At 38.6% G+C, this 72,089-nt stretch overlaps 1 protein-coding gene across 4 annotated transcripts; it reads right to left on the bottom strand.

Moving 5' to 3' along the window:
• Window positions 1-30,030: 30,030 nt before the first annotated feature.
• On the bottom strand, window positions 30,031-67,883 carry LOC146002866 (uncharacterized). 4 transcript variants are annotated; one of them, XM_083140879.1, is made up of 9 exons: window positions 67,764-67,883; window positions 57,673-57,769; window positions 51,364-51,405; window positions 48,276-49,433; window positions 41,803-41,850; window positions 39,758-39,802; window positions 38,443-38,472; window positions 37,768-37,824; window positions 30,031-33,380 (listed from the first exon to the last, which is right to left on the bottom strand). In XM_083140879.1, exons 1-9 carry the CDS (start codon window positions 67,806-67,808, stop codon window positions 31,072-31,074), a joined length of 3,831 nt encoding a protein of 1,276 aa, XP_082997005.1. In that variant the 5' UTR covers window positions 67,809-67,883; the 3' UTR covers window positions 30,031-31,071. The 4 variants fall into 4 exon arrangements, with proteins under 4 accessions (XP_082997005.1, XP_082997004.1, XP_082997006.1 ...); XM_083140878.1 differs by lacking the exon at window positions 57,673-57,769 and adding an exon at window positions 52,548-52,644 and having other exon boundaries at window positions 67,764-67,876; XM_083140880.1 differs by lacking the exons at window positions 38,443-38,472; window positions 57,673-57,769 and adding an exon at window positions 52,548-52,644 and having other exon boundaries at window positions 67,764-67,876.
• Window positions 67,884-72,089: the final 4,206 nt, after the last annotated feature.

Here is a 72,089-nt window from a genome sequence, read left to right as displayed (position 1 = left end):
GGGTCTACTACACTGACAAGTGATTGACAGGTCAAGATTAGCAATAGTCTAGAACCACCTGCTTACCACTCCCCACCCCTCCTGCCTTTTTGGTTATGGATGAATACCTCCTCCTCTGGTCTTCTTCTTTTCTTTTCTTTCTTCCTTGTTCATACTTCTTTTTTCTTCATCCTTCATCAGTGTAGTAGACCCATTAGTCGACAACTGTCAGGAGGTGATATTTTTCCTTTGGAGAAATCTTCCTAGATAAGGACTGTCAACTTGATTTGTTGTTGTATGGCTAGTGACCCTGCTATGTGTATGTAATCTTTCTGTGTGTAGTATATTTCATCATTTTAGTTTAGTTCTTCGTCTGAGGAAGACCCTGATACAGGGTCGAAACGTTACGTGTTAAGTGTTTTTATCTTAATAAACTGCCTTGGTCAGCAACTTATTGGTTTTAATATGGAAACAAGGCTTAATTATATTACGGTTTATAGATGTCACCAAAATGAATGCCGGAGTGGACTTGCCTCGATTTTGTGTGAAACACCAGTCTGTCTCGAGAGAGATTATATGTTGTTCTACAATGCGATATTGATCATTATTGAATCAAGCAAACTGGGATGAGCAGGATACTTAGCACGTGTGGGAGAGGAAATAGCGAAAGTTCTTGACGAGAATCTCAAATAAAGGAGAAAAAGATGTAATGTCAATGTTGAGATGAAAGCGGACTAAACTAGAAATTATAATCAAGACTGGGTTGATCTTGTCCTGGATATTGGTAGGTGGAAAGCTTGTGTTGCTGAGGCAAACTTTCGAGTTTATGAATACAGTTAGTTAAACCCCGCGCCCCTTTCCCTGAACTGCATTTTGCAGACGAACGAGGCTGTGGCGACTGGCACTATGGCCAGTATAATTTTGTGTGTGTTGTCCTGTTTTTTGTCCCTGTGTGTGCCGAGTGCCCGTTTATAGCCTCAGCTTTTAACGAAAGTCAGAATATTTTAGTAACACGACATTGCAATTATGCTATTTTAGTTATGGTAAGGGGCTGGACCCCGTTTACTGTGACGGGTGGAAACAAAATAGCCTAAGTGCTGACGCACCCAAAATTTTCAATTCAAATTTAAATGAATTAAAGACCACCTCAACTGTATTCGGGCAACATCGTTTATTTTTCGTATCCCTAGGGGGCGAACGTTGGTCGCTGAACCAAGCAAGCTAGAATCGGTGACATCCCATGTTGGAAGAACCTACTGTCCCTCCCGCGGGTGAAGAAGCGAGGGTTGCTAAAGGACCGTGTTACGAGCAAACCTTCGAAAGTGCGGGATTAAACTGAGGTCATTCCATTCATTCTTTTATTATTTTGGACCTAACAGCTTTTAAGCCTTACTTGTCCACTATAATACAGGTGTTGCAATCGGGGCGGAACCCTGTATTTCGTTCATAACTCGGACACTAATAAAGATATTGCAACGAAATTTGGACTTGACGTACTGAGACGGACTTTCCACAACATGGAACGCCGCGTCCAATGCTGCCTGGACGCAAATGGTGGCCATTTCCAACACTTGTTATGATGTCACCCGACTTCGCATGAACGGAGGTAAGTCCACTGTCACTGCTTGGATGGCAGCACTGATGTTTACTTTCAAGACCTCTATGGTTCGTGGTTTGTTGGCGACTGCGACTACAAATGTCCACACAAAAAAATCAGGTGGCGTGGAATCGGGCAAGCGTGGTGACCAAAGTCCCCTGGAAATTACGCGGTCGCCGAAAAAAGACCGGATTTCGGCCATGCTTGCGCGCGAGGTGTGCGGTGTTGCTCCATCCTGCTGGAAATAACCAATGGGCAATTCCTCATCATCCAGTTTGTTCACAAAGCTGTTGAAGGTACGCTGCTGTTTTGATTGTCGTGTCGAAGACGCCAATGGTTGCCATTTCCAGCACTTCTTATACTGTCACCCGACTTCGCATGAACGGAGGTAAGTCCACTTTAAATTTCGTTGCAATATCTTTCTTAGTGTCCGAGTTATGACCGAAATACAGGGTTCCGCCCCGATTGCAACACCCGTTATAGAACATAACTGCTTTACATTACAAATATCCGTCTTTCTCCCTTTTTTCACAGACATTAGTTTTTAAAAATGTTCCCATTTACAATTGCATGTTACACTTTCTTAAAAATGTTAACAGACTATAACCCATCCGAACATCCGGATTGACAACTAAACTTGACAAATTTATTGGAAACTGAACATTAAAATTATATAAAGTTTTATATAAAATATTTATCTCTATATTATATTTTGTGCATTCCAGTATTATATGTTGCGCGTCTGCACTTTCCCAGCCACATTCACTTCTCGTATTGTTCGTTATTCCAATTCTGAATAAATATTCACTAGTACATAAATGACCCGATCTCAATATGTTAATTCATACAATGGCATTTCTTGTACCATTGACAGGATGAAACCATGGTTTGTGTGGCTTGAATTGAGCAAATGATCTGTGTGATTGTCCAGTTGTTACAAGAGGACCTTCGATTATATTATATACAAAGAGAAACAATCGTAGATTTCGCTTGGCAACGGAGCTAGAATCTTCTTTCTAGAACGTTGTCCTTGCAACTGATACCACCACCCACCCGCACACACCTTGAAAGTAAATGGCAGGTTGAAATACCTCTCGGGTTCAGTAGACAAGCGTTTAGTATCGATGCATTGGGCCTCCCGATAGCGCAGAGATAGCGTTGTTGCATTGTAATCAAGGGATCTCGGGTTCGATACCCGGTAGAGACACATGGCACAGTGGTTCGAATCCGACTTTAAACTGTAGGTCCAGTCCCGATTAGCCTTTCTGTGCATAAAGTGGACTTAAAACAACAATTCAATTCAATTCAATTCAAATAGTATCGCTGCATTAGTTGGTTAAAGCTGACTCTGTTGCTAAGCCACACAACGAACAGATAATATTCATAGTATTTGAGATACATCATCATGGACTCACGTTGTCAACTACAGTTGATTTTTACCAAGCAGTCATGGAGGCTGCAACCGAGTGTTCATAATATTTTCTCTTTCCGCATTGCCAATTCAATATCATCCCATGAAATGATAATTTCATGTTCAGTTGCTGCAAACTTTAGCAGCCAATCATCCTGATCGATTTCATCGAAATTTAACCTGATGTTAGTGGTCAAATTCTTCGATCAATCAGAATCAATTTTGTTTCAGAGTGATAGGTTTTGGAAGTTAAATCTAGCGCCGAATCGAATCAAGATCTTTGTGGCCGAACTGCTCTACCAATACGATTCGAACTAGACGTTATCAAAAACCTAAGTAGCCAGATTACCTTGATGCAAGTCTTTGATACCTAAAATACTCACTCAACTTATCTGAATGAAGTTTGAGCCTTTCCCGGGCTTTATTAGCCAACCTGATCGACTGATCTGAATACAACTCTTGAACTCTATAACTAGGCGCCAGCCTGTTTGGTTATCAATGTAAATAAATAAATTAAAAATAGTTGCAACGTCCTCCAGTTGGACACCAGTCGTCAGAAAGTTAGTCCGCTGCTACTTTAGTCGGAAACATGAGAATCTTTGCAAATCATCAGGGCTTGCTGGGTAGAACAGAAACACAACACAGTATTCAAAGTTAAACGCAGTTTTATAATCACTTATATTTCCTATCGTATGAGGACTTACAAGCAAGGTACAGATTTGCTTAAGTTTCTGCCTGAAGAGGAACAATTCTATAGCATATTAAATCACATCACAATCACTAAACACATTTGCATATAGAATTAACGTTTGGACAAGACAAACCTAAACACACGAAAGTTTCTGTACTTAATTATTATTTCCGAGTATAGCCAGAATGAAAGAAAAATAATTACCAATTACACTATTCGGGCATTCCATTAACCGTTACCACGTTTCTGTTGATTTCTCACCTTCACCTGTTTTCTAACTGAGTCTGTCGTGAGGTGAAAAACATTCAGGTGGGATCACTTCCTCTGTTGAGATGAGAAAGTGACGTCAACACGAACAGATTATGACGTATTTCTAAACATATACACAAGTTCAAACTACAACTGTATCAATCTAACTATAGTTGTCTGTGACAACTTGCACAAACATTTTATAAATCTTAACTTCTTACAAATATAAAACCTTAAAACTCGCAGGTTCGTTACATAGTCTTTCCCAGGTTTTGAGCCACATTTATCGACTTGTATGAATAAAGTTTGAGCTTGTCCCAGGCTTCATTAGCCTAATTGATCGACTTTTCTGAATGCAATTTTAGTCTGTTCCAGACTTTATTTATTAACCAAACTTATCGACTTGTCGGAATGAAATTTTAGCCTGTCCCAAGTTTTATTAGCCAAATTGATCGGCTTGCCTGAACTAAACTTAAGCTTGTCCCAGGCTTCAGTAGCCAAATTGATAGATTTATTTGAAGCAAGACTTGCGCCTATAGAACCCTTGAGTACCCAAACCGCTCGCTTAACCTACGTGCATGGTGTATACCTCTGTTACTATATGGCACTTAGTCCAAGAATGTTTGATTTCTAAATCTCAACACAACCATTTTTCACTGCTCCTTTGGCCAAAAGAGGCTTTTCCTCGAAAGCACCATCTCGCAGTTCGTTAATGGTTGGTAGAGGTCATACAGCAGATGGAATCCAATTAGGCTCCCCTTCCAGAAAGGCTCTCCTCCCAGGCTTATGGACCGAAAGAGATTGACGTGTGTGCTCAAAAGCCTGGGAGGAGGGGGAGAAAACACAACGTTGCCGATGCAGCATTCCCGTCCATCCCAAGGGACGTGCAACTAATTTCAGTTGTGACCGCGATACGTGGCAACGTCGCCGTTTGAAATTCCAGTCGCGTTGTTGCAATTCTTTCCCGGTATCTTCCGTCTCCCTCTTCGGCTTCCAACGTGAACTACATTCTACCGCCCCGGGGTCGCGCCCTAAAAAAGTATGCTTTCGGTTGGCGGAGCTCCGAGAAAACATCCGCCCGACTCCGTGGCTGCCACAAAGACGCCTCAGCAAGTATGTTAGACTGCGCTCCACTCAGCACATCCGTTAATGAATATTTTAGGTTTGTGCATCATCAATTAAGCAGGCATATCCATTTTAGCTATTGTTCGTTTAATAGTGGCGAAGAGTGAATTGATATCAAATTTTGATCGATGCGTCATCACCAGGGGCAGGATTTATATGTAGTAAAAAAATGCTAAATATGTAAATACGTATTTAGTTATTTTCACCAAAATATGGAGATAAATAAGGGCTTAAAATTGAAAAAATATATATTTTTAATAATATAAGACACTACACGATGTGCATAAAATACAGTACGATTACAGTGACATTAACTGTAAAACAACACAAAATGTGTTTTCATAATAAAATTTTCTTGTAAGTGTTGGAACATGAATTTCCTTCTGTTGTCTCTTAAGATGGATTTATATTGGCTAAAATTGCCTTCAATATCGCAAGAAGTAATGGGAGGGTATTTCAAATTTGTCAGTTATTCGCAAGAAAATCACCCAACTCTTTTGGTCACACGTGGACATGTAGTTATTGCGTGAATATGGAGTATATGTTAAGAAATGTTCTGAAATATGAAAAAAAAACATGTAAAAATACAAAAATATGTAAAATATGAGCCGAAACCTAATATATGTACAAATATGGAAAATAACAACGGAATTTTTCGAGTCTACATGCCGTGATGCGCAAACATAATACAAAATATAACTGATTTCAGCATCACATATAAATATGTATTTACATGAAAATCCTTTCCCTGGTCATCATCACTATCTGTACTGGAGATGGATAAAATCTTACGGATTTTGGTTACTTGGTTTCGAAAATATCATCTGGATACAGTGAGAATCGGGTATCCGGATCCGGACCCAAATATTTGTTACCCCGATCCGGGACCAAGAATCAGGTACCACGATCTACAGATGAATCAGAAATATGGCTACACGTTAAGTAAATGTAGTGCGTTACTGTACAATGTAGAGGGAAATAGTTAATGGTACCTATATTAAACTTGAAACCTCATTTCTTTTCAGATAAAGAGTCATGCGCCAGAGATTACAGTGGAGTCGTCAGCCGGCGCGGGGACATGGCAGTGACCCTCTGTTGCCGCGCTAACCTACGAAGGAACTTGCGGTCAAACAACGAATTAGGCCTACTGCTTGGGTAAGAAGCGGCAACATTGAAATCCCTCCTCCCCGAAGGAGCTAGCAGGGAAACAGGACTTTGTCAAAATTACCGTTCTGCGCTGTGATTGGACACCGGTTGCTACGGCAACTCCACTGTATACGCTGAACATGCAGCAGCATGTAACAGTTGCAGCGTGGGCAATGCTATACCAGAATGATCGTGAGATTGGCGAGACGTAATTTTAACGCAACATTGTTGCCGTCGACTGTGGGAAAGTAAAGAAAACGACTGCTTACATTAAATTGTTGTGCACACGGCCCTCACCGCATATGAATTCCGCACAGCAATATTCATACATTATGTATTTCACTTCCACTTGTGGAAAATTCTTTACCAGAGACGTGCGTCACACGGAAACTTCCTTTAATAACCACCTGTCGATTTTTCCGTTTGTCAAAAACTCGCAAGGATATAAACTACCAGGTGAACTAGGAGGATATGCAGCAACAGCGGAAGTTTTGCTTCACTCTTCACTGTCTGAGTACGGGCAGAGATGTATTGCAAAACCATATATTTGCACAAAATGAACGTCCAAGCGGAATATTTAAGCCATCAATAAGCCAGTAGCAACCATTAGTAACGGAAGGTAAACAATAGATGATGGAGTGAAACGTGATATCCTGCGTCAGTCGTGACATACAACAAAGCAAAGTAAAATAATTACCGATTTAATAGAAGGAACTAAAGCATAAGGTTTATTCAAGTTTTACCAGGACAGATAAAATTCAAATCAAGCAGAAAAATTATACACAAGAAAGCTAGAAATCATAACAAGCGGAATGTTTAACGACAGCAAACGAGATGTTTCTGATTATTGTGATTTTTACATTATTGCAAATAAACGTTTTGCTTGTTGCGATTCTAGCTTTATTGGAAATATAAGTTTTGGTTAAGTTGATTAGTTTACTTCGCTTTTCTGCAACTTTTGGCTAATCGCGAAGATGAGGATGAATGATGGTTTGATGAAATTAATGAAGGGACACTCACAAAGAACACCCATTCCGGGATTCGACTGGCTAATGCTGACATAATAGCTAATGCTGACGCTATGCAACCAAAGGATTCCGGTTAGATTCCAGATAGTGCTTAGTGGTTCCCCTTTAAACTGCAGGCTCAGTCCACATTAGTCTATGTTAGATAAAGTGGACTTCTAACAAGTTTTTTTCTATAACAATGCCCCTTTGCCTAGAGTATGTAGCAATGATTTTTTTTTACTCTTGGCTTTGAAAGTAACCTGTATATGAACAACTACAGAGTGTTCCAAACTCGCGCAACCCAAACTTTGAAAATTTATATCACGAAAACTGTAAGCGATAATTACACCGGGTTTGATGCTTTGTAAAGCCTCATTTACTGAAATGTTTTTCAATTATTAACATTATCAGTTTATTCCATACAGAAAATTAAATAAATTAATAACTGGGAAGGCAGCGTTATTTTTTTTTTCCAGGAATGCACTTTTGAGTGAGAAAACTATGTAAGAAATTATCGGAGAGTCATAATTACACGTCTGATGACTGATGCCATGTGAATCTGTCATTTTCAACCAATAATGATCATGTGCAGTTTTGACGGATTTATGACTAGCGATTTTATTGGTTGAGTGAAAAAGTACCATTTTTGGGACATATCTTCGTAGCTGGCAACACTAGCAGGTCGAAATTTTGGCACCAGACGCACGCAACATGTGCCTAAGCACACATTGTAGCTTCATAGGTTCTGGACGTTATACTTGCAGGAAGAGTTTAAGATAAAAAGGCTTGCTTACGTTGTGTGAATTCTACAAGAAGGCACCTTGGCTTGATTTCTCTCCATGCTTTCTCCTTCAACTGAACAAAATAGCTGCTGCTACTAAGGCGTTTCTCGACAAGACGAAGCAGAGATCCTTGCCGACTTGCCCGGCTCACGTTGGAAGATATAGTGTTTCTTATTACAGTGTTGCCAACTGTAAAATAATTTACACAGGGGAGAAAGCGAGCAAAGCAGCGCGCCCTGCTGAAAACGGATGGTATCTGCTGCCACGTGTTCCCCTCCATTAACTTAATTCCCTTCTTACGCGTTTATTGGTTGAGGTCAGTGGCGTGTCCAGGATTTCCGAAAGGGAGGGATTATGTGCACATTTTTTTAAGTAGTCAGTCCTCATTCCTGCCCTTGGCGTTCCTCTTTAAATATTGGACCAAAACGGGGGGGTCATAACCCCCACCAAACCCCCCTTTGGGCACGCCACTGGTTGAGGCCTTTACTTTCACAGAGACTCGATTGGATCGCTCACTCCAGAGATTGCCTAGACAGAGTGCGGAAAGCTGGATATCGCTTAGTATAAAAATGTGAGGTTTCAGTATGTGCGTGCATATGTACTTTCCATTTCAACTTGAATTTGCAATTTACGAGGGAGAAAAAAAGTAAAAATTTTAGGATTCTGACAAGAAATTAAAAGACAGGCCGTGCACAGGTCAAATTTACATCAGGTTTCAACTCTTACTTACAAAACGACCTCAAGGGTGCAACATTGATCAAGTGAGATTCAAAGCGCCATTTTGTCATTTTAAAGATGGCGCCTCCATCACACACTTGAACCGTAAAGAGCCATGGTTTCTTGCTATCTGGAAGCCTAAAATTTACAGTATTTCTCCAGCAAATGAAAATCCAAGAGCTTTTACCGCACCAGCAAGTTTACGAGTAGAAGGAAGTTCGACAATGTCCGCGGATGGGTGGAATGACGAAGTGGCTCGTAAATGGCTGCACATGCATATACAGTTACTGAGACTTGAAAACATGTAAATTGTAGCATTCTTGTGCAATACCGCAAGCAAAAATGTATTACATAAATGTTAGTAGTGGCAACACTGTATTTCGAACAATGCCACAGCCATCCAAATTGCATCCGTGCTTGTGAATCCAGATCTCTTCTCGGTTGGGAATTTTCAACGGCGGATTGGCATATATCATACCCCCCCCCAGAACTTTAACCCCCCTCTCTCCCTCCCAGCGCCGCCGCTGGAGGGGCGTTGGAAACCACCGTCTGACACGAAGATGTTATCATGGTAGCAATCGAGGCTGGCAACCAACCATTCGTGGTTCCTATGTAGTTTCCTCGGAAGAAGAACAAAAAGGCTTCGATTCAGTAGAAGGGAATTTCTATGAAAGGATCTTCGTCGGCCGGTACTTGCGATCTCGTGAGACGAAAGCGTTTTCTCTTGAATCGCGTGACGGAATCCGTCGTTATCGTCTTCCTACAGGACGAAAGAGGAAGGAACATCCAAGAAATTAATGTTCATGAGCATCAAACTCTCAAGGAATCGGCTGAGGTCCTTGTATAAGGGACAATGCCGACTTCAGCTTTACACAGTCCTTGTAGTGTTTTAACGCAATGACGTTGTTAAGATCCACCATTTGCTAAAAACCTCTCCAAAGTCAAAGGCGAAGGCGGAGGAGAGTACAGAATTCCGCCAAAGTTCCCAAGTTGAAACTTCAACAAATATGCTCGTGTTGACTGGAACAAAAGTGTCCCAAAACAGATGCTACAGTTCCGCTCCTCCATCCTGTAACCATTGAATGTGGTTATGATTTAATGGTGCAGTTTACAAATATCGGAGGAAGGGGTAGGCAAGATTGATATAAACGAGATGATTCTATACATAGGTATAGCAGCGGAGTGGTCCACATACGGGCTACGAAGCTAGAGGCCGCAGGTTCGAATCATTGCTAAGGCATGGCTTCTATCAACATCGCTGCATCCATTACGTCTTATCACCAGACCTATTTTAGGTTCCTAAAATAGGCTCTAAAAATCCTAAAATAGGTTCTAAAAATCCAAAAATAAGTTCTAAAAATCCTAAAATAGGCTCTAAAAATCCTAAAATAGGCTCTAAAATCCTAAAATAGGTTCTAAAAATCCTAAAATAGGCACTAAAATTCTAAAATAGGCTCTAAAATAAAAAAATAGGTTCTAAAAATCCTAAAATAGATTCTAAAAATCCTAAAATAGGCTCTAAAAATCCAAAAATAGGTTCCAAAATCCTAAAATAGGCTCTAAAAATCCTAAAATAGGCTCTAAAATCCTAAAATAGGTTCTAAAAACCCTAAAATAGGTTCTAAATATCCTAAAATAGGTTCTAAAAATCTAAAGTTAGGCTCGAAAAAATCCTGAAGTTTAAAAAAACTTAAAATAGTTCAAAATTTCCTGAAAAATGCTGATTAGGTATAGTCACGGGCAATGAAAATGGGACACCTATGTCCTGAAATACGCACTATCTTGCATAACGTTATGTGTGCAACCTAACCCTACGGCGATAGTAGAATTTACCATTGGAAATTTGCTATTAATTGATTGAATGATTTGGTGTTTTAAGTCCACTTTATGCACAGTAAGGCTAATCGGGAATGGACCTACAGTTTAAAGTGGGATCAGAACCACTTGTTCCTCCACCGGGTATCGAACCTGGGACCAAAAGTTGCTATTAACAATCTTATTTAATGTTACCACAGTCAAACTCCGCAATTTTGTCTGTGAGGATCATCTTGTAGGCTGAAAATAATATTTAAACAAAACATAGTCAGTGGTGCAAACTTCAATGCCGAAATGTTAGTGTGCAAGGCGTGAATGCCACTACGTAACGCGAAAATAAGCAGAACCACACATATCAGACCACACATATCAGACCACTTTGGATCGTAAAGTTATCAATGGCACCAGACATTTTGCTTTGTTAAAAGCTTTGAGAAATCTCCATGGACTTGGAGGAAGGGAAATCGACAGAGAATACGTTTCAAACACGTTCGTGATGGATTCTTTTCGCGAAGAAACAAAGCAAATAGATCTGTGTGACCTAAAAATCCTGTAAAACTTTTAAAAAATTATAAAAACCTAAAAATAGGCTTGGTTTAGGCACATAATCCTAAAATAGGTTCTAACAAGCAAAACAGTTTTTTTTAGGCGTTTTTTAACGAAATGCTGACATAACTTATTATTTCTTATATACCTATAAAGGAAAAAATAGGTTAAAAACCTACAATCGGAGGTATACTTATCACCATCCATCCCCATCGACGTCGTGGCAGAAATGTGACGTTAAATAAACTAAATCAATCAATTCAAATGAGCATTATTAGCTGAACGCCGAATGGGAAGCAAAATAAACTCTCCCCCTCTGGAGTTATTTAGACGCAAGGAGAAAGGAGGGTTACGATCCCTCAACGAAAATTCTGTTGTTCCCTACTAATACAATCCAAATCAGAAAAGTAAGCAAATATCCTATTAGCCAAACCAAAAGGAAATAGTTTCACTATTATTGGTACAGAGAAGATGAATAAACAGTAGTTTCATGAATTTAAGTGATGTGAGAAATGAATCGGTAATAGGTTTTAACTGATTAATTTTATTTTACTTCGCGTTTTGTGCCTCTTGGCTAATTTGCGAAGATGGATATGAGTGATGAAATGATTAAATTGATGAATGGACATTCACAAACAACCAAGCGGGATTCGAACCCGGGACCCCTGGCGTCGCAGCGCGATTTTCTAACCACTCAGCCACTGGGTCCGGCGAATCGGTAATAGGGTTGAAACGTTTATGAATATTACTCCTTGTTCCTCTAGCGGATTCAGATTTGGAATCACATTTTTTTAATTCCAGTAATTTTGCATGTTGTTGGTCAGTGATATATAAACTAACCAAATAACTTACCCAGTCGTATTGAAAATCACAGAAAAATCGACCAGTTTCTAATTGTTGATTGCGACACTAGATGGCCACATTGCAATGCACAAAGTAGTTAATATGAAAATGAGACTATTCAAGAGAAAAGTGTATGCTGTCTCTGCTTTAATGATAAAAATAGTAGCAAATGTACAAATGCCTTTCCGTTTGAAAGTTACTTTCACCAGGATGTCCTACAACCGCACAGGAGGTTTAATGTCCGGGACTAACTTACCCAGTCAACAAGGTAATGTTACCACAACGTTGTGGCAACGTTAGCCCCAGGGGGTGCTCGTTCGGCGGCGCAGACATATGCAGACAGTTGTCCGTGGATGCATTACGTCATCGTCGAAACGCTCGGCACGGAAAAGGCTGGTTCCTTATGCAAATATTGAGATATTTGACAACGAATATCTTCTAAAATATAGTAGCAGGGGAAAAGTTACAACTTTCACTGTTAAGATTCATCCTTTCTAATCAATTTATCACAAAGTTGATTCAATTGTGTAAAATGGTTTTCAAGAAATCGTGTTACGAAGGAACCCCTGTTTTGTTCTCTCCATACTTCCAATGTAAGGGAGTTTTAACTTAAGCGCGCTGTATTTATTTTTGCTCTATGTTTTGAAATCATGCCTAAATGTTATGGAAAGCTGGAAAACTATTATCAGAAAACTAACGGAAGAAATCTAAAATATCACAGCTTGATTGATATAAAAAATGCGGGATTGCCCATTTTTGTGAAAAAGGCATTGTGCGAGATCTAAAAGCAGAACTTTTTAATATTGTATGTAAATGTAAGGGTGTAATAAACGTTACTGCTTCCCGTAAAATATCACTGCACTCTCCACGTTTCTCTTCTGTCTTTTCTTTGGCGCCGTCAATAGCTTCAACACGTTGTTTTTTTATATATACAGGGTGACTGGTAATTAGATGTATTCCCTGAAAGGGGTTAAAGTAGAGACAATTTGCAATAAATTTGACCATATGATATCCCGTCCGAAAATTAGTAGTTTTCGAGATAATCGAGTTTCAATTGTTTTTTTTAAAAAATGACAATTTTCCACATAGAAAGATGAATTGAGAAAAAACTGCTCATTGTATTAAACTTATTTCAGCGTTTTCTGATAGCTAACAAATAAGTGGTTCGTTGAAAAAAAAAGTTTTTCCCAAATAACAATCACATGTAAGTAACGCGTGGGTCTAAACTTACAAGTGATGATAAAAAAATGCACTCTTAGTTTACTTGGCAACGTATTAATAACAAAAATGGTATGACACGAAGAGTACAAATTACGTAAATTACTTCCTTGTGACATCTGCTATCCAACAAGGTACAAATGTTGCTAACATTCACATTTGTGTACAAGAAATAATACTTTGTTCATCTTCATGTGAATGGAATCAATGAACAATACAATTAAAGAACATTACATGTCTTGCTCAAAGTGGGCACCTATGTTACGAATGCAGGCACGCAGGTTTTTACGGACATTTGTTCTCTTAACTCGTGATGTGATGGTGTCCTTGATGTGTTGACCAACTGTTAAGATCCTCTCCCTGAGCTCTTCTTGTGAGTTTACCGGTGTCTTGCCATGTGGCTCCAAATGTAAAAGTCGCAAGGCGTCAAATCGGGGGATCGAGCCGGCCAGGGAATCGGACCGCCTCGGCCAATCCATTTCTTTGGGTAATTTTCATCCAGCCACTGTCGCACGCCCAAGCAGAAGTATGGATGGGCGTAATCAACAATCATTTCTTCGAGCCATTTTTCCTGCCCAAAATCTTAAATGGCATCACTTATGAACATTTTTTGAGGAACGGGATGGCAATGTTGTTGGAGGATGTGCCTCTAGCTACAAGACGTGACATGATTTATCAGCATGATGACTGCCCAGCTCGATCCCCCTATCGATTTGACGCCTTGCGACTTTTACATTTGGAGCCACATGACAAGACACCGGTAAACTCACAAGAAGAGCTCAGGGAGAGGATCTTAACAGTTGGTCAACACATCAAGGACACCATCACATCACGAGTTAAGAGAACAAATGTCCGTAAAAACCTGCGTGCCTGCATTCGTAACATAGGTGCCCACTTTGAGCAAGACATGTAATGTTCTTTAATTGTATTGTTCATTGATTCCATTCACATGAAGATGAACAAAGTATTATTTCTTGTACACAAATGTGAATGTTAGCAACATTTGTACCTTGTTGGATAGCAGATGTCACAAGGAAGTAATTTACGTAATTTGTACTCTTCGTGTCATACCATTTTTGTTATTAATACGTTGCCAAGTAAACTAAGAGTGCATTTTTTTATCATCACTTGTAAGTTTAGACCCACGCGTTACTTACATGTGATTGTTATTTGGGAAAAACTTTTTTTTCAACGAACCACTTATTTGTTAGCTATCAGAAAACGCTGAAATAAGTTTAATACAATGAGCAGTTTTTTCTCAATTCATCTTTCTATGTGGAAAATTGTCATTTTTTAAAAAAAACAATTGAAACTCGATTATCTCGAAAACTACTAATTTTCGGACGGGATATCATATGGTCAAATTTATTGCAAATTGTCTCTACTTTAACCCCTTTCAGGGAATACATCTAATTACCAGTCACCCTGTATATTTGTCACATATTTGTTTTAATTAGTATTCTGCTCGTTCCGCCACCTGAACGCAGCAGCTAGGGCTCAAAGGGCAGTGCAGTTACACCGGAAGAAGGCTCGGAAATGGAAATCATAGTTCACAAATAATTTGATTAAAAGTTTTAAAAGTATCTGTTTTATTTAATAGCGTATTAATTGGTGCATTCTTCTCCAGCATAGCTATAGGCAGTGACCACACTACAGGAGGGGGGGGGGCAGGATAGCCCCTATTTTCGTTCGACAATTTCTCTCTCTCTCTCTTATCTGTCCCAAGTAAAACAACAAAAATAAATAAATAAATGGGAGAATGCTCTTTTAGCCAAATTATGCATTTTTGTGTCGTATGTAAAGGAATAATAAACATGATTGCCCCGGGAAAATATGATTTACCCCTCCATCTTTACTATTGCGCCGTCACTAGCTACAACATATTTTGATTTCTATTGATCCCACATATTTATTTTAATTTTAGTATTGTGAATCATATTCCACTGTGTTACCCCCCCCCCCCCACACACACACACGTACGATTTCAGTTGTAAGTTTTAGACTAAGCTTGTCAAATGTCCACTTATATCTTTGTATTCTTGAACCATTTAAAAAAATCATTTCGCCCCTTCTTCTGGACTATTTTATAGCAATGTTTTCCTACTGGAAGCCCCTTTGCAGATCGAGATCCGGGGCTATAGCCTTCCCAAGCCACCGTCCCTTCTAAATACTCTCTTGGCCTCATGAAAGAAAAATATATGTATTTCTACGAAATATTAATTTGACTTGGCAGTTTCTTTTTTCGAACAGGAATAAGTTTTAAATTTTAATAGCTTATAAATTTACACTAGCAATTTTTAGTAAAGGTTTTGCGTAACCCTAAAAGTACATTTAGAGACTGCAAAGTCAACTCTCGATATTTCATATGTATTAATAATTTTCATCACAACGTCTTGCAATAATTATTTGTTACTTCAATAACCTCATCGCAAATGTTTCTCTCATATTAAAACATAGATGCCATTTTCTGTTTATTTCCTTGTAATGCGACCTCCGTGGCGAAGTGGTTAGCACAACGCTTTACGATGCCAAGGGCCCCCAGGTTCGAATCCCCGCCCGGGCATGGGTCTACTTTCCTTTCTTCAATTTCATCATATCATTACGCATCCTCATCTTTGCGATTAGCCATATGTGACAGATAAGATAAGTAAAATAAACTAAGTCTATTAATCAATTATTTTTTTAAACTCTTTAATTCTTCTTTGCATGCCAAGTTTTTGTAAAAATTATATTACGATTTGTAAAATGACGAAATTCTAAAGGAGAACACGCAACTTTCTCTTGTAGCGCATCGGTCAGAAAGTTTCAGGAATATGGATTTTCAAAATACATTTTTGCACATGTACTTTGCCACCTTTTAAAAGTAGCGCGTTTTCAATTATGTTACTAATCATTAAAAGGATGCCGTCTGCTTCAGCCGAGCTCACTGCTTCTCCGGTGACGTCACGCGTTCGTGCAAGATCGGCAATCTTCGGATGACTTTACCTAATCTCTATGTACCTTGCGTTAGCCCCTAACATATTTAACGTTGTTACAATGTTCAGTGTATGTTGATACAACGTTGTGAAAACGTTGTGTCAACGTTTAAGGGTCATTTATTTCAACATTGCTGCAACGTAGGTTGACAACGTTGTGGCAACATATACTGAACATTATGTAGCAACGTTAGGTATGTAAGGGGTTAACGTTGCCACAACTTTTTTGCAACATTACCTTGCTGCCTGTGTAATTTACGAATATAACAACAATGCATACTTAAAATATTGTTATTTCGCATGGTAAGCTATTAGAAATTTTGCCAAGGCATTTTTGTATATAATATACGTATATGCGTAACAGAAAAAACCCATGTTTGTAACGTCACAGATTCTCTTTACAGTTTTTAAAAACTTTTCCTGCTCCACCAAAATAGGTCATTGTTAATCTGGAGAGATTGATTAATTAACCCAAGGGAATTAACCAATCTTTGCCTACACCCTGGTAATTAGTTTCTTTTTGCAGTACTTACCTCCTGATTATATAGTCTGGGATAAAAATATTTATCATGGGGGTTTGACTTGTATTCACCACATTTCATTTTCTGATCTTCCTTACAACTTCAATATTCACACATCTTTCGAAGAATAATAAAACACATTTTTTCACTAATTACAATCGAAGTTATCCTTATTTGTGTTACTAAAACTTATGTTTTTTTTGCATTTGAGTCGCACTGCCATCTAGTGTACGTTGTAGGAAATGTAAGCTTTGGTGGACAGTGAACACACAAATTCAGATTAAACAAAACACTCCGATCTGACGCTTGTGGTGCTCATGATGGTGACCATCCAAACTAAAGCACATTCAGTGGACTGTTTTTGTTTTTTTTGTAACGTTGATGCAACGTTATCACAACGTTGTTTCCCTACATACAACATTCATCATAAATACAACATACATACAACGTAGTGGCAACGTTAGTGTGTTGACTGGGTAGGGTGAGTAACTATGCAATACATGGTGCAGCCAAGATTTACACACTTGCTTGGTTTACTGGTATCCTCGAGAATTCAATGCTCTTGAAAACTTACAGCCGGAGATCAAACTTGGGGCTATCAATAAGATAACGCTAAGATTCGGCTCGCAGGTGCCCTACTAGACACCTAGCACTTCGAAATCGGAAATTGCTTACAGATGGAACACCTGGGTCCGAGATTATGTGGCGCTTAATTGTGTTATTGACCACATTTAGGAAAGATGGGTCAGATAAGTGCTGCCAGAGCTGTATCTTTGAGGGATGACCTTGGATACTCGGCGCAGAGAGAGAGAGAGACCGTTTGGGTGGTCGCCAGTTCTTACAGAGTAAGAGAAGTGGCTGAAGTAGCCTGTAGTTCCTCATCTTGCTACTGCGCATCCAATCTTGGTCAGGTTTTACCTGCAAAGTTACAGCTTGTCAACTCCAACGAACACACAAAAACCTACACAGTATAATATTTGTACTTGAAACTACGGAGGGAAAGTATCATTGTCCCTGAGCGACACCACTCCACCGGGTGAGATACGTGAATAAGATAAGCCAATAAAGCTGCATGGCTGAATTGCTACTGCAGTGTTTTTCTAAATGCTGTATCCACGTGTTATTCACGAAGGCTGGCTCTGTTTATATTTGTGTTATTGCTGGAATTGAGTGATTGAATTGTCGATTCATTTCACTTCGCCTTTCTGCCTCTTTTGGTTGATCGCGAAGACGAGGCTGGATGATACTGACGAAGTGACAATCACAAAGAACACCCATGCCAAAGCCGGGTGCTAACCACTCAGCCACAGAGGTCGGCGGTGCTAGAAGAGATTTTTATCAGATTTACAGATAACTCCGCTAGAAAGTTCACAATTCAGCAGAGGTTACAGCATCCAATTACATGAGTGGTAACGTGACAAGCTGACTGATACCATAGGGCCAAGGCATTGTCCCTTGTTCCTTGAATCGGACCACTGAGGTTGCTTCCTGTATCTGATGCATCTCACGCGATGTTCCCGAGGAAACCTCACTCTATCTCTGGACCCTGAATCCTCTCCCAGTTTCCCTTATCTTCCGGCAAATCCCTGCAGAGCAGTAGCTCGCTGGCGTCCCGGTCACTCATCCCGGCATGAGTGATGTACGAGACAAGATCTCGCCGAAGAATTAGTAACTCTTTACACGAAACACTGCAGTGCCCTTCGAGACGGTGGAGTGAGGTGGCAGGGAGGCGGGGGGGAGCGGGTGGGGAGAAGGGTCATCTCGATGCGGCAGCTCCTTTCGCTAATAAAAAAAAAGAGAGAGTGGCCCAGCAAAGGATTCCATTTGCGTAATTGCAACCGTAATTTCTTTCAACGGAACTCTCTAGGTTGCGGTTCTCATGTGGTTTTCGTAATGGCCCACCCACGTGGAAAATTAACCCGAACCGAACTTGTTTCTAATCCAGAAGGAGCATCGTCGCGGATGGGGAAAGCTGGTTGTCTATGCTGAAGGCGTTCGAGGCTAGTGCTACGACAGTGATTGGCCGGCGAAGGTCTCTGCGTCATTCACCTTGCCTGCAAGCAACCCGACATACCTCACCGTAAGGCACAGATGCATACATCTCAGGATAAATCAGACACATTCACAAGAGTTTTCGTTCTAGCTTTAGTGGGGGTTCGAATCCTGGGATGAACACGGGTATTCCTCGTCATCGTGATTATCCTATGATCTAGAAAAGCGACGCCAAAAAAATCCAAGAGCAGAGGGAAGTAGAGTTTTTCGTACAGTCACCGGCAAAAAAAAATGGGAAACCCATATCCTGAAACCCATATCCTAGCTTCCCTGCAAGGTGTTACGTGCGTTGCCTAACTATATTGAAAATTTGCTATTAAGATTCACCTATCGCCTTAGACTTAGGCAACACTCATAATACCTTGGACGGACGCTACGTAGTATTTCAGGATCTAGGTGTCGCATTTATGTTGCCAGTGAGTGTACTTGGACGGATACGAATGGCTTCGGCAACAAAGTATGTTCGAAAGTAATAGTCTATTAAATGAGGTGTTCGCCATTACAATTTGAAATTTTCGAGGCAGCTAAATACGTACATTAACACCTTAGAAACAGCTAACTACGTGCGTATCACCGCTGGACTAGTTCCGCGAAGAGATGTTTATACATTCTGCAATTTATTATCCATTTTGAAACTACCATACTCTGTCCCAGGAGTCTGTGCAGCTAGCAAAGAAAAACAAGTCCTCTGCGCAAGTGGTGACTCAAAAGGGCTCAACAAATGAACGAGTGAGAGGGGAAAGTCGTTGCATGGAGGAGGAACACGGCTGCATCTTCCAGCCGTTTGCAGCAGCGCGCACTTCCCTGCCGTCATGCGCGGTGTTGCTTCACAGATTGCTGGGAGCAGATTTTGGTGCTGCCTTCATGGTGGTGCAGTGTTTCTTTTCATGGCATCATTACACCCAGTTTATTATCTACGTAGAAGAAGCAATTTACGCTACTGCTCTGGTTTCGGGATTATGTAGAAGTATAAATTTTGAGTATGTTTGGTTCGTGCCATGTGTTAGAACTGATCTAAACTTTGTACAGTACGATGATCTGCGATAAAACTCGGGTAACTTTATTTTCAGTTTTACATAGATAAGTTCTGCTTTGTACACTATGTAAACAAATGGATTAAACTATGTCTCTGGAGTATGTGAGCAAGGTTGCGTACAACGACAGAGAAGGGGAGAAAGCGAGTGAGCGGACTAAAGCATTTCGCGCTGCTGCAAGTGGCTGGTTTCTCTCCATGCTCTCATTTCCCCTCTCAAGCGTTCACTGGTCGAGCCCTCTCCAGTCACTACTTGCGCAGGGGACTTGATTGCGTTCGTTTGCTCCACAGATTCCCGGGACAGAGTTATCTCTGTAGCAACGAAAACAAATCTCTCCGCAAGTAATGACGCGAGACGGCTCCGCCAATGAAGACGTGAGAGAAAAATCGATTACGTGGAGGGGGGAGTGACTGCAGTTACCAGTCTTCCCAGAAGCGTGTACTGCTTCGCTCTGTCAACTCGATTTGTCCCCTTCTTTGCCGCTATGCGCGGCCTTGCTCCAGAGATAACTGAGACAGGGTATAGTTTACTTGTAATGCTGCTGAATTTCTCACAAATCATGTACTTTGATTTACAGCGAGTTCATTCTTGCATTAGACAGAGAGAGTGGTAAAGTGCTCACCTGTGCTTAGCAACACGTCACACTTTCTTGATCCGGTCGTGAGTGGGGGTCATGTGATCAGCATCACGCCCCTGACCGTCTTTACTCCTCAGGGTTTCCCCCAGGTACCCATGTCATTCGACGCTGGGTGAGCACCGGGGCCGCTTCCTACGTTAGAAAAGTTCCCGGATTTGAACCGGCCGGGGATCGAACCCGGGACCTTTAGCATGCTAGTCAGACGCGTTACCGACTTTTTTTTTTACAAACAAATCAGCATATATACAAAATAGATCTGCTTTCTTACATAAATTCTGTTAAAAGTATTGTATAGAATTTTTAACATAGTATGTAATATAGTAAGAGTCCAATTTTCACTATCTGATACAAGATTTTTGGCGTAAACATGCAGTTGTACCTGTAATACAAATATACATTTTTTTCATATATTAAATGCTGTTTACACTTTCACACCACAAGTATACAATTATTGTTGTCTAAACAACACTGAGGTAGTTTCCAAAATACTCATACATTTTTGGATATTGTAACATTTTCCATCTGGTTCTTTTTAAATACTGTGTGAACAAAATGCTATTGCTCTCATACTTTTTACAAAATACATAATATATTGTATTAGCTATTAACCAAATTACTGCATTGTTTTTCCTTTCTGGAAAATATTTGAAATCTGGTCTTGTACACATCGACGGTTGAAAGTACTGGGGTGCTGTTCGACATATTTGTCCTAGATATGTCGTTAGGCATTTCCAAATTCCCTGTACTCCATTACATGTTACTATTCTATGCTCAGAGGTGTCTATCTCTCCACATATGTGGCATTTATTAGTTGTTAGTCTATTGATATTATGTAAGCGTTCATTAGTTTGTATAATATCATGTATTACATTGTACCAAACACTATACACTGATGTATCCAGAAATTTCTTATTTAAATTTTTCCAAATATTTTGCCATCTGTTATTGGGAAAAGGTTTTTCAATGCGGTGAGTCGGTATCTGCAACTGTTTGTGAAACAGTGTATACAAGTATTGAGAGAGTTTTACATCTTCACCTTTTGGCGGAAGCACCACATAACTGAATTCTTGCATCAAACTTCGGAGATATAACGGTCCTTTTTTCAATCTGCGTAGAACTGGCGGATTTTGGGGTGGAAATTCCTCCATCCATAACTGTATCCATAATGATGTAATGGAATCTTCAATGCCATAGAGCGTATAGGATCTTGCCAGGAATAGGGATTTGCATTTGATCTCAATATTTGTGAGCTCCAATCCTCCTTTTAGTTTCATTTGCCATAGATTGGATAGTGGTATTCGAAAAAAATGTCCATACCACATAAACCAAATAATTGCTGAATTCATTATTCTCAGGTATTTTTGATTGATTGGGATCACTTGGGCCGTATAGTTTAATTTACTAAACATATATGTTTGCAAAAACCACGGCTGTGGTGTCATTCGAAGTTTTGGGTAACAGTGACATTGTGAGGAAAAGGCCCCAGCCTGTTTCAAAGCTGCAGACACGCTCTCTGCATATGTAGAACTGACTCGCAGATGGTCCTAATAGACAAGAACCCTATTGGGATGCGAAGTTGCCACCGTCTGAATTAACAAAATTGTCAAGCTCGTGAGCTTCCTATTGTGCCTGCTAACTTCCTGTTGTTACCCTTTTTTCCCCGATTGTCTTCGGCGCTGCTATCGACGGCGTCTACCTTTAACTCGGAAACAAAAGAACAGTGATAAACGAAGCGGAGCTTGTGCGCCGTTCGTTAACAAAGGTAACGCAATTATGGTCGCTCTTCTATTGTTTTTGTCACGTGGCAAGCGAGCATACTCCCAATAAAGGCTCCTTTGTATTGCGTTTGTTGCAGTTGGTGTAGACTAACACTCTTCTGTTAATTGCAGGTGGATGTGTAGTTCTCATTATTGCTTGATACACCCACGAGAAAAGAAGCTTAGGGAACGGTACAGTCGTGCTCTGGTTATTGTCCCTGGTTAATCTTGTGTTAGGGAATTGAGTTAAGCCACTTAGAAGAAAAGAGCGTGTGGCATAACGTGCGCAATAGGAGAGATTGCACATCTAAAATGAGCTTCACGAACGGATGGTCCACTCTCTTGTCATCTCAAACAGCTTATTTGGGAGGAATCATTTATAGTACAGAGAGGATTAGGCACACGCACAGAAACAAATTGTTACAAAGAGCTCAGATAAGAATGATAGACAGAGAGTTGGCATCATAGAGAGGCGAAGAAGCAGAGGGAAAGAAAGAGATAATCATAGAAAGAGAATATGGAAGAAGACAAGGAAAGAGAGAGATAGAGAATAGGTTGAGTAACAAAGAAAGAGAGAAGGAAAAAGAAGCAGAAAATGAGTGATGAACAGAAAGATAGAAAGAAAACGAGAATAATAAGATGAGTATGAAAAAACTAGAGAAGGAAAGAGATACAGAGAAAATGGGAAAGATGAAAGAGAGAAGAAAAGGAAGAAAAATGGAAAGAGAACATAAGCTGAGTAAGAAATACAAAGAGAAGGAAACAAACAAAGGAGGGATAAATACAAAAAGAAGTACAAATAGAAATGGAAAGGTAAAAGAGAGAATGACCAAAAAAGATAGAATAACCAAATTATACCTTCTGTCAAAAAAAGTGCCGGGAATTTGTAATTTTAAAGGCCCGCGCAAATGATTTTTAAAAATGTTTTTTTCCGTAAGTTGGTAGCTCTGTACTTAATTACTATGCCAAACATGAGCGCGATCTATCAACCAGTTTGTTTACAGCAGCAGGTTGAATCAGTCCACTGCAGTGGTGCATCACGATTTTTACAATGAACGAAATTATTGAACAAAGAGTTTGCCTTACATTTTGTGTTGCGAACGGAATTTCGTGTGCTGACTCGCTAAAAATGTTAGAAAAGACTTATGGTGAATCAGTTTTATCAAAAACATGGACTTACGAGTGGTACAAAGCGTTCAAGGAGGGCCGAGAGATCGTCGAAGACATGCCTCGTTCTGGACGACCTTCGACCTCTTCAACCGATGGAAACATCGAAAAAGTTAAGGAAATTGTGCTCGATAATCGCCATTCCAGCTTAAGAGAGATAGCTACTGACCTTAACACGAGTCTGTTCGTTCGATTTTGGTGGATATTTTGGGCATGAGACGCGTCGCCGCAAGGCTTGTTCCAAAACAGCTGAATTTTCTTCAAAAACAGTACCGTGAGCAGGTCTCTTTAGACATGTTGGATCGCGCCAATTCTGATCACACATTCATGGAACACATCGTAACTGGTGATGAGACATGGGTCTACGAGTTTGACATGCAAACAAGTCAACAGTCATCAGAATGGAGGACAAAATACGAGCCGAAACCGAAAAAAACCACGTCAAAGTCGCTCGAAAGTCAAGGTGATGCTCATTATTTTCTTCAATATTCGTGGTTTGGTGCATCATGAATTCGTTCCAGAGAGACAGACGGTCAATAAAGAATACTATTTGGCCATATTGAAGCGTTTCCGTGAGAAAATACGTCAGAAACGGCCAGATTTGTGGAAGATCAATTCGTGGATTTTACACGACGATAATGCGTCATCGCATAGAGCGACAGTTGTGACCGAATTTAAGGCCAAAAGCACAATAAATAACATTGAACAACACCGTATTCACCAGATCTGGCCCCGTGTGACTTCTTTATGTTTCCAAAACTAAAATTGCCACTCCGGGGTACCAGTTTTGACTCGATTGAAGCCATGAAGCAAAATTCGTGGAAGGAGCTGAAGGTCATACCGGAAAGCGCCTATAAAAAGTGTTTCCAATACTGGAAAAAACGCTGGCATATGTGTGTTGCATCAAATGGGACCTACTTCGAAGGCGACAAAATAAATAGTGACGAATAAATGAAAATTGTTCGTTTTATTTAACAATTCCCGGTACTTTTTTGACAGAATATATATATAACTGTTATATATACAGGGTGTCGCAAAACTCTTTCAACAACGCTTGGGTGCTGGTAGATATCATAAAAACAAGTAACTTTTCCCTATAAAGTTTACCTCGAAAGCACTTAGTTTCTGCGCTATAAGCGCTTAAAATCAATCCTGTACGTATGCAACCCAACGCAGCAAACGCTTGCTCTGACATAACTACCAGGGGCGCGTGGCAGGGTTGCCACTAGCTTTCCTCGTTAAGAGAGACGACTTGAAAACAACAACTTGGGAGTCTTGCCTGAGCAAAATCCAAAACATTAATGATACTTGCGATGTTGTAAGAAGCCTTGACAGTATTTATAAACTGACCAAGACAAATAATGGGCAGACTGAAATTCAAGATAACTCATTCTAAAATATCTCCATAATCGATTGATTGATTTGGTTTATTTTAATTCGCTTTTCTGCCACCTTTGTCTAATAGCGAAGATGAGGATGATATGATGAAATAACAAATGACACCAATGTCTAGGCCAGGATTTAAACCCGAGACACCTGGCGTCGTAGCGAGCTGTGATAACCACATCACCACGGAGTGTTTCGTGGATCATGCAATATCAACAATTGCAAGGGACACGTGAGATAGGGGAAATCCACGAACGAACAAATGTAAACATGATGTGCTTGCTGCTTCGTTTCGAATATTTGACATTCAAACAAAAACTGCTGGCTGCTAGTGCATTACACAATGACTCTACCATTGTGGTTGCAATCACATTCGCAGCAAAACATGCCTTTACTGCAGAAATGAACTTTTCTTGTCAGTATATTCGTTCTTGATTTTTCTAACGCTACTAGAGTCAAAATAATTCGTTAAGAGCAGAGCACTAACATACTTTATAAATTCAGTTTTCTTACAGTGTTCTTTTTACGTTAAGTTCAATTCATCAATAGGTGTAGTGGTGCAGTACCTGCTCCCTTTTCAGAAAAATCTGAACTACGAAGACGAATGGTCCAGTGACATATATCTCCAGGCCGGAACTATTATCAGGAACCTTCGATAGAGAGATCATGCGTCGATCCCTAAACGTACTCGATCACCAAGGCGGCTCAATAGACTTTTGCTGTTCGCAAAATTGTTTTTTGTCATTGTGCAATACGCGTGGCCTTTACAATTCAGTTCTTGATATAAGTATGCATTTCTTGGCTTTGGTTTTTAATAAGCACTATTTTTAATGTGTGAATTTGTTCATTTCTAAACGACGTTTTTCATGAAATTAAAAGCCGGCCCCCGTGGCAGAGTGGTTAGAACATCGCACTACGATGTCAGTGGTCTTGGGTTCGAATTCAGGCTTGGGCATGGATGTTTGTGAGTGTCCATTCATCAATTTCATCATATCATAACTCATTCCCATCTTCGCAAATTAGCCAAAAGTGGCACAAAAAGCGAAGTAAAATAAAGCAAATCAATCAATCAATCATTAAATTATAAGAGCCTTGCAATTATTTGCTTATGAGACGAACAAGATTAGCAATAACATTAGCACAGATAGGAATAATTTACAAATAAATTGTAATAACATTACAGTCTGCGTGTTCGAAACGAGGCAGCAAGCACATCATGTTTACATTTGTTCGTTCGTGGATTTCCCCTATATCACGTGTCCCTTGCAATTGTTGATATTGCATGATCCACGAAACACTCCGTGGTGATGTGGTTATCACAGCTCGCTACGACGCCAGGTGTCTCGGGTTTAAATCCTGGCCTAGACATTGGTGTCATTTGTTATTTCATCATATCATCCTCATCTTCGCTATTAGACAAAGGTGGCAGAAAAGCGAATTAAAATAAACCAAATCAATCAATCGATTATGGAGATATTTTAGAATGAGTTATCTTGAATTTCAGTCTGCCCATTATTTGTCTTGGTCAGTTTATAAATACTGTCAATGCTTCTTACAACATCGCAAGTATCATTAATGTTTTGGATTTTGCTCAGGCAAGACTCCCAAGTTGTTGTTTTCAAGTCGTCTCTTTTAACGAGGAAAGCTAGTGGCAACCCTGCCATGCGCCCCTGGTAGTTATGTGAGAGCAGTCGTTTGCTGTGTTGGGTTGCATACGTACAGGATAGATTTCAAGCGCTTATAGAGCAGAAACTAAGCGCTTTCGAGGTAAACTTTATAGGGAAAAGTTACTTGCTTTTATGATATCTACCAGCACCCAAGCGTTGTTGAAAGAGTTTTGCGACACCCTGTATATATATATATATATATATATATATATATATAAAATAAAATTAACGAAAACGTGGGACTTTCCAGCGGCGTTTCTCGGATCTACGAAATAGGTTACTTACAGCCTCACATCCCGTTTTTTCTGTGAGATCAACACTGGTTCAGATACACACTGTCCCAGCAAGCTGTGGAGCAAGCGAAAGAAAACAAGTTATCTGCACAAGTAGTATCTCGTAAGGGCGAGGCCCATGAGGAAACGTGGGTCATTAATGGAGAAAACGACAGCCGTTTGCTGCAGCTTGCACTGCTTCGCTCTGCCCACTCGTTCTCTCCCTTTCTCTACCGTTATGTGCGGCGGTGCTTCAGAGATTCCTGGGACTAACAAGGGAGGTTATCTAAGTGCCCCCCTCCGATTTCCATGAAACAATGAAACATGGCACGTGTATAGAGGGGCCCAAAGGAAGAAATACATGTTTTTGTGTTTCGGCTAAAAAACTGTTTTAGGCCCCCCCCTCAAATATCAAGATGAGGAGAAATTGAAGTGGGGATCTGACCCCGAAACCACGTAAATATGGCATAGGAAGAACACGCACATATAATTCTAACACACACAGCACAGAACTGTAGGATTGCCGGTACCAAACGCAAGTGCTATCGTGAAGGACGATGGCGGTTGAAGTTCTGTGCTAATAGAACTGGTAGATACACAAGTGGGAGGGACACTTTGAGATATGAAGTGCATATCACTGGCAAACACAGCTCTGTGCTCTGTGTGTTCCAATTGTATGTGCGTGTTCTTCCTATGCCATATTAACGTGGTTTCGGGATCAGGTCCCCTCTTCAATTTGTCCTCATATTGACATTTGAGGGGAGTTTTGCCCCCTAAATTAGTTTTTTTAGCTGAAACACAAAAACACGCATTTCTTCCTTTTGGGCCCCCCTATACACCTGCGAAGTTTCATGGAAATCACAGGGGGACACAGGGGTCAGATCCCCACTTCAATTTGTCCTCATCTTGACATTAGAGGGGGATATTGCCCCCTAAAACAGTTTACTAACCGAAACAAAAAACATGTATTTCTTCCTTTAGGTCCCTCTATGCACGTGCGAAGTTTCATGGAAATCAGAGGGGGACACAGGGGGCAAATCTTCACTTTAATTTGTCCTCATCTTGACATTTGAGGGTGGATTTTGCCCCCTAAAACACAAAAACACGTATTTCTTCCTTTTGGGCCCCTCTATACACCTGCGAAGTTTCATGGAAATCACAGGGGGACACTTAGATAACCTCCCTTGTGAGTATACCTTTACCCTCAAGGTTGTCTCCCATTGATAATAACGGCTGAGTCAGCCCCAGACATATTTCATGCATGAACAGGATCAGAAAAGTTTGCACATAAGGTTTTCCAATCCGAGAATCAAGACATGGCACTCAACACTACAATGCCGGTTCTCACTTATTCGTACGGGCCATCTATACATATTTACAGAGTATATAAGTTATTAGTATTTTATTTTCGAGTTACTGCGTTGCTACAATGCCAATTCTAGTGATAGCATGCGACTGTGTTTGTTTTCCATTTGGAAGTTTGCTCTAACAAAGGAAAAGCCACATATCCTACACACTTCTCCAACGTGCTCATTAACGTAATGGTCGACACTACTGGCTCCACACATGTTTTTGTTTACTTTCCATCGCGTCCCCCTCCTACCTCCTCATCAGCCGGTTCGTAAATTAATTACGCAAAGTGCGTGTTTCGTTAATATGGTATCTGTTACAGATCAATACGTTTCAGATTGCGTATGCAGACCCTTGCCTCTCGATTTTGAAGCCGCGCCACATGTTGCGGTCACGTGATTGAATGCGTATTGGCGTTTCCAGCATGGAATTAAAACATGCCGCAAATCACATAGGCCGTTACTTTCACTTGGGGAAGATGTGGTTAGATCTTTGATAACCGGACTATCTACAGTTATGAACAAAATTTTAAGGTTCTTTAAAGTAAGAGTCCATAGAAAAATCAGGGGGCAACGACGTAGACTCTGTCTCGGGAATCTGTGGAGCAAGGTCGCACATTAACGGTAAAGAAGGGGAGAAACCGAGCAGGCGAAGCAAAGCAGTGCGCGTTGCTGTAAATGTCTGGTAGCCCTTCCCCTCTCACGCGTTCATTGTTCGAGCCCTCTCGAGTCGCCACTTACGCAGATACATTTTTCGTTGGGTTGCTCCAGAGAGTATGGAATAGTAAGGTTTAAGCATGAGTGGATTATGCCTCACGGACATGACTTATAGCAAACCCTCGTCGCACATTAAAATTAAAAACGAAACAATCAAAATATAATCAAAAATTAAATAATATAATACAGGGTGTACGAAAAGTCAATACGCCGAATGATAAAACCGCCAGGACTTTGCGAGGCTGGGTGAATAACACGTAACACTGGCTTGGTCGCATAGGATCCCTTGAATGGACGCCGGATCTGAATCTTGTGTACTGGGGGTATCCGAAATCTCGGGTGTATAACGTGTTGATATGATAGAATGCCACGCCACCAGCTCAGATTCTGTGCTCCACGTGCGATTACGATTACAGACGTGTGTGGAACTAGACCTAGGACATATTGAACAAATCTGTGATTTGAACTATGGTTCATGACTTTTAGGACACCCTGTAGTAAAATATCGAATAAAAACAAACAAACAAGCAACATAGAATGAGATGCCTAGGTGATATTTCAACCACTCTCAGGCCAATGCACACGATACCACTGAATGCCAATTATATGACACAGCATCTTGAGGACAATCGGTGTGCTACTACACATAAAACTATTATTAGATTTCGATCTAGTTACCAAAAAACAGGCTATTATGTGTCGATGCACGGATCACGTGTCATCCAACGAAAAGCCGCATTGCATGACTGGATTCTCAAAGCAGTGTACAACAAATTTTGAGCAGTAAAGTGTATTAAAGAATACAAGGAATATATTTCATGAAGCTGTTTAACTCGATTCAAGATTTCAAGTTGAAAAATATAAAACGTATAATTTTAAGAAAAAACATTGAAGATTCACGGCATTTAAAAGTAATTTTAAATTTTAAAAATTACTACTGTAATATCCAAAATTACATTCACGTAAATTGAGACTGGTTATATAGTAAATCATATTAATATTTTATTTTTTATATCACTAGTCCACTATAGGATAAGAACACAAAAATAAAAGTGTTTTGTATGTTTATAATGGTTTTATATTATATATTTTTACTGCAAGGAACAATGCCTTAACTTAATATATTATGTTCGCTGTCAACATCATATAATGTGAAATATGTATACACCCTCAGGGGTATTTTCGGTGTCAAAAGCCCTCAATATTATTCTCAGTAAACAATATACAGTTCACAACTGCATTCCCAGTAACAAATGTTAATAAAACAAGGTGAACGATTACTTCAATTACAAAAAATTATCTTAAATGAAACGCAGAAGGTGGTAAACTTGTTATTTATTACAGCACGCATTATTTACAACTGTCATGGTTATGTTTAATTCTTATTTCACTAGTTCGCATCAGGTTATACTTATATGAATTACATATAATTACAGAATTGTTTATTAGAGTTGAAGATTCTCGTAACACTTTGTTTAGAATATTAAGTTTCAAATTTACTCAGTACATGTACAATAAGTATATATTAAGATTAAGAACTTGTGTAAATGTCATTTCTGGTTTTGTTTATTTCAGTTAAATTAAATATTATTTTTTATCATTTTGGACAAATACTTAGGTTATTCAGTTTATACATACATGTTATACATTTGTCTGATGTTGTGTATTAACAATAAATTCATTTTACAGTTCTAGCATGAGCCATTTCTGGCCATCATCCAAATTTTACAAAAACAAATTAGGTTATATGCATAATAGAGGTACATATTTTAAGGTTTTTGTGTTTGTGTTTCTTAATCTTTCAAAGTTCTATTAAAATGAAATTACTATTATTATCATCACTAGTTGAGTTTTGCATTATATGCAATTGACGTAACTGTTGAATTTCAGATAATACTTTATTGAATTTCAGTGTTCATATGAAGAAGTTACTTTGTTTCAAAATATACTGAAACTGTTATGAATATAAGTTATGAGCCAATATCTAAAGTGATGTAAAATAGTAAAGATTTTGTTCATTATGTATGTTTAACAAGTACTGCACTACTATAGTGTCAAAACCAGTATTGGAGAGCATATTGTAGTCACATAATCAAAATTAAGTGATAATTAAACAAAGCATGTTTGCATGTTAGATGAATAAGATACCAAGATTTACAAACATATCAGAATGCAAGATTGCAACAAATTAATGTATCAACTTTCTTTCTCCCTCTCTCCACAAACGGACACACTACACCTTGTTAACTGGAAATCAATCGCATGATGACTGGTTGTACTGTGTAATACATTTGGGACAAACAGATTTGGATTACGACACAATGCACGATTGATTCTATGAAAGAAAGGTGATGTCTGCATCGATCCGTAGTAACTAGTAGGAAGATGATGGTTTGCTACTTCGATTCTCCTCATAGCCCATAAGCCATAGAACCTTCAGGAACTGTATTCCTGTTTCCATAAATTTCTCGAATTAACCCATAGATGCCTCCACTCTTCCTCCGTATCTCTTTTGGTCCGACGGATCTCATGGTTCCGTTCCCAAACGTCAAATAGCCGAGACCTTCTTCTGTGTACCGGGTATCGTAAGGCCATGACCATATAAGGCAACGCTTATCGTCAGGGCCTCCAATAAAACAGTTGAAGTTCACATACGTTCCTCTTTTCCCTGGTTCTGAGAGGTAGCTATTTTGATTCATTACTAAGTTCTTCCGTCTTCTTCTTCTTTGTTGTTGTTTCTTTCTTCTCTCGAACAGCACCGAGCTTTTAAGAGTTTCCTCGGCTGTTGGACCCGAACTCCAATCTTCAAAGTTTGGACTGTTCATCTCGTCCCCGTACTGGTAGTCAGGAAGATAGTCAGCGCTAGTGTCAGCGCCATAGTCTCTAGTTCCTCCATGTAACAAATTCCCCCTTCTTCTGTTCTTGCCTCTCCTCATGGGAGTCATTTTAGTGTCACCGTACTGACCAATTTTCAACCCCACTCTATCTGCATACTCTGGCCATTCTAGCTTAGTTGCATCTGTGGAGCGTGGTGTTTCAACTTGTGCAGATATAGAATCCCTATATCCAGTATCGTTATGTCGAGATGAAAACTTTGCTTCCAGCAACCTACCTTTTGGTTTCCTCCATAACGTTTTCTTTCTCGCCTTCATCTCATCAGCCTGGTCGTTCCTCAAATGCTTAAATGTTCCCTTCCGCATCCCTACATAGTCGCTCAGTATATAGCTACCAGGTTCTTCACCCCTTGCTTGATTTACTGCAGAAATTCCAGGGATCCCTACCAGTCTTCCCGTATTGGATATACCGAAGCTTTCTAAATCTTCTCGGATAGTGCCATCCATGTAGGAGAGCACGTTTGCGGCCGTCTTTATTTTATTAATTAATGTGTTTTCAAGAGGTGGGTCTGTCAGTACACCTATGCCAGAACCCTCCATATCAGAATTGCTATTCCCACCTACATTTTTACCAGATTCCTCCATGCCATATGCCCTCAGTCCAGTATTGATCCAATACATGCTCCTTGGTCCGTCACCAGGAGTGCCTTTGACACTCTGGGTCAGTTGGCTCCGTTCCTTGTTCCGCACTCCAGACGTTCCATTAGACTCGCCTGTAGCGTTTCCAACTATGGAGATCGAATTGGAGCCATTGCCATCATCCGAGGCTTTTGAGATTCCTGTCCTGAGTGCATTAACGCTTGCAGACACATATTCAGGTACTACAGTTGAGATAATTCGTCTAGGTACTTGAGCTTGAGATTTCTCAGTCCCATCTGACGCTCTCCCTTTTGACTGGCCGCTGGTCTGACCTACATCACTCTTAATAGCATCATAGAAGATAGATATACCCTGACCATTGCCGTCCAGTTTATCGTTGATTCTTCTTACGTTGTCTTGAAAATAATTTCTACCATCCACTAGTTTACCATTATTCTGAACGTCATCATCCATAATATCTTCAGGTAGTCCGGACAATATTCGTAACATATCGGTATCAGTATTATTTAATTGATTCAAAGCACTTTTATTTGTGTTTAGAATTCTCTGTCCAAAAGTACTTCCTGGAGAACCATTTCTATACTCGTACTTCACTCCTTGATCTGCAGTTTTGAATGCCTTTCCATATCCTCCAAAACCTACATGAAAAGGCCTACTTGAATCCATATTCCTTGTGCCTATACCAACATTATCATTTCCATCCTTCCAGCTACGTGCTCTAATCCCAAAACCATTTCCAGGTGAATCATTCATGATCATGGCATTTGTTGCGTGTTTGTGAGGCCTAGTTTCTTCTGATGTCTCTGAACCAACTATCTTGAAATTACTAGACGTTGCTTCACCAGGTGAAGGGTGCAGTCTCCGGCCAACAGAATTTGTGTTGCTTTGTCCGAAGCCCATGATTTCACTAGGAACCATGTATCTCAGTCCATACTTTTCGGAATCCAAAATTTCCATATTTGTTAACCTGGAGATGGTTTTATCAATGTCGTTCATGTTTCTTAGTCCAAACTTATGGATTTGCCCCATAACACTTCCGTTCGATTCCTCAACGTTACTTGTAACATCTTCCATTATATTATCTTTTACTGGTTGGGTCGATGAACTCGATCCTGTTGCTTGGTCATCTTGCGGTTGCTCTGCAGATGTTGATTCTCGATTTGTATCGCTTCCCTTACTGGCATCATCTTCATTTTTGCTTGCAAGACTTGGCGATTGATTTTCATCTGTGAAAAAATTCGCATTAAATGCAATTTTATGTCATCTTAGAATTTGCAAAGATGAATGCAAGATAAATACTATTTCAATTTTAAGCCATCTAGAAACATGATCGATCAGGTTAGATCATCATCATGAAATAATGTAGTATTAAAGTTTCAAATGTGTATTTTAATTTACTATGTTAAACATAAAGAAACTTAAACATGTTTCAAAAGAGATGCAGGTAATGCAAGATAATTTGATGGCATACGTTATTTGGTTATAATTCTTCTAACGTATGACACAGCATAATTTATGCATTAGATGAGATGGCTCGCGGTTCTCATCATGATGATGCATTTGAGAAGATGGATACCGCGAGTCATCTAATCTAATGCATTATGCTGTGGCACACGTTAGAAGAATTATCACCAAATGCCACCAAATATATATATATATTACCCTATATCCAAACATTTCCTAGGAATATTGTGACTTTTGACGAATACGAGAAAGTGATCGAAGTTAACAAAAATATAAATTCAGAGCAAGAAGAAAACAATGCTTACGAGAAGATAAAACGTTATGTTTTTCAAGATATAAAAAAAATCTACGTAGTATGGTAAGAATGTAATGGAAAGTAGTTTTGAAATGGAAACAATGTAATTTTAATGAAGCTACTTTAAAGATGTAGAATGTAGTCGAGAAGGAAAGAAATTGAAAGATAAAATCATGACGTACGTAGTAGGTATAAAGTTTGTAGTTGATGCGCTGTTTGATGGCTAGCTAAGTATGAAATAGAATTTGAGAAGTTATTGAAGCAAAGATTAGAAAAATGGATATTTGGTGGGAAGAGGGGGGGGGGCATGTTTTGATGTAGAGCAGAAAATAAAAGGTTTCGGGGGAGATTAAAAAATCATATATTTTACAGATGAGAAAACGCTGTGGTTTTGAAAAGCTCAAAGAGTAAGATTTCGGAAAACAAAAACAAAAGCGAGTTTGAATGTATTAAGTGGATTTACATCAAAAGTAACTAATAGGGTATTCGATAGGGAAAAGAGTTGGTAGAATTCAAGCAAATTACGGTGGAAACTTGTATTTTTTCACAAGGATAAGAATATTGCTTAGAAAATTGGAAATTTCAATAGTGAAAAGCAAAACGTTTCAAGTTAAAAGCAAGAAGTACTTGACTTACATACTTTTATATAATTTGTGCCTTAGAAAGATTGTTTTAGACACAAGTTTCGGAATACCCGGTAAAGTACAGCTCCCAGAATTAAAAAAAAACATACTACAACCTAGGAATTTTGAGGTGCAGTTATAAAACAACGGTCAAAAGTGTTAAAATATTAAGCCACTGTAAAACCATGAATGCTAATTACTCATTAATTATTACAAATGACGTCACTCGGAGTATAGCACCAGCAGGGTTAGGAACTACAAGGTCACGAAAGCTTCACAAAGCCATGCTTTATTCAGGAACATTGCAACAGGAAAACGACCTCTTTCGTATGCAAATAATGTTACGCGGTCCTCTACCCAGTGGTATGCTTTATGGGGCTACATCACAGGCACCGCATTCATAAGCAAACGCTCCACTTCCAACGGCGACCCATTATGATGTACTCTTGTATTCCATATGGCCAGAAATGAACACGTTGGAACTGTGCTTACGGCGCCTGCAAGGGTAAAAATGTTCTTCAAGGCTTTCCATGTTCTCTCAATGTGCAGAACAATTGAGATCTGATAAATCGGATTGGTTTTATTTTATTTTTGTTACGTGACGTCGCTTCTCTTCCACTTTGGCTATTCGAGTCTGGATATCTATAATAGTCTCGTGGTATCGTAAGCCTTTTTTCTATCCCATGTCCTTCTATTTTTAATTCCATGGCTGTATATCTGGTTTCGTAGTACTTTCATTAATTTGGTTTGCTTTACTTCACTTTTCTGCCACTTTTGCCTACTCGCGATGATGATGAGTGATGATATGGACGAACTGACGCTCACAAACAACCACCATGCCCAACCCGGCACTCCTGACGTCGTAGCACGCCGTGCTAACCACTCCGCCACAGAGATCGGCGGAAATTGAATTGGAAATATAGAATTGTGTTATTGTCCACCATCGAAGCAAGGTCCCTTTGATTATCAAGCGCTTTTTTTTTTTTTTTTTTTTTTTAAATGTTCTTTGTTTCAAGTCCATCTTATGCTCAGATAGGCTTATTTGGGTTGGATCCTAACTACTGTCCAATGTGAGATCGAACCTAGAACCTCATAATTATAAGGCGACACCAAGAAAATTCTTATCTCTACATACAACCATCTGCACTCGCATGTCCAGTTGCCAATATACACCTACTTATTAAAATTGCATGCAGAAAATCCTCCGTAAAGAAGAAATGAAGGATCGCCCATTACTTGATCTCAGTACCAATTACCAATCGGTTTCCCACGACTTTGAAAGGTCCTGCTTCAAGACCCACTTCTTCCTTAAAAGGAAAAAGCCCCAAGTGCACTTGATTAGGACGTCTCAACGAAGCACTTAAATGTTAAGTATAAGTGCTCTCTTGGTTTACAAGTAGCACTTATAGGAGCCAGCTTCGCCCGAGTGAATCCTCACGGCTAGTATGCCGTAGATTAAAGTGCTTGGTGACGTCATGAAACTAACTATTGCTTCTTGACCACAACAACTTTACCGAAGTAATCAATACAGAGGGGCTGATACCGTGAACATGTAGGATGTATGGGAATATTTTGATGAGTCCACAAGAAGATATTATTTTAGTTGTTACCAGGCGCGATATTGGGACGAGAAAGAGTAGTAAGAGTCTCGAATTGAGACTGAATATCTACTTCTCGTATCGCAAATGCTTGCCGAATTCTCGTTTTGAGTTACATGGTCTTCCTGTTCTTCTCTCTTTCTTTCTTTTCTCTTAACTCCTGCTTCTCTCACTTTCATATATCATCTTCCTCCTGTTTCTCTTTCTTTTCTCTTCTTCCTCCTGTTTCTTTTTCTCTTCTTCCTCTTATTTCTCTTTCTTTTCTCTTCTTCCTCCTGTTTCTCATTTCTCTTCTTCTATTCTTCCTCCCGTTTCTCTTTCTTTCTCTTCTTATTCCTGTTTTTCCCTCGCCTAACTCGTTCTTGTTCTTGTCTAGTGTTTCAAATCGTTCTCGCTTTCGCAAAGTGATGTAAGTGCCGTCTCGTTCTGTCTCGTATCGACATCTAAACTCATTCTCGTCTTAATTGGAAAGTCTCAATCTTGGCTTCAGTATCGAAATAGGTAAGATAAAGTAAAAACCTTCTGGGATAAAACATGGTGAGTGACATTTTGCTTATTATTGAGCCACAGAGTAAAAAGAGCCATTCTTCAATTTTGGGGTGTAATTGCCACGTCATGCAATTTGCATAGGACTCACTGAACACTTCTGAAATTTAACTTCTAATAACATATCTCCTTAATAAACTCAATAACTAACTAACTAACTTTCTAGCATTCTTAAACCCTAAGTTTTATGGCTGCAGCGACACAAGCCTTCCATCTGTCCCTATCCTGGGCAAGATCAATCCAATCTCTTCCATCCTTACCGATCACCTTTAGGTCCATCTCAACGTTATCCCTCCATTCTCGTCTAGGCCATCCTCTTACCATCAGGTTTCCCAACAGAATCCTGTAAACTCTTATTTCATCTCCCATTCGTGCTACATGACCTGCCCACCTAAGTCTTCTTGATATAATTATTCTAATAATACCTGGACACCCTCATCCCTTTTAGGTCCAAATATTTCTCTAAGAATTTTATTTTAAAATACTCTTCATTTATGTTCCTCTTTAATCGTAAAGGACCAAGCTTCATATCCATATAATACTACAGGCAAAATTACTTTTGTATTTTACAACTTTTAGTTTCTTAGATATTATACAAGAAGATAAAAGTTTAGGAAGAGAAAAGTAACATGTCTGCTTTTTGTTTACTCTTTAATATTATTTTTATTTGTTAGTATTACTCCTAAACTAAATAAAGACCAAATTATCACCATGTTTTACCCCAGAGCCCTAAGAACTCAATCTTTCTTTTCTTATATAACACATATATCATAGTTACCTGTTTGGAATGTGTCAATATGTAGCACAGAATGTCAATTTTGATTCAGGGCAAAAGCGATTCAAAAGTGTGGTGCAGAATTTACACAAGCGTGGGTTTAGTTCCATGCGGGTAAGCAGCATGTTTGGATCTTGGTGCTTATTAGCTACATCCAGAAGCTAGTAGCAAAAGCAGTTGATTACCGATTAGGAAATCTAGTATTTCTAGCTTGGCGCTTAATTAAGCTATCAGATGGATATTCTATTACAAGATCTAGTTCCGCAAGAGAGCTTTAAATTTTTCTAATGAAATAAAATAATTTTAACTTACTATAAACAACTTTCTGAGCGTCTTTCCCTTGTGCAAGAGAGTCAATGTGGAACCTTGCTGCAAGTAAAGAGATTTAAAGAAAATTTCTTGAGAAAGGAATTACAGAGAGAAATATTATACTACAGTTATTATGAATATACATACGTTAAAAACTTAAAATTCCTTTAAGGAGAAGTGTTGGCATTGATTTCTATTGCAAAACTAAAAACAATGCAAAAAAATGTCGTGAACCTACGGTTTTAAGTCAACTTCATGCACTTACGGGCTACAAAGAACTGGAACTATAGTCACTACTGGTTGTCGGGCAATGACCTTGTCTCAAATCGAGACCATACCCGCATTATAAAGCGATGGTATTAACCACTATGCTATCGGAGTGTGGCCTAAAAATGTGGTTCATCATTGTAAGAGAAATTATCTCCAATCTGTTCTTCATATCATCATGCATATCATCTCTCTCAACACACACAGAGAGAGCGAGAGGCGCTATTCATTTCTTTCCCTTTCCTCCCCCCCCCTCTCTCTCCTTCACTCACAATCTCTCTTTCTCTCCCTATGCATCAAGTAAGTTTATCTGTAATATGACCTGCCTTAGAAATCCTTAGAAATCAAACATTTACTGTGAAGTACATACAAAAACTAGAAAAGACAATTAATTATATATTGTACACTTACTAGCAATCATTGAGGCTGTACCATTGATTTCTGCAATGAAAAAATGAACACATATAACTATTCCATATTCAATCGAATATCCCTTAAGTTTCAGAATCGTTAAATTACCACAAAAAGCGCGTTGAACAGAATTCTCAAAATTATTCAGTTTTTCTCCACTTCTCTACCGTTATGCGCGGCCTTGCCTCACAGATTCCAGGGACAGAATTGCCTAAGCGGTTAAGTGGTGAAGGTTTGGCTTCCCGATTTCAAACCTCATTTTCTATTGCCCCTATTCCTCCCAATTGACATGTATTTCATTCAATTTGCCTCATTTAATATTTGGTAATAAGTGTTCAAGGGCAGGCTCAATGAAGTCGATTGATTGATTTGCTTTATTTTACTTCGCATTTCTGCCACTTTTGGCTAATCGTGAAGATAAGTATGAGTGATGATATGTTGAAATTGATGAAGAGACAGTCACGAAGAACAGCCATGCCGAGGCCGGGATTCTGACTCGGGACCCCTGGCGTCGTAGCGCGTCGTGCTAACCACTCCGACGCGAATACCGGATGAGCATAACCGAGCCGTATAATAGATGAACGTCACTCATTAGCCATTTCGTCTGGCCCCTTCCCCATCACCTATCTGCGAGTCATCAAAATCCGAGTGGCAGCCTGGCCCCTTCCTGGCTACGTCCCTGGGGCAGAAGCTCCCACGTTGGAAACAGCTGCCAGTCCAGCCGAATCAGCCAGAGCGACTCGTTTCAAAGCACGGCAATTCCAAACAGCACCGCTCAGGACAATCACGACGTTAGGATTGCCAACAAACTGCACGAAATGCAAATTTCACACCAAGCTTTGATTAATTATATGACAAACAGCAAAAAGCAAATCCAGCAACTCACAGAAACAACTATTAACCATCTAGAAGAGGGAAGAATTGAAATTATGCATCTAGAACTAACATTAGATTTTATCATCAAGTTCCACGCCAGAACTTTTACCTGCAAAGTCAATACTTTCTAGAGGTAACAGACAAGAAGTTTCCGAGGCAGGAAAGGACGTAGCTTTCAACGGTCTAATTACCAGCGATGTTATAGAAACATGCAGACGTCCCTTAGCTGTGGTAAAGTCAATCAAGTTTCTGAACAATGTGCCCAAAACAATATTTTAAACGCTTAACTTCCTTACGTAGAGGGACATCACGTAGGGGAAAGGGATAAGAAATTAATGTCTCACTAATTAAGCAAAATTATCTGTACCAACGTCACACTTGGTAACAGTAAGGGGAAAACTGTGTTAAGAATGAAGTGAGAAGAAATATTTGTACTCACCCGCTGCCATCGGATCATCAAACTCCTCATCCATAAGGAATCTTTCTGAAAGAAATCAATATGTCTTAGTTAATTATTTCAGTGTGTATTCTTCAATGTATGAAGAAAATAATGGAAACACGACACTAAATCCTTATTTCAGTTTGTACGAGCTACAGAAATGTGTTACTAGAATTGAAAACGAACTCCATGAGTTCATTATGGATTTGCCACAATTTCGTTCATTTCAATGCTGTTTTAGTTGCAAGGTTTGCTGGAAGATGGCAGTGCTGCTGTGATTAGTTGTAGGTTTTGCTAAAAGATGGCAGTTTGACTTAACTACAAGGAATGCTAAAAGAGGGTACCACCGCACGGTTTAGATTAAGTAGATGAAATGTGCGCATCGAGAGGTTATTGGTGGAGTCCTCTCGAATCCCTAGTTGTGCAGACATTTGTTTTCGTTCGCTTGCTCCACAGATTCCCGGGACAGAATGTAATACATTTGGTTCCTGCTTGAACATAGGACATTCAGGAAGGTTCACCTCTCAACATCTCACCAATTCTTTGTCGGTTGGCATCTATTCTCAATGACACGTCTCGATAAATGTTTGCTCCCCCCTTTTATCCAGCACCCTGGGGGTTCCAATCAAGGGCTTGTTTCTCGATGACATTGTCTATTTACCTTGGTGTGTACCTTATCAATTAATTAACTCAAATGGCTTTCCTCTGTTTTGTTGTTTAAGCGCCAAAATGATTTGAAATTTTGTTTTCGTGAAAGGAGATATGGATAGACTTTCACGTTCATTGGCTTGAAATAGATAGAATAGAGGCAAGAGACGCAGGAAGAGAGAGAAAAACAAAATGGCGAGCGAAAGAGAGAGAAAGAAAATGTGATTGTGGTAGTCGGTTGTCAGGATCTCTTTTGATTTGAAGATACTCTTTTTATCAAGTAATGAAATAACTTATGTGCATAAATAGGATATTTTCCGATTTAATTACAAGTTATTTTACGAGGATATATTTTTCGATAAAGATTAGTTCTTTCCATTATATATCACCAGGGCCAGGATTTTGATGACTAAAAAATATCTGAAAAATGATCTATAAAGTGACCATAAAATAATATAATGACCTCAAAAAATGACTTAAATGTTAGAACTGAAATTTCAAGGTGGATGTGAATGTTAAGTATGACATTCTGTAAAAATCTTAACTTATTCAAAATTATTGCAGTAGGTAATGTCGAGCGGCATGTTGCTTTGTTCCTACAATCACGTGGCGATAGATTTTTTGTTTTCATTGTTACAGACATCAAGGTGATAAAATATCAGTTCCTGGCTAAAAGTGAGTGGCTGAAACGTAATACAATTACATTACTTTTGTTTGCAATTACGCCAAAGTAAGACCAGAAAAAAAGTAAAACGCTAAAAATTACCGAAAAAATTACCTAAAACTTGAAAAAATGACAGAAAAATGACGCAAAACTTAAAATATAGAAAATAAACTAAAAATGCACAATAAAATTCTAATTGTTATAATTTTACTACTTAAGAGCAAGGCATACTACATACGGGAAAAAATGAAATGTCATCAAAATCCTGGCTCTGTATATCACTATCCTAATGTGTATGTATGTGTGTGTAAGGTCAAATATGGTTTACTTAATACACCATGATCAACAACTGTATCGTGGTGACATACGATGTAATACGAAATATCGCTGAAATTTGTATGCGAGTGCTGCTTCATGTTATTTACATGCATTAATATATTCCATTATACTCAAATGACATACGAGTATGTTCTTTAATATGCAAAGTGACAAACACACAACAATATGAACATCACATGCAACATTAAACGTATTCAGATTCACCATTAACAGATCAAACATTGTGGTTTTGCAAACATTAGGGGGGACGTTACATTCTGTCCTGTCGACTCGATAGAGGGTTATGAATAAAATTGGACGATACATTTTGTATTATTCAAGTTACTCAACGTAGAAAGCAAATATAATTATGCATTCTGTAATTGTTATTGCATTGATTGTAAGGCGAACTTACCTGATATTCCAGCGGTTTGTGATAAAGAGCTGGAGTCATTGAACTTAGCTATCAAAAGAAAAGGAAAGAAAAGAAATTTGACGTCAGTGGAAAGGATTCAAGAATTAGCTTATTTGTGGTATAAGAGAGGTCAGTGCAATCTTGTCCGTAATATATTAATTTTTAAAATCAATTTATACTTTACAAATATTGAAACACTGAAACGAACTGTGATATTTAATTTCTCTAAATATAATTTGTATAAAATAATAACACCATTAAGCCTTGTTTCCATGATTATGAAAAACTAAATATGCTGACCAAGGCAGTAATTTATTTTATTAAAAACATAAACTAAACGTAACGTTTCAACCTTCTAGCAAGGTCTTCTTCAGACTCTGTATCAAGTACAAATGTAACAAGATACAAAAACAGGGCATTATATATACACAAACATTACTCCCTCCAGACTATTACAAAGTTGTATCTTGTTACATTTGTACTTGATACAGAGTCTGAAGAAGACCTTGCTAGAAGGTTGAAACGTTACGTTTAGTTTATGTTCTTAATATAAATAAATTACTGCCTTGGTCAGCATATTTAGTTTTTGTATAAAATAAGTGTAAAGTAACAATTTATAAGTTTGAAACTCAAGTTGTTTATTCTTAACCTTACATAATAACTGCTGGTTTTGGAACTAATACAAGTGTAACAAGGGTAGCAATACATACTTCCTAGATTTGTTTTGTACTTGACTTTGTTCCATACCAATCATTAATGGAAACGAAAGATTAGAGGAATATACAGAAGGAGTGCATTTAATAAAGGCATACTGCTCAACGTTGAAGTTATGGGACTTTATAAGATGCACGGCTACCACCAATATATTCATGGGCAACATAACATCAGAACTAACGCACAGACAAGGAATTAGTTCTCACAAGTCACGTGGTTTTGTTTACATTAACTTCGCTGTTGCAGTGAATGGAGAATAGTCTTGAATGGAATTTTAGATCAACCGACAACACGTACTCATCTTGCTGTCACATCAGAGGAGAACATGGAGATTTAAATTAGACTGCTGGAAAGTTGTTCGAACTTTTATTAGGGGCGTACGCATAGGCGCCGACTTTGGGGGAGCAAGTCACTTTCTGCCCCCTTCCCCAAAATTCACGTAGGAGGACACATTTTATGTATATTTACATATATGAAGTATTGTTTATGTCGACATTGCCCACCTCCCAAAAGTATCTTAAATTGGCGCCTCTGGTACCCATCAATTTTTGGGAGGATCCAGTGCTGTAGTGAGTGATGTGCATCTACGCGTAAACAACGACAGTCTACATTCTACACGTAGATTACGTAATTTATGTAAAGAACATGGCGAAAGGTGATTACTTAGCAAAGGGCGCCGTGGAATTAAAAGAAAATTATACTGCGTATCAGTTGCAGATGTGTGAGGAAAACTTTTCATACTATTTCTTCCAAATTCGAACAATATCTCACCTAGGAAGAAACTTAATATAGGAAATATTCTAGTGTTTTATGGGAAAAAGACCACTCTTGGCTCACGACTGCCATCTGTTGTTGTTCTTTTCATACTATTTATCTTTATCCATAGTTGATAATAGAAGAGACGAGAAATTTTGTTGTAAATAAGGTTGTTTTGATTTCGTTAGGAACCAATATAGTTGAAAATGTCACTTTCCTTTCATGAAACCCTTGAAAATTAATTTTAATGCACTTTAGATTGTCTACGTAGTCTATGTAAACTACAACCAAATGTAATCTACGCGTAGATTACGTGTAGACAACGCATGTAGACGTAAACGTATAGTCTACGGCACATCACTGGCTGTAGTCCCAAAATGTTCAGGTAAATTTCGTGAAACGTTAAGTGGAGACAATGTTTCCACTATATGTGTCAAATCATCTAACTTCTACAAATAATGCGATTGATGATATACTCATATCTGGCATAAAAGAAGCTTTATGAAACTATTATTTTAATGACTGCAACATATACAGTAGTATTTTGTAGGCTACAATACAGCATGTTATTGTATTTTATTTACTTGTTTATATTGTTTGTATACTGTTATATTTAATCATACCGCTTACAACACTAAACATGAAGAACTTTGAAAAAAAAATACTTTGAAGACTGCACTCTGGAGTTGTTCTTACCTGTCTACTTGAAAACACTCCAAAGCAAGCTGGATTAATTTAAATTAGGAGTTTATAAATAAGGATTTTGTACAGCAGAATCACTTTTGGTGAAAGTACATTCATATCATAATCATTTTAATGTGTATATTACCCTCTAAAAAAGAAAAAGAAATGAAATAATATATTTACTGATGTGGTGAAGTTCGTACGAAAGGAAATGTGATATGTAAACTCTAAACACACTTAAAATTTTCTTAATTTAAAATTCAATAATTTTTGTAGGCAAAACAGCAAACATTTTGTGTAGAAAAATATACAATATACTAATGATGTTAAACTGTAAATTGTGTCATTATCATTAAACTGTAAGTAAACATGGCCACTGTTATTTTGCAAACTATTATTAAAATAATTGCCAAAATTCAGCTACAAAGACTTAAAAATATATATTTTAAGTTACAATTGTAGAGTACATCTATATTTTTTTATTTTCACTGGAAGAAAAGTTACTGAAGTTATTATAGGTTTCATTAACACACTCAACAAATATTTCCATAGTAGTTTAATTCAGATATATAGTATCAGAAACAGAAAAATGTATACATATACATATATTTCTTTATTTGCTTTAATCAAACTGTTCAAATATTTTGCAGGGGTGTTTACTAGAAAAAATCCATTCTGTGAAAAAACATATCTATATATATGGTGCTGAAAACCATACACGCAATTTTAAGCGTGTTTAAGAAAATAAAAAAAATCGATTTAAATAAAAAGTAATCAAAATGACATTTTAAATAAAAATCATTATTTTTATACACCCTGCTATATATCACCATGTTTGTCATTAGGAAGTTTTGCACAAACTCTTGAAGATATAATGAGTAAGGTTAACCAGAGGGTATACGGTAGTATACGCCGTATACCCTCGCCTACAGCTCTGTGCTTAGCCACGTGTTGTTTATAATGCGTATTAGGGGGAGGCAAAATTGTTAGTTTTCCATATTTAATTTGTTATTGATCATGCTTTATTGTCATCTCGAAGGTGTCTCGAGGGAGCAGTTGAAATTCCAACATCCGCTCGGCACTCCGAGGTGATGAAATAGATGGGAAGATAAATCCCATGCCTTTCCAAGGTTTCGAAGTCAAGGCCTCTGGCGTTAAGCTAGCCATTCCACCACGGAGACCAGAAACAGGTTGAATGTGAACAGCAACATGATACGAATAACCGAATAAACATTTTAGTGTGGAAAAGCTATGTTTAACGTGATCAGTAACACTTCTGTTTGTATACGAAACAAGACTGTTAAGGAGCAGTGGAATGAAAACTAAATACAAACCTCTGAATAATGTATTGAGAGGAATAATGTTCACAGTGAATGAATGCAGAATAATGGAAATTGTTTATGTAAATGGTGTGCGTTATTGGTTTTATCACAGAGGTTATGTAAGCTTGCCTTGTTATATCTGATATAGCATTTGATTCTGGAAATGGAGAAGAATTATTCCGCATGTGATTTACGCATATTTACACCAAATCATTTTTCATAGGGCAGGATTTAGGGAGTGGGAGGGGCCACCCAAGCTACAAAGGGGCAAATAACGATTTTTGCTGTAAATTGTAGATAAAGTAAATCAGCGTAGCATTTCGTGACCAAAACAGAAGACGTTTCGGGAAAGGCTAGTGCAGAAAAGTTCGGGTTCGATACCCGATGGAGGCACATAGTGGCTTGAATTAAACTTTAAACTTAGGTCCTGTCCCGATTAGCAGATCTGCGCATAAAGTGGACTTGAAACAAGAACTATAAACTCAAATAGTGCAGAGAAAGTCCTGCTGATCCTCTTGGGTGGGAGGGGGGGATCACCAGGGTACCATTGTCGAACATTACAAACATAGTGGACAAAGAACGAACAGACAAATGTAGTATGATCTTCTAGCAAGACATCTGAAGCCAGGTATCAGAACAAAACGTCGTAAATGGTTGATGACATCCACCATATTCGCCTGACCTCGTTCCGGACAGCGATGAAATGTCAAAGAAACTGGTACGTAGAAGAGCCAAAAGATGGCGCACATGCATTGAGAAGCAGACACCACACAGAAAAATGATAACCTTATATGATGTTCTAGAAAATAGGTTAACTGTCAATAAAATATTTAAGGTCATATATTGAATCACCCTTGAATATACGGGGCCTCGCGATGCATAAATCTTGCCTGTCACATCACATCTTGTGTAACCATGTGACTTGAACAGACAAATGAGGAGAGAATGTTTTATCCATTCTCGTTCGTCGTTTATAGATGTTTCTACGTCACTCATCCTCAAATATTTATAGAGACGTGCATCCCTGTATCACTTAACTATTTCAAACTTCCCACAGGATCAAACCAACACCAGCGACGCAATAACGTTTTACAGCCTGACATTAAGGAACCTAAACAAGGCCCAACATAAAAATATTTGCCACTCAAATTGTTTACGCGTCAAATTGTGGGAAATAGTTGTAAATACAGGGTGTCTATAAAGTCACTTAACATATCTGCATGAACAGGATTTATGGTACAAAATTCAATATGTACTGAAACATATATCACAGTAGGACACAAAATCAGTATAACTCAATGTGACCACCCCTCAAGTCTAGGCACATATGCCAACGAGCCACTGCAGCCCGAAACACCTTCTCCAACATAGCTGGTGTAATATCAGCAACTCCGGCCGTAATGCGTTGTTTCAACTGGGCTATGCTGTGGATCCTCGCCCCGTACACCTTAGACTTGATAAACCCTCAAATGAAAAAGTCTAATGGGGTCAAATCGAGGGGGGGGGGACTTCCCGTTGCGAGACACGACCAATTCATCTACCGGTGAAAACTTCGTTTAGGTGATCACGAACGATGATGGCAAGATGGGGTGGTGCCCCATCCTGTTGGTGCATAGTAAGAAGCTTGGTGTGCTCCAATCCACCGTGCTATGAGCCACAGTTGGTAGATGCTGGGATTATGGATACTGAGTCGCCTGGTCGATGCGGTGGGGCTACGTGTGATCGCGTCCTGTACATTTTCCACAATTTGTGGTGTTATGGCTGGCCTACCAGCAGGTTCTTCATCCTCAACACTACCTATTCACTTGAATTTGTTGACCAGGTTCTTAATAGCCAGCCTGGTGGGGCCTGGTTTTCTGAATTTCCTTGTGAAGTCCGTCCGCACCTGTTCATACGTCACTCCACGCAGACGAGCACAAACAGCGGCTATTCTCTCTTCTATAGAGTACATTTTATCAGATCACTTGGAAAAAAAGAAAAGATTTGTCATTAGTTCATTATTTATAAACACGTAATGTGGATGATTCTCCGTCCCCATGTTTTGGGGAAATGTCCCTCTTGGAAAACAGTGGCAGAAAACTACTATATTTTTAAAATATTTTCTCAAAAAGTAGTAACGAAAATAACGAAAACTTTACAAAACTTTGCACGAACACAAGTCAATGTACACAATGCTGGAGCGAGGGAACCAAAACAAGTGCCTGTGCAAGTAGTGACATGAGAGGGCTCGGCCAATGAGCGTGCGAGATGAAATGGGGCCACATGGAATTTGGCATCCCGACTGCAGCTACCAGGCGCCGCGCTGCTGCACTGCTTTGCATTGCCCACTCGCCTTCTTCCCTTCTCTACTGCTTTACGCGGCCTTTCTCTGTAGATTCCAAGGACAGATTATGCTACAAAATCATACGGCAATGCCACTACAATCTTGATGCCACTCTGTCCTCGGTGTGTTACATTACAGTAGACCACACTACTCACTCTATGAATTGAAATAAAAACACAAATAAGCATAATAAACATTGGCTTCAGCTTCTGAACAAATTTATTCCTTAAAACAAAATAGAATTTAGAATTATAAATGAGTGTAAACAAGAAGAGATAATTTGCCTACTTTATTAGTCAACGAGTACAAAACAGCACTCCTGCCTTGTCAATGTTTTATCACCTAAAGGAGCTTTCAGTCTGGCACACCATCTAGTGCATGAAAGGGGAAATGCTGTAACAGCTACCAACTATTTGCAGCAGCGCGCGCTGCTTTACTCCGCCCACTCGCTGTCTTCCTTCTATACCGTTATATGCGGCTTGCTCCACAGATTCCCTAGACAGACTAGAATATGCACCAACAGCAATGTACTATTTTATTATGACTTACATTTAAAGTGTGCGTGTCTGCGTGTGTCTTTAATTTGATCTAGGTTTTTAAGTAGTGACTCGTTTGTTACACAGACCTCGTACAAGGTTTTTTAATACGAATAAGTTATCATGAAACATACTAACCTGGATTTCTGAGGTATCGTCTACCAGCAGTTGCAGAATTTGCCTCGAATGAACCAGCGTCAAAATATTCAGGAGTTGCTTCACTGCTGTGTATTTTCTCAGACTTTCTCTTTTCTCTCTTAGCTTCCTGCACATGTCCAGTAACAGTTCGTAAACCTGAATGGCCCTCTTTAATGGCCGAAGACCTGAAAAGACCTTGTTCTGAAACCCTAGTAATTGGTGTGTCATCTTCAAGGTTTAGTCTCGTTGCCATTAATGCTGATGGATGAAGGATATCGTGCAAGTTTTTCAGTTTTTCTTGTTGAGTTGTTTGACCGTTGTCTTGAGTTAGTAGTTCGAATCGTTTAGCGGCACGATATGTTTTGGGAGAGTAGAGGCCTTGATTGGAAAATAAGTTGTTCAAAATTCTCTTCACAGATGGCCTCATTTCTTTAGTCTCTCCGCTTCTCTCTACGGCTCGACTAATTCCAGTTCCTAGTCTATCACCTCTCCCAACAAGAGCGCGATTATTGACTCCTATGAGTCTATGATGTCCAAAACCTCTTTCAGTCCAATCACCCATATCGGCACTCCAACCTTGACCAACACCCACATAGAAACCTTTAGGAGTGTCAATACCTATAGCGTTAGCCTGCCCATCTTCAACACTCACTTCCAAATCAGAATTCCGACCTGAATCAGCCCTCAAATCAGTAACCAAACCCGTTCCATACTCAGTATCTTCGCCAACATTCCGACCAATCCCTACATTCACCTCAGTCCCAGCTCCCAGACCCGTACCATGCCCAACACCTAGCCCATCGTCCATTCCTGAGCGATATCCCATGTCTCCATCAGAGTATCTAGATACTCGTAAAGTATCCATACCATATTCATTACGAGCTTTTTGATTCCTTGCTTTCAGCATATACCTTGCAATCGATTCTCTAAGTCGCTCTTCCCTACCTCCAAATCTGTATCTTTTCAATTGTCTATTTGGATAATCCGAGACTACCATATCATCTACATCCATATAGTTCAAATCATGAGACTGATCGGAGTACATTTTATCAGAACTTTGTTTTAGCAGCCGCAGCAATTTGTTTCTTCTGAGATTTTGGGTTAAGATTTGTGGGCTAGAATCAGTTGTAAACGCTTGATTATCCTGAATTGAATCTTCTGCAATAGAAAGGTAAAGGTAACTTGCGTTACTTTAGAAGATCGATACCCTATTGATGAATGGTTCTTCAAGTTCGTTAAAATGTTGTATGGACAATAATTTATTGAACTACACGCAAAAAATAGTTTAGGATAAGGATTAAGAATCCACTACTTTTCAGTATGCTGTTAAATATGATAATATGATTTCTTGCAACTAACAGTAAATATATGGAAATGTACTGTCTTACAACACTAAACAAAATTGCTCTAAAATAGTAACAAAATTGTATTTCTCTCCTAATAAAGAAGTTTCAATATTTACTTACATTTTATGTACATAATATAGAATTTAATTGTTATTAGCACAATAATTGGTAAATTTCTGCTCCACACCTTCTTTATATTATTTAATTCCCCAAATATAATTCTAGGAAATGAATTTTATATGCCATCGTTCACATCTCTAAAATGAATATATTTTGGAAATCCTTGTGCTATAAATGTAAACAATAATTGTTGCGATATTAATAAATCTTGTTATTTTCAGTGATTGTATGATTTGTAGGGTTTAATTTATACAAACTATTCAACAAATACTTTATTATATGCTTTCTTACTACATGTTGTACATGTTCATGGTGTATTTTCCTTATGTACGAGTATTTATAATTCTAAAGGTTTATAATGTGCTAATATTATTATGTGTTGTTATACTGTATTGAAATTTCAGGTTGTTTTCAGCACTGTTAATAAATATGACCGACCGTTTATTCCAAGATTCAATAAACATTTCACTTCGAAAACAATATGTCATGAATTGAATATATTAAATAACACTTCGAATAAATTTTCAAATGTCTTTTGCACTTAATAATATATTAACACTTTCACATATTTCTCTTTCATCCTCAGTCATTTACAAGTGAAATATAAAGGGGACAAAATAATAAAGTTTTACACATAACAATAAGAGAAAACAACTAAATTAACATTGTGATATAAATTGAAGCTTCAAATCGAGTGGGATTTTGAAAATAGAAAATTTCTCTCTCGAACAGTGACACGGCGATACTTCGAAGGCTGCAACTTTTCTGGTTTCAAAGAGAAAACTGGTCTAGTTAGAAACACGGCTTCTGATCATGCAACGTCATACTTTGTTGAACTTTTAACGAGGTTTTCCTTCCCGATGCTTAATCGGGGGAGAGAGAACTTAAAACGGTCAGCTCGGCTTACCCGCCCAGATCAAACTTCGCCCGAAGTTAGAAGAGAAGGCAGAACTTCCGCTTGGGTGGAACGACGGAAAATCCGTTGGAGGGCGCAGCAAACCAAACGTAACGGCAAGTCGGAAGTTCCTCGTAAGCTTCCTTAAGGGAAATAAGAAACTTTGTGCAGCAAATAAAATTGTACTCGCTATATTTCGCTGGCACGTGTATTCCATTACTGCAACGGTAGTAGTGTTTCCCCCAGTGCAATTTAGTTCAAGAACACGTTGAAAATTGTAAGTTTCCTATATGAATTTTCTATCGTGTCAACTAAAGCAAGAGCTACATTGCTCCGGTCGGTAGGGTGTTTGACTCCACGCGGAGGACCCTGTGAGTCCTTGCAAGAAGCGGTCTTGGGGTTAACTCAACCTCAAATAAACTGAGTGCGAAGGCGGTCAGAGGATGGTGCTGATCATCTACATTCACATTTCCTGGAGGAAGCAGAAGTCAGGTACAGCGTGTGGCCAACCATTCCAACAATACTTATTGCACTCATTACAAAAAAAACATTACCTCAATTTGACTTTTGGACTCTTCAACAGTTTTCATAATTATCTAGCAATTTAATTATAATACTTTTCTGGTACTAATGTATACGCATGTCACTTTTTACTCAATGGTTAGAAATGTATGAAAGTTGTCGTGTAAAACTTGTAAGAAAGAGTATTTAAAAGACAAATACTCACCGACATAGTTATGAACATCTTCATAACCAAGTTCAGACGTCTCTGCAAAGACAAAAATAAGAAATACAATTAAGAAACAAAACATTTTTTTATAATTTGAAAGAAAACAACACACCACAAATGTTAGTTTAGAATTTTATATAGGCTATGTTACGTATACATTTTAATCATATATATTCATGAGTCGAAGGCAGTTTCAATCAGTAAATTATTAATTTTGGTGATTTAACCATTTTGTACTATTTATCTTAAGAATGGACAAAACAAATTATATTTTAAAATGAAATTTCAAAGAGAAAAAACACGTGATATGTAGACATATTGGTTCCTAGCATAAGACCTTTTGTCATATCATTCTTCACGTCTGGATAAGCCATTAGAAGTTCAAGCCAGCTTTCATAGTGAAGTGGTTAGCGTAGCAGGCAACGAATCTTTACGACCTCGATTGAAACCTTGGGTTATGTTAAGTGTTAGTGATTTTTAGTATTGTATATCTTTCACACTGAATTCTCAACACTTTAAACGTTAAAATGAAACATATACAACTTGAGTCAATAATGTACGTTGTGCATTACTGTGAATCCTAGAAATGTTTATTAGACCAGGAAGAACTAACGTCTTTTAGTGTTAAATTCTCATTCTAAATACCCCACAGTTGGTTCAATGTGCTTATTCCTTCAGTTACTTCATAATTTTACCATTCATCTCATCGTTGCGATCGTCCTTTGAAGCTAAAATAACAAATACTCAAAGAGGGGTACAAAAATACATACTTGAAACAAATTATAAAGAATCAAGCAGACATTACTCTGACGTGAAAAACATTACTTAAAATTTTAGCATTTTTATAAATAAGTCAATCATATGTTGTAACGGTATTGGAATTATAATTGCAAATTCCTTAGTTGCTGTCCACTGTTCCAAAATGCATTTACAAGATCGAAAAATTAAATACGATATCTCATTAAGTTCGGTTCTGTCGTACACTAGTTAAGCCATAATTCTTGTAATTATTTCGAGCCATAAAACATTGAATAAGTACTGCAAAGAACTAACCAACCAGGAAAATCACAAGAATCTAATAAGCATTTTTCATTTTTACACTGGCCCCCTTTTTTTTTTTCAATTTAGCTTCTTTTGCCCTTTCTTTATTCTTTTTGTACGCAGCAGCCGAACCAACTCACCCGCTTTGATTACTTTGCTATTCTGGACATCTGATTTCCCAACGGGGATGTTATTTCCGGAATCAAAGTGCGCATGCGCATCGGAGGAATTTATCACCTGCAACAACAAATATCACATTTGTAGCCCAGCATAGTCCTTGATTATGCCACTGTAATGGCTTCATCGACAACAAAAATTATTTCTTTTTTTCGTTAGCTAGAAATAGGACCAATGTAATTTCTCCAGTCATGATTGAATTGTGATGTTTTGGTTTTAGATTCGTACATGTCTGTGGATAATAAAGTTTCCAGTGATTACATTGCAAAAATCATTATTATTTTATAGTTTGCCTTATAGCGTACATAACTGTATTAGTTATTTGATTGAATCATGAAGTTCAATATTTATAACCTACTGATGCTAGCGTAAAATTACATAAAACAATGTTTAAACATGTTCATGAAAGATCAAATTAACATGAGTATCCATAAAACAGTAAAAAACATATTGTTGTATTATTTCAAATATATTACCGCATCTAATTATACGGTATTACAGCGTCTATACTTTTAATGTTACAGTACGATGAATATTATGAATATTTTATTTGAAAATAGTATTATTTCGTTCGCCCATCTATCGGATGTCTCTCAAACTATTAGAATCTTACACTTATGTTCTATAACGACATTGCTAGTCACCACCTGGCCAACGACTAATTACATATTGTAACTTTAAAAAATTGATCTCTCTTAATTTATTAATATTGGTTGTATTGACCATTGTGTATAAATGTGTTGACATTTCTTTGTGAAGCTAAAAAAATTAAAATATGATTCGTTATTTCAGTATATAATTTGGGAACTATATTGCTGCATTATATGCGAGAGGTAACCATGTACAGTCACCAGCAATAAAAATGGGGCACCCAGATCCTGAAATAGCCGCTTACATGCAATGTGTTGCGAGTTGCCTAACTCTATGGTTAATATAAAGCAGCTCTGCGCCAATAAAATGAGAGAATTCCGATTGAGAAAAGTGATATAGAATACCAAAAATTCATACATCCTTGATACAGAAGTGCGTGTCATTAGGTAAATGTTATTTTACGTCTATTTTCTACCTCTCTAGTACAATCGCGACGACGAGGATGTTTTGTAAATTGGCAATACACCCTTTGTATCATATATCATATGATATATCCACTCAGAATCGGAACCAAGGACTGTTGCCTATGTAACGTACTACATTAACTAATCAGCCACATATGTTGAGACGCTAATGCCACAACGCTAGTGATGAAACGAACCACTGTCAAAAGTACTTTCCCCGGGAATAAACCCAAAACCCGTAGCACAGTAATGCTATTCCCCCCCCCCCCCGGTGATATAAAAAGTCATTAGGGTAGGCCTACACAATGACTGAGATTTCACGTGGTGCATCTCGACTTTGTTTATTCATAAAATCTCTAGTGAAATGAAATTAAATGCTTCCGTATAATAGTTTGTAAAACAAGAAGAGATAGAGTACGAAATGAAAGAATCAGGGAAGAATCAAATCAGACGGCATTAGAAGAGAAACTGACACAAAGGTAATTAAAATGGTTCGGATATGTGGTAAGAATGGACGAAGATAGAAAAGCAAAACAGTTAATGGAAGCTAGAACAGAGGGAAGGAGAACAAGAGGTAAACCTTGAAAGACATTCGAAAAAGGAATAGAAGGAATAGGACAAAAGAAAATAATAAGAGAAATGAAGAGGATTGCAAAGGAACGGAAGAGATGAAAGGAGTGGATATAGGCAACTCCGACGTTATAAAGCAATAGGGGAAAGAGGAAGATGAAGTGAAATTTCATTTTGATAATTGTACACACAGAGGTTGATGCTTTTCATAATAATGGATACGTTATATCACGTGCCTATATTAATTATTATAATGGTTTAAAAGTAAATTTCTCAATATTTCATCAATCACCATTCTCTCTCTATCACTGCTAAGAAGCACTTGATCTCTCAAGTATGCTTGAAAACAACAATACTGATTTTCCCTTACCTCGGTTTCAAGCGTACTTGACACTGAAGTATTGGAAAAGTGTTGAATTTGTGGAAGGAAACTGTGGTTCTACGATTGTAACGGTCCAACGATTTGCAGAAATATTGGCCAAGTTTGAGAGTTGTTTCCAAAATCCCGAAGGTTTGCGCCCCTCAGGTTCCTGTCAGTTTAAAATAAATTGCAGCTTTATCCCTGTAGAGTTCTTTATTCCAATAGTCGTGAATTAAGGATTTCTCCTTACTTGTACTCATTAGAAAATACAAAGAGACTCTCGCCATACAGCAACCGACTAATGTTCACAGTATAGAAACAAACTTTTCCTCATTATGCTGTTTATAGAACAACATACGGTAAACGATAGTATAGAGTTGGTTTGAGTTGGTGTCCACTCTATTCACAGTAAGGCTCATCGGGACTGGACCTACAGTTTAAAGTGGGATCCGAACCGTACCTCCACCTGGTATCGAACCCGGGACCATTTCATTGCAAGGTGACGACGCTACCACTACGCCATCAGGGAGGTTGTTGTTCTATAGGGAATAAAGCTACTCATGTAACATCATTTTCCTTGTGAGTAGATTAGGTTAAGTTACTCAGGTCAACATAACTTAACCTATGCTACTCACATCGGAAATAAAGCTACACACGTAAGCAGAACGTTACCTAACCTATTCGCACGGAAAGTAAAACAACTCACGTAAGCATAACCAAATATCACCTAATCACATGGAAAAATAAAGCAACTCACGTAAGCATAACCTAACCTATTGCAAGGAAAATAAAGCTACTCATGTAATCATAACCTCACCTCATCTACTCACATGAAAAATAAAGCTACTCACGTAAGCATAACCTAACCTATTGCAAGGAAAATAAAGCTACTCATGTAATCATAACCTAACCTCAAATATTCACGAGAAATAAAGCTACTCACGTAAGTATAACCTAACCTAACCTACTCACATGGAAAATAAAGCTACTCACGTAAGCAAAACCTCACCTCATCTACTCACATGAAAAATAAAGCTACTCACGTAAGCATAACCTAACCTATTGCAAGGAAAATAAAGCTACTCATGTAATCATAACCTAACCTCAAATATTCACGAGAAATAAAGTTACTCACGTAAGTATAACCTAACCTAACCTACTCACATGGAAAATAAAGCTACTCACGTAAGCATAACCTAACCTAACCTACTCACATGAAAAAAAACATACGAGTAAGTTAGGAAGTTCAGGTGTGATGTTTCTAGCATCCGGTTTTTGTGACATGGTGAACAGAATGCCAGACTAAAGTGGAAGCGTCCATATTCACAGACGGTCCAGTATTCATTTAAAGGGATTAAAAGCTGATGCCCCCTAACAATAAATACCTTAATAACATCTGAAAAATGTAAAAAAGCAGTTACACGAATGAAAAATTCGAAAATAAAATCTCATATCTTCTTCATGGCCGAACGGCATAATTACTTCCCGACTACTCTGTGTATTCGAATACTGTTTCAAGGCTTAACTCCAGATTGCATTAATAATTCTACAATAGTATCAATACCTGCACTCAAACGTCACGTAACTCGTGGCTCTTGAATATTGGTTATGCAGAATTCGCTACGATCTGCTTTATCGATTGAATGGCTATTTCGTGCATGATGTGACATGCGGGCACGTGACATCGACCGCCAAATTATCTCCTGGGGATGCAGGCTCGCCACTAATGAACTATAAACTGTCAAAATGCATTAGGAAATTAAAACTAGTTACAATTTCATTGAGGTAATATGTAAACCAGCTGGAAACAATATTGTCATATTTATTAATTTAACCATTTTGTGACGTAGTACCCAATCATCGAAAATAATATGCATTTTCTAATTGGAAAATGTATATTTTGTAATGTTTATTCATGTCACGAGATGGCACACTTAATTTGGTATTTACATAAATATAATGTTTGCCCTTTGCAATACAATTCGACAAAAGTGTTTGTTTTTTTAATTTTACAACTGTTTTACTACTTCATTCTAGGTGAAGGATGAGTTGTATGCTCGCTTCTCTCTGAAGTACTTCTATATACAGCATGTTTGTCCAATTTCGATCGAACTACACCTTGGGTAAAAATGTACAAAGATTTGATTGATTAGTTAGGTTTTAATTTATTTTGCTTTTTGTGCCACTTTTGGCTAATTTGCGAAGATGGGATGAGTGATGATGTGATGAAATTAATGAATGGACACTCACAAACATCCATGATCAGACCAGGATTCGAACCCGGGACCCCTTGCGTCTTAGCGCGATATGCTAACCACTTCGCCACGGGCGCCGGCAAAAATGGACAAAGAAGCGACTACTAAGTGAGGCGAGTGCATATACCGTCTCGGGGAATCTGTACAGGTAGACCTCGATAGAGAAGGGGAGAAAGTGAGTGGACGGAGTAAAGCAGTGCGCGCTGCTGTAAACGGCTGGCAACTGCAGCCGCGTTTACCCTCCATACACTAACTTTCCCTCTCGCGCGTTCATTGGTCGAGACGTCTCAAGTCACTACACACTACATCGTTTCATTTCACAAAACCTTCGTATCTGAGCACTTACCAGGCACTTTTTGCCTCGGATTAACGAAACTCAGTGGCGTATGCTCAGTCCAAGACCTGGATTGGCTCACTGTGACATTTGGTCCTAGGCTCGGTCTTGCCGTCGTCAAGAAAGCCACGTTGCCATCTCAACGGTAGACAGGTTGCAATCTTCTAAGAATTCAGGTTGCCAACCCCTAAGATTTCAGTGTTGCCAACTTCAGAATCTTCATTCTTCTTATTGAAATTAGGTTTATTCACAGTTTGTAATAGATTTTTCTTCTGTATTTTACTATCTAGGCTTCAGGCTTCGTAGATAGCGTAGCTAGCCTAGAATATACGATCCTGACGAACCTCGATTGTATTTGTTTAAACTGACCTCATTCTAACGGCCTAAGGGACACTGTACAGTTTTACAGGCACACAATTCGCGACAAATTGTATGTAGGCAGGTGCGGTTTACAGTTAAGCGAGTGTTTATAGATTACAGGATGTGCATGCTAAGTGCGTTCTTCCTACTCACCTAACTGCAAACCATAGCCACTGCCAGTGTCTAATTTCCCGCTCAAACTCTTCGGAGATCCGTCTTCAGGCGACTTTGACATAGGCGCTGCGGACGCCTGAAACGACAGAGTATAAGTAGGTTGTGGTTTTTTTAGGCACCAGGACATAAGAGCATACCCTCGAATGTATGCGGGTGGAGGCTGGCCATTCTTCGGGGGTTCCCCATCTTTTCTTTTCTATGCGTTCGGATGGTTTCTACCGTAACAAGATGTGGAATATTTTGCACCATGTACGCCGTAAAATATTCCATTATGATTGATTGTTAATTCATTTGGTGTTTTAAGTCCACTTTATGCACAGTAAGGCTAATCGGAACTGAACCTACACATGGTGGCCACTCTAGGACCATGATAAAATTCAAGTATAATTCCCGGTTTTCAAGGCAAACTTTCCAAAAATTCAAGGGTACAAGCAGATGTTTTCTCAGTTTCAAACGTGCATATTACAACCTATTACCACCCACAGACATATACACAAATATATTAACAAAATAAAAGGTATGTACGATTCCAATGTATCAAAAATTTCGAATTCAATTAAACTGTACATATATTTAAAAATTAATGTAAGGTGCGGGGTTCACATTTGCCATTTCCCATACTTAGACTCGAAATGCATCTACAAACATGCCATAAATGTTACGGGATATACTAATCTACGAAAAATTGTTAATTGTATAAGAATTTCAAACTCAAGTTTACCTAATCAACTTCAACATATCTTACAATAATCTTCCGTCTGTCAGATTGTTCTCCAAAGGACACTAACAAAGCAAACGGATTGAGAGAATTATGTTTTGTTTTCCACGCAGCTTTCATTTTCTCTCTCGATAAAAATAAAAACTAAACTATGAAAAAAAATTGTATCTGGGTATTTATAAATACGTATGTGTAAATTCAATGGGACTTGGATTTAAGAAGTAATATTTCATGTCTACGAAGAAAAATTCACGCACAATTCCCGGAGCCAATAATTCACGCATAATCCCGGAATTCAAGGAATTCCCGATGAGTAGCCACCCTGCTACAGCTTAAAGTGGGATCCGAACCACTGTGTGCCTTCACCGGGTATCGAAAGCGGGACCCCTTGATTACAAGGCGACGACGCTACCATTGCGCCATTGGGGAGGCCCTATTCCATTGTGAAAGAGGTCACATATGCGCCTAATGTTGTATCACATTAATATCTCAAATAACCTCACATAAAAAATAGAAAATATAATACTATAGTCACTGTCCAATAATAAATCTTCGGCCAAGTTTCCAGCTGCAATATTACTTTCTATAGTTTCCTCCATTAATGCAAGAGACGGACAGTGGGGTGTATAAGTATTACCAAGCAAATTGTCCATCACCATGCTCAAGCACTATATTTTATCCAATGAGAGCGTCAAGAATTGAATCAAAACGCCAAACAAGCTGCTGACAACCTCTGCACAAGCATACGTAAGAATTCATTCCTTAAAGCAGGTAGGATGCAAGAGAAAAATTGACAAAAATAGCCATGACAATTTTTCGAGCAATACTTGTGCATCCAATTGTACCATGAAAACTGTTAATATGGTTACTCGTCCCCACACCTAATTCAGTAATATGATATTGAAAACGTTAAATTTAAGTACAAAATACTCTGCCCATAATTCCCATAAATGTGGCCGCGGTGGCTCAGTGGAGTTCCGCGGAAGTGCCCGTGCGAGCAACATCGCCATGCCTCTGCTCGTGAACCGGTGAGTCATCGGGACTCTGGCGTGCTAGACGACGCGAAACGCGTAAATTTTCAAGTCACGTAAAGGTGTTAAATTGAAGGAAAATGGAAATCCGTCGTGTAAATACGCTAAAGTTATGGTTTTCAAGTGTGAAGAAGTGCCCATCATCGCTGATGCTTCATCGTTGGATACGGGATACTCTTGCCTTGACTGAAGACCAGGTATTAAGTATTGAACTGGACCAATACCGTAAGTGCGTATATATTAAGCTAGTGACGCGTCTATTAGGCGAACAGTTAATGAATAAATTTGAAGGGAAGTTAGTGTATTGTGATGAGGATGATGAACATGAAATTAGATTAGATTGGGCTGATAGGACAACTACACTAGTGAGACTACATGTTATACCAATGGAAATAACCGATAGTCATATCCGTACAGTGCTTGCGCAGTATGGTGAAATTAAGACCCCTCCGGTGGACGAGCGATATTCGGATGAGCATATTTATAAAACTCGTACAGGCATTAAGGTGGTGAGAATGGTTCTGAATAAGCCAATCCCGTCCTATGTATCAATACAGGGCATGCAATATTGGGTAACATATTATGGACAGAAACCTACCTGTAAAATATGTGAAGACACTCAACACACAGCACGGTTTTGTCCATACCGACGTGGTGCTATGGGTGAGCGAGTGATGCAAGATAATACTGGAGCATGTGCTACTCCTGTAGATATCCAGCCTAAGCAGTCATATGCAGCAAAGGTACATAGACCACCTAGCCAACGTTCAGCGCACGAGACGGATATAAAGGCTGACACACAATTTACAGTGTTGCCAATTCCAATGCAGTTGCACGAAAAAAGTGTGAACAATGAACGCGATAAAAATCTGCAAATAGAGCCGAAAAACGCTGATGTTTTGGAACACAAAATGGACCCTACGAAGGAAACACCTCTACCTGCGTCTATCCACAGCACATCGTGGGCGGAAGAGGTGGCATCTTTAGACAACCTCCACAGTGACGTACGGGATAACGTGTTGGTGACTGACAGTCTGGAAACAACTGATCAAGCGATGCGCGAGTCTGACACTACGAGTAATCTTCAAATGGAGACTGACATGTACGAAGCAGGAGGATCCCATACACTGGAAGATCAACAAAACAAGGTTCAGCTTGGTGAAACCACAACAGGAACTAAGGACAATGCCAAAAGAAAATCAAATGTGAAGAGACTCCAGGAACAGAAGCAGTTGAAGAAGAAAAAAGTACAACAAAATGTGGCACCTGACCCCCACCACAAGAAGAACGTGAAGCAGCAGGCAATAGCCCCCTCCCCAGTGCGTATAACCAGATCCCAAAGTGTGACAAATTTGGCCCCGAGTGTTGATTTACAACCTGTGATCGGATCCAAATTCAGTGTTTCCCCTAGTGTGTCTAGTGAATGTGTGGGTGCAAGTAAAAATGAAAGTCAGAAATAGCATGTGTAAAATGAGTAAAGGTATATGATGCTTGGTCACGTGTTTACACGAGGTACCGTGCACATATGCAAGGTTTACGTTTCGTGTGCATGGAAGTGAGTGGAAAAACAGTGTACGAATGTTAGTGTCCTCTGGGCAAAATGTATAATTCACAGTGTTGGGTAATCCTAGTTCTTAAATTTCTGTTAGTTGTATATATGATGACTACTCTCCGTTTAGCTACGATCAATATTAACAAAATGCGATCTTTCACTAAACAGGAGGCGCTAGGAGATTTTTTCCTACAATCGTCTTTAGATATAGCACTTCTTCAAGAATGTGGAATAACAGCATTTAACCTCCCCCCAAACATATTAGTCTATAATAATGCGACTTTTCAAGCAACGGGAACAGCCCTGTTAGTACGTAACACCGTACCGATTACAAATGTGATGTGCCATCCCAATGGTAGAATTATCTCAGCAAAAATAGCTAATGTTTGGGTATATAATTTATATGCACCTTCAGGGACACAATTTAGGAAACAGAGGGATGCGTTTTTTGCGACGGATGTCGCTACTGAAATGCAGGGTACAAGAGAACATATAATTTGCGCGGGCGATTTCAATTGTGTCCTGCATCCGCAGGACCAAAGACCTGGCTTTAATACCTCCAATTCTTTGCAAAAATTAGTAAATGGGTTTAATTTTACAGATGTATGGAATGACAAATATTTTGGACAGAAAGGGTACACGTACATTCGTAATAATTGTGCTTCCCGTTTAGATCGATTTTATGTAACACCACATTTACGCCAACAAATCAAGTCACTTAGTATAACACCCACCTGTTTTTCAGACCATAGTGCCGTAATCATGGCGATAAATGTGGATATACCAATAGTACCGAGAGGGTATGGCTACTGGAAATTAAATGCTTCTATCCTTACAGATGCAAATTTCCAACAAGCCTTTCAGGACCAATGGAATGTATGGGAAGCACACCGTACCAGACAAAGTGATATAATTCGCTGGTGGGATGAAATTCTTAAACCGGGCATAAAACGGTTTTGTCTTAGTTATTGTAAGGAACGTTCTAGTGACTGGAATAATAAATATAATTTTTATTACCGTGTGCTGCGTGAACTTATTCATGAAGCCACTGAAGGGAAACAAGTGCAAACAGAGGTAAAACGTGTACAAGCTGTACTGCTGAGGATGACAGCTGAAAGACGACAAGGTGTAAAAATTCGCAGCAGACTCCCCCACTTTGATAAAGAAGAGGTTGCATCTATAAGCCATGTGCTGCAAGAAAGACACAATGCGAAAAGACAATTTATTAGCGAAATAAACGACAATTCTGAAATTAAAATAACAACAGCCCCGGAAATACGTAACAGATTTTACAACTATTTTGAGAATCAATTTTCCCAACCAATAACACATAATGTAGATTTGACGAATAAATTGGAATCCTTGTCCGAGGTCCTTGACGATGAGGAACGTGAGCAATTAAATAACGACTACACAAGCGAAGAAGTATTCCGTGCGGTTAAGTCAGGGAAGCCGTTTTCTGCACCTGGTCTGGATGGGATACCAAACAAACTCTACCAAACATTTTGGACGTTGATGGGAAAAACACTAACTGAATGGATAAATGCAGTGTTCCGAAGTTATAAAATGGGAAAATCCTCAAATACTGGGATTATAGTTTTAATACCAAAATGTGTGAAACCCACTGAAGTTGGTCAATATAGACCCATTACCCTCTTATGTACTGATTATAAAATATTCTCTCGCTGTATGCTAGGCAGACTTATGCCTTATGTAGAAAAACTAGTTGGAGATACACAATATGTTTTTGGTATGAACAAGAAAATTACAAATGTCTTACAAACGCTTCGTGAAGTGCTTACTTGTTATAGAGTCAATAGCAATAACCATGATAATGCTATATTAGCAATAGATTTTCAACGAGCATTTGACTCGGTACACCATGATTACATATTTAATGTGCTTCAAAAGTACGGTATACGTGGACATTTTTTGTCAGCATTTAAAAGCCTTTATAGTAACGCAACATCCAAAATACAAATAAATGGATTTATGACAAGAGAACTTCCTATTCACAAGGGAGTAAGACAAGGTGACCCATTATCGATGATAGCTTTCTGTATCTCATTGAGACCCCTCCTTTCTGCATTAGAAAAGCAAGTACAAGGCATCACCATACAATCTATAAACACAAAGGTGTTGGCCTATGCTGATGATGTCAATATATTAATAAATACGCAGTCTGATATTGCTGCGACGTCTAAAGTATTACAGGAATTTGGTCCCCTTTCAGGGCTCACAGTAAATCAGAAAAAATCAACTCTTATGCATTTAAACCCGGATATAACTTACCCTCAGAGCGGAGAATTTCATGTTGTTCCATCGATAAAAATACTTGGAATAATTTTCGCGAGCTCCCTTCAACGAATGATCCAGTTAAACTATGACAGAGTGATAAATGGTGTTAAAGCAGTTCTACAAATGAATAAATTTCGAATACTTAGTATACAGTCAAGAGTGACGTTTGTACAGGTGTACGCTCTCTCCAAGGTGTGGTATGTAGCAAAAATCCTCCCGTTGAGGCAACTGGATATTTTTAAGCTCAAGAGTGCTGTGAACTGGTTTGTCTGGAACGGTCAAATCTTGCGTGTAAATCACGCAACGCTTTGTTTACCCTATGCAGAAGGGGGAATGAACCTTGTAAACGTGGAATATAAAAGCCAGGCTCTACGTATTCAAGGTGATGTAACGACACTGATTCAACACCCAAACAGCCTCACTAGTAAAGTTCTGAGACACGCCTTGGACAACATTCAATTGGAGGCCCCCATTGATGTTACAAGACTTCCAGACAGATTATGGTATTTTAAGAATACAATAGTGGATATCAGTTACGCTTTAATACAATCTCCAATCCTTCCAACGCAAGAGACGTCAAAAATATATAGAAGACTGTGTTCACTATCACAAAAACAGTGTAAAATTGTAGATCGGAATCCAAGAGTCAATTGGCGGGAAGTATGGAATAATATACAGGCCCGCCACCTTACGTTAAGAGTCAGATCAGCGTGGTATATAATTGTACACCAAATATTCATTACTGGAGTTAAACTTTATGATATAAAATTAGTAAATACTCCAATATGTGCTACATGTAATGTACAAGATAATTTAGTGCATAAGCTTAGTGAATGTCAAATAATCCAAAAATCATGGTTATATCTCAAAAAACTGGTGAGAACAATTTGTCGTACATCAGAACGTAACATTTCAGTAGATATTCTTTTGTATCCTTCCTTTGCATATTATCCAAGAACAAAACGCCACAGTGTACAATGGCTCTTAGGCCAATATGCCCTTTTTGTATCCATATATAGGCAACAAGATTTTCACATCCAATTTATCAATCACCTGCACCAGGAATACCAAATGATCCCTCGTTGTAAAAGAGATATGTTATATGCAAATTTCCTAAATGTAATGTTAACTTTATAATGACAAAAATGTAAACATGTACAATAATATGTAATAGTTTCAAATAAAAAAAAAAATAAAAAAAAAAGTCGGTAACGCGTCTGACTACCATGCTAAAGGTCCCGGGTTCGATCCCCGGCCGGTTGAAATCCGGGAACTTTTCTAACGATGGAAGCGGCCCCGGCGCCCACCCAGCGTCGAATAACATGGGTACCTGGGGGAAACCCTGGGGGGTAAAGGCGGTCAGGGGCGTGATGCTGATCACATCACCCCCACTCACGACCGGATCAAGAAAGTGTGGGGCGTTACCCCCACACCCCCTATGCGCCTTCATGGCGTTGTGCTATGCACAGGGGAGCACTTTACTTTACTTTACTTTACTTTTTTTTATAATTCCCATAATATGATGTCAATTCTGTTACGACATAATTCTGTAGTTAGCTAATTGTTAATGACTAACCTGTAAGTTTCTTTCCGGTTGCTAGGAGATGGTAATTCTTTATAGAGATTATAAGATGCGGAAACGAAGATGTATGGTTCGAGAGTAACTGAAGAAAGGAGTTTCGAGATTCTGCTATTATCTGATCCAATGTTTTCTTTGTAAGTGTAAATTATGTGGAACTAAGATGAGATATGTATAAGGTAATTTGAATGCTTGTGTTTTAGTCAATTCCTTGAGGTCTATTCAACGTCCAGAGTAAACCAAGGCAAATGTAACACACTTGATCATAAGGATTGGCGGATTTAGCGGGAGAGGCACGGAGGCATGTACCCCTCCAAAAAGGGATGACTGCGTATTATATTGATAGCACTATATTACAACGAAAAACAAATGTTTAAGCAATCTCTTTCCAGATAGTAAAAGAATACTTTCTGTAAAACAAAGCTTAGTTCAAAATATATTATCGGGACAAAATTTAATAGACACTTAAATAAGTCAACACCGGAAATAGAATCCAGGAATGGTGGGTTATAACGCAATAACGTTAACTAATGGACAGAAAAATAGAGCATTTTAGTTCAAATAATTCGCATGTTGACGACAGTTTCTCCTGAGGAAATGAATTTTCAAGCTTGCCCCTTTCTGTAATCACTGTTAATACAATTAGCGTACAACTACTTCAATTTCACAAAAATCTACGAGTTATGCTATCACCTCATAACCAAAGGGCCCTGGGTTTGTTCCCTGGTGGAGGCACAATTTACAGCGGTTCGGATACCACTTTAAAGGTCTGACTACGATGGGTGTGAGAGAGAGAGAGAGAGAGAGAGCAAGAGAAAGTGTGTGTATGTTCCGTGCACCTCCAAGAAAACATTTCTAGATACACCTATGCATGACCGTGTAACATTCTTTTATCTAAAATAGCCTTTAATGTTCTATAAACAAGATTTAATGCTCTCTGAAACCAGTTAGCTCTACAGCACATTTTTATGTTATCTCAAAGGTAGGTGAAATATACAAGCAGGTCTCTTACCTCGAACAAAAATCTGAACAGTATAAGACCAGTTAAAGGTAGCTTTGATTTAAACGAGTCTCTTCGCGCATTTTCTTCTAATTTTCTTAGCGCGTGAACCAGAATTGGAATAATATTTCTAAGAAGTAGTAGAACTGTATTTCGGAACACATCCTGTGAAAACACCCCAACAAACATATCACGCCACACTTCGAAACGAATGTACTACTTCCAACTTACGTCCGGCGAACGGAGCAAGTCTCAAACTTGCACGTAGACCAGGTGAATTCATACAGGTGGGGTCAAATACTGGGATTGAAAGGGCGTTGGTTGACATGAAATGACGTATACTTGAGGCACGTGGGGTTATGACAGGCACAAGAATAATAACGATTACACAGTAGAGATTCTATTAGAAATTACAGGAGTAATAACAGCTGTATAAATCGTCTAGTATCGTCTGGTTAAAACAAAATTATTGGGGGTCTCTGATCACTGAAATAAATTAATGAATGACTCACTCTCTCCCTTTTTTAAGTTTTGATCTCAGTGTTCGGAATCACGTAAAAGCCCATGAATTCCTCAAAAATATCAAAATTTTTATTCACAGTTCAAATGCAGAATATTAATATTGTCCACGAATGGATATTTCACAAGTTTCGTCAACCATAATAGCAAAATATTCCAGACTTTTAATATTTGCTACCACGGAGCGCAAAACAAGTCTCCCTAATATATCAATGATCTCGTTCTGAATGTCATCTTAGAGCCATTTGTAGCCCAAAAGTCTCATCCACTACCCTAGTTCATGCACATCGTCTTTTGAAACTCTTTTTAGTAAAAATTTTAACAATACTCATAATTACATACTTAGTATATAGTAATAAGTCATGTGTTTTGCTGTCTCTGGTCATAGCCCCCCCCCCCCAAAGTTGATGGTTTAGCGGTCTCAGCCCCCCAAATTGATGGTCTAGAACATTTCAAATGTGTATTTAAAGTTAAGTTCATGTGGCACAATTCTGAGTAAAGTTTACAAGAGAAGCAAAATAATACATTAGATCCTCTAAAGCAAAATTATTTGGGGGCTCTGCCCCACATCGTTAACATTGGGGCGGTTCGAGCCCCCCCAAGCCCCATGGAGTCGGCGCCTATGTGCCAGTTTCGTCTAAGCAAATGAATTCTGAACCTTATCATTTTATCTGTAATCGTTGTTAATACAAATAACATAAAACTATTTCTACTTCACAAAAATCTAGTAAGTGTGTGTTAAATTTTATCATAAACTTCCTTACATCTGTGCACTTCCAAGACGAAATTCTAGATCCGACTATGATCACACGTGTTAACTTGGAACTTGTTTTAAAGTGCACATACTTAGATATGGGCAACCCTTTTGTCAAAACACCCTTTCGTCCACTTTGCTGAAATTGTTCCGGTGTATTAACGTGTTACAATGATATACAAAATTAATGCATCTCGTTATCGAAGTTCCCGGGTTTGATTCCCGTACGAACATCGGCGTTCTTTGTGAGTGTCCCTTCATCAATGCAATAAGTTTCCAATGAAGCCAAATGTATTGCTTGAGAAGATTGGTAATTAGTTTATTAATTCATAAAATATAACTGATGCATTTTTCTGTGTATGGGAGGTACAATACATGACGTTCATGTATCGAGGAAAGATGTAAAAGTTATACAAACTGAAGTAATATTCAATATTTGTCAGGTGCTGTTGTAGTTATAAATACTGCAAACAATTTTCTTGGTTCCTAAGTTACAATCAACAGATCTGAAGTCAACAAGTGCTTAAGAAGCACATTGCACTGAATATTTCGACCTGATGTTACAAGATTAAACCAATAAATTAGCGAATGGAAAAAAATCACCTGCTTGGTATATTACCTGCACCAGCAACACCAGGTGTAGCAGATAGATTGTTAACATCATGGAGAGCTTGCCATTACACGAACACACATCTTTTGTTTTGTTGAAAGATGGCGCTGGTAACGATCCACTTTCTCTCACTTGGCAATAACTGAGACGAACAATCGCATGTTATCTTAATCTTGCTGCTTAACACGTGGTGTTTATTATGCACGTACATTACAGCCTAGTACAAGTTTATATCTAGCGTATAAACTCTGCAGTAAACGACCACCACAACTCGCAATAACCTTTAATAAACCGTGCAGCATGTATTGAAACGGCCTGTGCTTTTGCTTGGGGTAAGTCTGTACATATTGTCGTTAGGTTGCCCTTTGGTGAAGTCTATCGAAAGTCAACCTCGCTTCCACGTACTTCAATTTGCAGACTAACGAGTCTCTGGCGGCTTGACTCGCAGCCAGTATAATCAGCTGTGGGTCTCGTGGTGTGCATTATCCATTCGTGTTTGTTCGTCCTTTCACCCATCTCATTTTATTACCACTCATCCTCATCTTCACGATTATCCAAAATAGTCAGAAATGTGGCGTTAAATAAACTAAGTAAATCAATCAAACCAATACGAATTCAAAAAGATTATTGCCCAACGTACTAGGGTGTATCTTTATGACAGAGATAGTAAACGTATAGCCACAGCCTGAGACAGAGCACCTTGAGGAATTAACTCGCGTTCTGGTCTCCGAAGATTACTAAAGTTCAAACCACAAACCCTGAGACCTTCTGTAAACAAAACCACCTGCATGCAGAAAGCATGGCAAACTCATAGAAGTAAAATAATGCACACGAAAATCCAGCGTTGTTACAGGATTCATTACGTAAGGTAAAACAATGGCCAATTAGTAGTATGGGATACGCTGCCGCAAATGACGTCTCACTTTCAACCCAATGCTCTTTCTTTTTTTACTTATTGCTTCACCCTTATGGTCAACTCTTTACACCAGTAATCATTTCCCATAAATTTTGCTTCTTTCTTGCATGTGAATTGAATATATTTTACTTGCATTTTTTTAGACAAAATGATATAACATGGTAATGTATATTTCTAAGGATGATATAGATAGGAGTGCATTTGAAATTTGTTTGTATATTTTATGTAAATTGTATCTTATGTAAATAAAATATATAATGGGCATAAACAGCCATATGCATTTCTGTAAGTCCAATAAATATATTGATGATGATGATCAAAACAAGACAAAGAAAGTTCGTAAATTTATTGCGGTTGACTTTGACAAGCATCCTAATAACGATTTTTGTTCCGCCAAATATAGTGCACTTCGTAAAATAACTTGGTGACATGGCAAGGCAAGATAAGTGTGAACATTTTGTAGTAATATAACGGTCTCACTGCAGAACATGGGCTGCTGTTTTCCTCTGAATACACGAACAAAATTTATATTTACACGAAGTACGTACCTTCTGCTTCGATTTTCCGGTGTTCCTTTTCGGATTACTATTATATTATTCAGCGTAAAAAATGTTTTTCCTGGTACTAAAAGCAATGCATTTGTCAAATCGTTCGCGTCCATATTCTTTAACAACTGTTGCCCTCATTTGTTTCGGGGTCTTCCTATCCGCACAACAGTTTGGCCACTTTGTGTTCCGACGTCATATTCTTTACAGACATTTTCATTTCTTTTGACGAGGAATGCCTACTGACGAGGAATGCCTACAAGGTTAGGTTAGGTCTGTTAGGTTGGGTTTCATTAGCATAAATACAAAACCAACATAGTCTTATGTGACAACGGAGGCACCCGGCATTAAATTAACAAGCTTTTTCACGTGTCCTCAAGTGTTGTGCGGTTTCGGGGTCTTCCTATCCGCACAACAGTTTGACCACTTTGTGTTCCGAAGTCATATTATTTACAGACATTTTCATTTCTTTTGACGAGGAATGCCTACTGACGAGGAATGCCTATAAGGTTAGGTTAGGTCTGTTAGGTTAGGTTTCATTAGCATAAATACAAAACCAACATAGTCTTATGTGACAACGGAGGCACCCGGCATTAAATTAACAAGCTTTTTCACGTGTGCTCAAGTGTTGTGCGATAAGCTAGACCTTTCGCATAGACATACTATCGTCTGTCATTTCGCAGCATTCGAGATGATTCCGTAAAAATGGTTTGGGACTGCACAGGTAGCCTTCCCTTCATTAAAATTTCGGTTATGTTTTGTTATAATACATTATTGATTTGGATTTCCTTACCCTTTTCCTTATTTTCATGCAGGAACGTGATAAACAATGTCGCTTTTTCGATTGTTTCTCCGCTATGCAAACCGTCTAGCATGGACATGTATTTTTCATTTTTTTTCAAATAAAAAAAAATTTCCGCACTTTACAACTTACTTTATTCGATTACTTACTTCAATACCTTACCAAAAAATTAGGAACCACATTCCTTCTAAGCAGCCCATATTCTGCAGTCTTACCAATATAACTTTCAATGAGCTTAGAGATTTGTGTACATAATGATATTTTATAACTTTGGTTATTTTCTAAAAATAATCATGTGAACAGCAAGGAAGTAGTGCCACTTAGTAATATTGCCTGACTTATCCTTAGAAAAATAACATGCCGAGTTCTATGAGTGCGGGAAGGTCTCCGTGTTCTCCGAGCTTGTTTTCAAAGCACTAGCAAGGACAGCCTTTGAAAAGGGGTGAGAAACAGATTCTACTCAATATTTATGCAACGTTCTGTCAGTGGTATCCTGAGAAACCAGTAAATGAAGTGGTTAAATTGGTATCCCAGTGCAGTGGTGTGTCAGTGTCTGCAGTTTTAAGGGTTATGAAAGAGAGAATTACCGGGAGAGTAACAATGTATGCGGCTGCATATTCGTCTGATGTTTTGGGAGCGGGTTCTCACATTCAGAGGCTCTTATATAAAATGAATAGGTGCGGCGAACTATGAGTGTAACAGCAGATGATTGCGGTCATGAATCAGCTGATGCGGAGTGATACATCGAATTGGTGAGACCGTTTGTTTACAGAAGGTCTCAGGGTTGGTGATTTACACTTTAGTTTGAATCCCGTGCTAGGCATGGGTGCAATTTCATCTAAACATAATTCACCCTCATCGTCGCTATTAGCCTAAAGAGGCAGAAAAACAACATAAGTAAGGAAAATACAAGGTTATCTTACTCTTTCATGACGTCAAGAGCGCGGACGTCAGATAGCGCAACCACTTCAGATCTTGCAATATGGCGGCATGCTGCGCAACGGACGAACTAAGATAACTGAAATAGACATGGACATTTGGCGCCATTAAGTTTAGTCTGAGCGCAGCACAGAAATTAGAAACCTTCATCTAGCCATTATACCGGAGTGAGAGATGGACTTCCAGCCCATAATTAGCGGTCAGCGAGTAAGTGAATCTGGAACTGTTTCCTTTCCTCGAGAGCCTAAAGTTTAATTCATAAATCGCACGCAATCCACAGAAGGTGCTGTGCAAGAAAAGGGAAACGAGTTCATTCTGCAAGCATATGCCGGTAAGTGGTTTATAATTGACGCGGAAATAGAGCCATCTGCTGGTGAAATTTTGCAACTGAAGCCGGAGTAGGACGGTGCGGAGCAACGAAATGGATTAAGTTTTCCAGCAAGTTGCTTCCAGATGTCGCATGACAATGGATTAAAAATTAGGTGCTGGGTGAAAGCAAGAGACGGAAAAAAAAAACATGTGATGCATGTAAAGTAAGGTCCTAGCACTCTTCGCGGGACACTGTTGGATTTATTGCCTAACTTTATTTTTGTACAACACACAGATTTTTCGTATTTTCCTCTTGGTTGAAACTTCATCTTTCTTTCTTTTTCTATAACACTGATATTCAAGTACTGTATGTAAAGTATCAAGAAATTATGTAAAGCTCCCAATGGTAATCGCATTTCCAACGTGGTTGAAAGAAATAACATAAAAAAAACATCCGAATCTGCATTATAATTAGTACAATCCTCTGAAGAATATCTGTCTTCACGACAAGTACATGAACAAGAAGTCACCCTAAGGAAATCTCCGTATTTATATCGATAACTAAATAAATAGGACATCCTCCTAGGAAAATCTCAGTTTTTACGTCCATAAGTGAAAGAACAGGAGATCCATCTGAAAAAACCTCTGTATTTACACACATAACTTAATGAATAGGAGACCCCACTAATAAATTTCCGTATATACATCCATAATTAAATAAATAGGACATCCTCCTAAGAAAATCTCAGCCTTCAAATCCATAAGTGAAAATATAGGAGATACCTCTTAAGAATCTTCGTGTTTACACCCATAACTAAATTAAT

Source organism: Lepisma saccharinum, chromosome 19 (genome assembly GCF_977018435.1).
Source record: "Lepisma saccharinum chromosome 19, izLepSacc3.1, whole genome shotgun sequence".
Classification (NCBI taxonomy): domain Eukaryota; kingdom Metazoa; phylum Arthropoda; class Insecta; order Zygentoma; family Lepismatidae; genus Lepisma; species Lepisma saccharinum.
Note: the sequence above shows the minus strand (reverse complement) of the source record. Positions and strands in the feature narration are given on the sequence as shown.

Bases quoted from the DNA above. Each gene is read 5' to 3' on its own strand.
- LOC146002866 (XM_083140879.1), bottom strand. From the start codon at position 67,808: ATGATGTTAACAATCTATCTGCTACACCTGGTGTTGCTGGTGCAG. The intron at 57,770-67,763 runs GTAATATACCAA...CTGTCGTTTCAG, and splicing joins ACCTGGTGTTGCTGGTGCAG to GCGTCCGCAGCGCCTATGTC. The intron at 38,473-39,757 runs GTGAGTACAAAT...TTTTCATTGCAG, and splicing joins TGATGATCCGATGGCAGCGG to AAATCAATGGTACAGCCTCA.